The 72,089-nt window shown below is 46.1% G+C and overlaps 2 protein-coding genes across 3 annotated transcripts; one reads left to right on the forward strand and one right to left on the reverse strand.

Annotated features, from left to right (window-relative positions):
* Nucleotides 1–12,429: 12,429 nt before the first annotated feature.
* LOC115156341 (matrix-remodeling-associated protein 5-like) lies at nucleotides 12,430–39,200 on the forward strand. The gene is made up of 11 exons (XM_029703825.1): nucleotides 12,430–12,614; nucleotides 12,816–12,945; nucleotides 13,161–13,399; nucleotides 13,546–13,697; nucleotides 28,717–28,953; nucleotides 29,059–29,164; nucleotides 29,279–30,444; nucleotides 31,852–32,244; nucleotides 33,121–33,777; nucleotides 33,940–34,975; nucleotides 36,771–39,200. Exons 1-11 carry the CDS (start codon nucleotides 12,430–12,432, stop codon nucleotides 38,935–38,937), a joined length of 6,468 nt encoding a protein of 2,155 aa, XP_029559685.1. The 3' UTR covers nucleotides 38,938–39,200.
* Nucleotides 39,201–51,907: 12,707 nt separating this feature from the next.
* arsh (arylsulfatase H) lies at nucleotides 51,908–56,232 on the reverse strand. 2 transcript variants are annotated; one of them, XM_029702606.1, is made up of 11 exons: nucleotides 56,157–56,232; nucleotides 55,065–55,211; nucleotides 54,792–54,913; nucleotides 54,526–54,648; nucleotides 54,252–54,454; nucleotides 53,863–54,083; nucleotides 53,617–53,753; nucleotides 53,267–53,401; nucleotides 53,023–53,182; nucleotides 52,828–52,949; nucleotides 51,908–52,743 (listed from the first exon to the last, which is right to left on the reverse strand). In XM_029702606.1, exons 1-11 carry the CDS (start codon nucleotides 56,159–56,161, stop codon nucleotides 52,337–52,339), a joined length of 1,782 nt encoding a protein of 593 aa, XP_029558466.1. In that variant the 5' UTR covers nucleotides 56,162–56,232; the 3' UTR covers nucleotides 51,908–52,336. The 2 variants fall into 2 exon arrangements, with proteins under 2 accessions (XP_029558466.1, XP_029558467.1); XM_029702607.1 differs by lacking the exon at nucleotides 56,157–56,232 and adding an exon at nucleotides 55,406–55,426.
* Nucleotides 56,233–72,089: the final 15,857 nt, after the last annotated feature.

Below are 72,089 nucleotides of genomic sequence, written 5' to 3' on the forward strand. Positions count from 1 at the left end.
CTAAAGTATGACAGTATTGGTTCCTATTGCTTTGTTCTCCATATCTGTGATAGGCTGGCTGGTGTTTCCAACAGATATCTTTATGAGACTTCCTGTTGTTCCTGGTGTAATGACGACCATGTGGAGTCATCAGTTCTGTCAGCAGCTCCATCTGGACACTAGCTGGGACTGGGACTGGGACACATGGACACATGGTGCCTGCCCCAATTACTGTTATTACTGTATTGTTACTATATTACTGCTATCACAATAGAGGCAGAAGATGTTGTTTTGAAGCATCATGTAATAATTTCAGTAAGGCCATTAAACAGAAGTTTAATAGGCTATTAGACTGGAATAACTTCACTAGACTATCTTTCTCTCTCTGTCAGTGTTGTTGTCCTCTGTTGTCATTAAGTTCTTCTTCTCAGTGTTTCAATGAGGACAGTCTCTGTTTCAGCCTTTGGGAAATCATTCCGCTGTTTCCCATTTTCCCAGAAGTCATAATTCTCTGTTTATAGAGCCACACTATCCAGGCCTCCAATTAGTTAATAGAGCCTGGAATCCCTTTCATGTTAAAAAGGAAATTCTTAGGATATTCAATGTGTTTAATTATATCAAGACGGAGCACAATGTGTCCGTGACAATGAACTTCTGTCCTATAGGCTGAATCCATGCTACAGCCTACATTTGTAGGCTACTACAGAGCCCAGTATAACTTATTGGTTTGTTATTGCTCTTTAGACTGCGCTTCTGTCACGTGTCCTTGTTAGTAGCTTTACTGACTGGATCGCTAAACGACACACATTAACGTAGCCTTATTCACAGCATTCTGTTCAAACCGATTAAATTGAAGTGTTGACTCACTGAAATGTTTATGTTCTTGAAACCTGGAAGGCAGGACTGTAGTCAGACATACCAACATAGACAGACAGCGGAGCCAACAGAGCTGCTCCCTAGTTGTTCTCCCTGCTGTATAACTGTGACCAATGGTGTACTGTCACAACAGTATTGTCAGTATAGAGCAATGTGTATGCTGTAGCCCTGAAGCCTCTCTGTTATGTGTAACTAGTTGTTGTAATGCTTATTTAAGACTGTGTGAAGAGGGAGGGCATGACTAAAGGAAGCCTGACAGACCTCCAGCCTAACCCCCTGACAGACCTCCAGCCTACCACTGTCCCAGTCTGATCCCCCTACACCCTACTCCAGGTCCAGCCTAACCCCCCTACTCCTACCACTGTCCCAGTCTGACCCCCCTACACCCTACTCCAGGTCCAGCCTAACCCCCCTACTTCTACCCCTGTCCCAGCCTGGCCCCCCCTACTCCTTACACCAGCGGTCAAACGACCATCCCTCATCACAGTCAAACGCTCCCTAAAACACTTCAGCGAACAGGCCTTTCTAATCGACCTGGCACGGGTATCCTGGAAGGATATTGACCTCATCCTGTCAGTAGAGGATGCCTGGTTGCTCTTTAAAAGTGCTCTCCTCACCATCTTAAATAAGTAAGCCCCATTCAAAAAAATGTAGAACTAAGAACAGATATAGCCCTTGGTTCACCCCAGACTTGACTGTGCTTGACCAGCACAAAAACATCCTGTGGCGTTCTGCATATGCATCGAATAGACCCCGCAATATACAACTTTTCAGGGATGTCAGGAACCAATATACACAGTCAGTTAGGAAAGCTAAGATTAGCTTTTTCAAACAGAAATTTGTATCCTGTAGCACTAATTCCAAAACATTTTGGGACACTGTAAAGTCTATGGAGAATAAGAGCACCTCCTCCCAGCTGCCCACTGCACTGAGGCTAGGAAACACTGTCACCACCAATAAATCTACAATAATCGATCATTTTAATAAGCATTTTTCTACGGCTGGCAATGCTTTCCACCTGGCTACCCCTACCTCGACCAACAGGTCTGCACCCCCCACAGAAACTTGCCCAAGTCCCCACCATTTCTCCTTCACCCAAATCCAGACAGCTGATGTTCTGAAAGAGCTGCAAAACCTGGATCCCTACAAATCAGCTGGGCTAGACAATCTGGACCCTCTCTTTCTAAAATTATCTGCCTAAATTGTTGCAACCCCTATTACTAGCCTGTTCAACCTCTCTTTCGTATCGTCTGAGATCCCCAAAGATTGGAAAGCTGCCGCGGTCATCCCCCTCTTCAAAAGGGGAGACATTCTAGACCCAAACTGTTATAGACCAACATCCATCCAGCCCTGCCTTTCTAAAATCTTTGAAAGCCAAGTTAACAAACAGATCACCGACCATTTTGAATCCCACCGTAACTTCTCCACTATGCAATATGGTTTCCGAGCTGGTTGTGGGTGCACCTCAGCCACGCTCAAGGTCCTAAATGATATCCTAACCTCCATCAATAAAATACAGTACTGTGTAGCCGTCTTCATCGACCTGGCCAAGGCTTTCAACTCTGTCAATCACCGCATTCTTATCGGCAGACTCAATAGCCTTGGTTTCTCAAATGACTGACTCGCCTGGTTCACCAACTACCTCTCAGACAGAGTTCAGTGTGTTAAATTGGAGGGCCTGTTGTCCGGACCTCTAGTAGTCTCTATGGGGGTGCCACAGGGTTCAATTCTCAGGCCGATTCTTCTCTGTATATATCAATGATGTCGCTCTTGCGGCTGGTGATTCTCTGATCCACCTCTATGCAGACAACACCATTCTGTATACATCTGGCCCTTCTTTGGACACTGTGTTAACAAACCTCTACACATGCTTCAATGCCATACAACTCTCCTTCCGTGGCCTCCAAATGCATTTAAATGCTAGTAAAACTAAATGCATGCTCTTCAACCGATTGCTTCCCGCACCCGCCCGCCCAACTAGCATCACTACTCTGGACGGTTCTGACTTAGAATATGTGGACAACTACAAATACGTAAGTGTCTAGTTAGACTGTAAACTCTCCTTCCAGACTCACATTAAGCATCTCCAATCCAAAATTAAATCTAGAATCGGCTTCCTATTTCGCAACAAAGCCTCCTCAACTCATGCTGCCAAACATACCCTTGAAAAACGGACTATCCTACCGATCCTTGACTTCAGCAATGTCATTTACAAAATAGCCTCCAACACTCTACTCAGCAAATTGGATGTAGTCTATCACAGTGCCATCCGTTTTGTCACCAAAGCCCCATATACTACCCACCATTGCAACCTGTATGCTGTAGGCTTGCCCTTGCTACATATTCGTTGCCAAACCCACTGGCTCCAGGTCATCTATAAGTCTTTGCTAGGTAAAGCCCCGCCTTATCTCAGCTCACTGGTCACCATAGCAGCACCCACCCGTAGCACATGCTCCAGCAGGTATATTTTACTGGTCATCCCCAAAGCCAACACCTACTTTGGCCACCTGTTCTTCCAGTTCTCTGCTGCCAATGACTGGAACAAATTGCAAAAATCTCTGAAGCTGGAGACTTATATCTCCCTGTCTAACTTTAAGCATCAGCTGTCAGAGCAGCTTACCGATCACTGTACCTGTCTGTACCCATCTGTAAATAGCACACACAACTACCTCATCCCCATATTGTTATTTATGCATTTTTTTTGGTTCTTTGCACCCCAGTATCTCTACTTGCACATCATCATCTGCACATCTATCACTCCAGTTTTAATGCTAAATTGTAATTATTTCGCCTCTATGGCCTATTTATTGCCTTACCTCCCTAATCTTACTACATTTTCACACACTGTACATAGATATTTCTACTGTGTTATTGACTGTACATTTGTTTATCCCATGTGTAACTCTGTGTTGTTGTTTTTGTCACACTGCTTTGCTTTATCTTGGCCAGGTTGCAGTTGTAAATGAGAAGTTGTTCTCATCTGGCTTACCTGGTTAAATAATGGTGAAATAAAAATATTTAAAAAATAAACACCCTCCTGGAACCAGGCCTCTGACCCCTACCTTTCACCTTTACAGCCAGGCAGACTCCCAGCCCTGACCCCCGCTACTCCTTCCCTTTTCCAGCCTAATTGAGCAGGCGGTCTCCCAGTCCTGACCCCATGGAGCTCCAAACCCTGACTTCCAGCCCTGACCCCATATTCGGACCATGAACTTTCACAAACTACTGATTCAGACGATACCCAGAAACCCCTCAGAGTGAAATGAGACCATACTTTCTGTGCCAGTGCTCTGCTCTGTTCTGTTGACATCATGCCATTACAGCACGCAGGCCAGACAGTCAGACACTAATAAGAATTCCAGCAGCATTTTGATGGTAACCTCATATTATAATGGTGGCTGTGTTGGACCGAGTGGGACTGGGTAGCTGCTTTGCTGTTATGTAACAGTGTGGAACTGAGGGACTGTCTAAATGGGTTTGGGCCTAATGCTTTCTACAGCCTGACTGGATGAATTACACAAGAACAGGAAAACAGCTACAGAACTCCCGGTATCTACAACAGAGACATCTCAGACAGAAGGAAAGAAAGAGAGCCAGAGCTGGGACAGAGAAATAAAGGACCACCCCCAGATCCAGGGCCAGGGTGGGTAACAGGTAAAAGTCTCACTTTCCATTGCAGGTATAATTTTAGAGCTCCTTACATTCATTTGGATGTTACTGATACATTGTGAAAGTCACTCAAAATATTACATGTTTTTAAAGTTTCTAAAAGAATGAAAGGCTACACACAGTTATTTAGGAGTCTGATTCTCTGTTTCTCCCAGCGCTGCCCCTCCTCAGCTCTCCTACTCTCCTCTCCCAGCGCTGCCCCTCCTCAGCTCTCCTACTCTCCTCTCCAAGCGCTGCCCCTCCTCAGCTCTCCTACTCTCCTCTCCCAGCGCTGCCCCTCCTCAGCTCTCCTAATCTCCTCTCCAAGCGCTGCCCCTACTCAGCTCTCCTAATCTCCTCTCCAAGCGTCACCCCTCCTCAGCTCTCCTACTCTCCTCTCCCAGCGCCGTCCCTCCTCAGCTCTCCTAATCTCCTCTCCACGCGTCACCCCTCCTCAGCTCTCCTACTCTCCTCTCCAAGCGCCGTCCCTCCTCAGCTCTCCTAATCTCCTCTCCAAGCGTCACCCCTCCTCAGCTCTCCTACTCTCCTCTCCCAGCGCCGTCCCTCCTCAGCTCTCCTACTCTCCTCTCCAAGCGTCACCCACTCAGACACTCTCCTCCCCAAATAGTTTTTACCATCCATTACTTCTGATTCCTTCCCTTCCTTTCAGCTGCACAGGGGAACAATACCTGCTCTGTCGGAATAGCAAGAACATTGGAATCTATTCGTTATTTTATCCAAACAAATACAAATATATATTTTTCACAAAAGCAAGGATTTTTTTATTTTTGGGAGATTGTTTTCACCTCTCATATCTATTGGATAAAGTTGTAGCCTATTGAAACGTCAGTAACGTTTTGAATGCCAATATTATATTATTAAACAGACCTGGAATTACATGAATGCGTTGCCGAATCATCATTTGGATAAAAATTAGCACTTGAAGAGATTTTAACGAAGTGAAGAGTCTTGATATCTTCGGTTTGAAGGATTGCAAGGTAAATTGACAGTAATCATTCTGAGCTCCCAAATGAAATGCCTATCCTACTGGTGGCAATTGCTGTCAAATTACCACCAGATGCTAAAACTTTTTTCAACTAAGTATTTCCATGCAATGTAAAGGTGTAAAGTTGTGTCCTACATATAGATGCATTTACCTACCGAGGAAAAATAATGATTGTCTTCAATTTCATCACTCTCTGTGGCAGCGTTTAGCAGTGCGTCAAAGAATAGAGAGAGGTCAGTATCGTTTCGACGATAAAGGGAGGTCAGTATCCGTATAGAGGTCAGAGGATGATCGTTAAACTGCTCGCCTGTGGAATGATTAGAGGGCAGGTTATTTGATGCAGACTCGTGCGTAAAACAATAGGAAACAGTTGGAGCTGCTGGTCGGATTTGATGCGTTAAATTCGGCCTATTAGTTACTGACTTTAGATACCGAGGTAAAAACAGTTTCAATTTGGATATTCGACGGATATTCGCGCTTTCAAACCTCAATAGCTTTCAAACCACTTGAGCAACAGACTCCAAATAAGTGTCACTATGTTGGAAAAATTGCGCACAACATTGCACAGGTCTTATTTTCACGATTTGGACATTCATTCGCTTTCCAAAGCTAATAAACGTGGAAATGTGAGCAGCATTTTGTATTCCATGTTGAATTAGTTAGGGAGTGTAAACAAAGTACAAACTTTTTACATTCGAATTTCAATAGCTCATTGGTCATGTGACCTACTTGACTCAAACAAGGTCCAGAATGTCCACAGACTACCCTTCTATATTGCACACCCTTTAGTTTGTCCATTTGCAACTCAAAAGATTTGACATTAATTTTTCTAAATTTCAAATTTCAAAAGCTCCTTGGTCATGTGACCTAGGGACTTCAAAAGTTGTACAAGGTTCAGAATGTCCACTGAGTGGGCCTACACATTGCACACCCTTTAGTTTGTCCATTTTCATCTCACAAGATTTTACATGAATTTTTCAAAATGTAGAATTTAAATTGCTCCTTGGTCAAATGACCTAGTGACTTCAAACATGGTGCAGAATGTGCCCTTCTATATTGCACACTCTTGTTTGTGTACTGTAAAATCATGCAGTGTAACGTACATTTTTCATAGTTTTACATTTCAATAGCTCCTTGGTCATGTCAATTACACACCTAAATAGCGTGCAGTGGATATACACCCATATTGCATAACCTCTAGTTATGTCTCTTCTATATTGTTGTACATTAATATTAGTTTGACAATTAGGGGGTTCAGTCCAGTGTTTACCCTTTTCTTTAATATTTATCTATAACAATTGGTAGTTCTAAGTACTTATTTTCCGTTTTTTATTTTTCCACAGTATTTAACAGCGGTACACAATAGGAGAGAGACAGATAATATCTCCTTTCGTCGTTAATATCAACCATAAAGGAAAAGGACAAAGTACGAGAGTCATGCTATTAATTGTCCAAAGCAGGGATGAGTTAAGCTGTGAGTTAAGCTGCAGTGGGTTTGCTGGTCAATACATATACTGAACATGTAACCACAGTAATGGTGGCCAGTAAATCAATGAATAAAAATGTAATATTGACAAATTAAACTGAAATTGTAGACCTTTAATCTTTTCCAACATGTCAACAGACACTTAACTTCAAATAAGTATGAAACATTTCACAGTGTTAACTTTCTCTTCATCCCTGGTTGATGTACATTTCAGAGCCTCTTCAGTGTGGATGGGGTATAGCATACATTTTCAACAACAAAGACTGCACTTCCAGTTTGTGTTCTTTACTCTGTTGAACTCTTTTGTCTTCATTCCTAGTTACAGCACATGGAACCACCATTGGCATGCAAAACATTCAATCTAAAATAAAACAAAGCATAACACGTTATAAATAATATCAAATATCAATGCAGTATGACGAATTAGGCATCCATTGTGTTATATCATAAATTGTCTTACATGCCGTCACTGTTGTCAAAAGATTATAAACATGTTAAATAAAGTTACTAACCCAGTCAGTCTTTGGGCCACATCCAGGTTCTTTATCAGTGGCACACATGAAGCAGTTGTTGTCTTTGTTGAACTCTGAAATCATAGGCATGAACTGAACATATGGCTGTCCCACACAACTACATAAAAATAAAGAATTTACATTTACTTTGAATTAAATGTCATTACATACCAGACATTTTTAGTATATCCTCAGCCATTTCTTTTGGCAGTTGCTCCATGTGTTTTTGAAGGTTCCATATCAATTTGGGAGGGGATGTTGGGGAAATTCTGTGCAACTTCCTTGGCCAACTACACCAAAAAATAAAATAGAGTTTTTGACCTAATTGTCACATAACAGATAACCATTAATTATTGAAAATATAAATATCAAACCTGCATTACAAAGACCCCGCATCTGAAGGTGTCCTGCTGCATGGTGGGAGTTATTTCCCCTCCTTTCCACTTTATGTCCACCCAGTCGTCTTTTCCATGGCATGATCTTCTCATTTTGAAGTATTCTCTTTTTTATAGGCAAATGAATACACAAGCCAAATTTGTATGCTGTTTTCCTTATCACTATAATCTATTAGTAATTTAGTAGTAGAGGTAATTTCCTTTATGCCCCATTCTACACACCGCCTAAATTATAGAATCTGAACCATTTACAGGACAATAATAAAAGTAGCATATAGGATCCAACCCTATCACAGAGTGAATAAATGTAGAGCGTTCGTAGACCTTAAGAAAAAAATATTAAGTGACAGTTTCATCAGTATGTGCTTAAAGAAAGTCATATCACAAAGATCACAGACGGCAGTGCCCACTATGACAATAGAGAATGAATTGTAAGAACCAAAGTGTGTTTGTCAAAATAATATCTGAAAATGTCAGTTGTTGAACATAAACTTCTATTTGCAATAGCAATTTATGATATATGCAGTTGAGGACTATTCCATGTACCAACACTACATGTAAGACGGACATAAGACATTCCCACATAAAGTATTTTTAAATTTATTTTACTTTTTATTTCACCTTTATTCAACCAGGTAAGCCAGTTGAGAACAATTTCTCATTTACAACTGCGACCTGGCCAAGATAAAGCAAAGCAGTGTGACACAAACAACAACAAAGAGTTACACATGGGATAAACAAATGTACAGTCAATAACACAATAGAAAAATCTATATACAGTGTGTGCAAATGAAGTAAGATTAGGGAGGTAAGGCAATAAATAGGCCGTAGTGGCGAAATAATTACAATTTCGCAAATGAACACTGGAGTGATAGATGTGCAGAAGATGAATGTGCAAGTAGAGATACTGGGGTGCAAAGGAGCAAAAAATAAACAACAATATGGGGATGAGGTAGTTTGATGGGCTATTTCCAGATGGGCTATGTACAGATGCAATGATCTGTAAGCTGCTCTGATAGCTGATGCTTAAAGATAGTGAGGGAGATATGAGTCTCCAGCTTCAGTGATTTTTGCAATTCGTTCCAGTCATTGGCAGCAGAGAATTGGAAGGAAAGGCGGCCAAAGAAGGAATTGGCTTTGGGGGTGACCAGTGAAATATACCTGCTGGAGGGCATGCTACGGGTGGGTGCTGCTATGGTGACCAGTGAGCTGAGATAAGGCAGGGCTTTACCTAGCAAGGACTTATAGATGACCTGGAGCCAGTGGGTTTGGCGACGAATATGAAGCGAGGGCCAGCCAACGAGAGCATACAAGTCGCAGTGGTGGGTAGTATATGGGGCTTTGGTGACGAAACGGATGGCACTGTGATAGACTGCATCCAATTTGCTGAGTAGAGTGTTGGAGGCTATTTTGTAAATGACACCACCGAAGTCAAGGATCGGTAGGATAGTCAGTTTTACGAGGGTATGTTTGGCAGCATGAGTGAAGGATGCTTTGTTGAGAAATAGGAAGCCGATTCTAGATTTAATTTTGGATTGGAGATGCTTAATATGATTCTGGAAGGAAAGTTTACAGTCTAACCAGACACCTAGGTATTTGTAGTTGTCCACATATTCTAAGTCAGAACCGTCCAGAGTAGTGATGCAATTTGGGCGGGCAGGTGCGGGCAGTGATCGGTTGAAGAGCATGCATTTAGTTTTACTTGCATTTAAGAGCAGTTGGAGGCCATGGAAGGAGAGTTGTATGGCATTGAAGTACGTCTGGAGGTTAGTTAATACAGTGTCCAAAGAAGGGCCAGAAGTATACAGAATGGTGTTGTCTGCGTAGAAGTGGATCAGAGAATCACCAGCCGCAAGAGCGACATCATTGATGTATACAGAGAAAAGAGTCAACCCGAGAATTTAACCCTGTGGCACCCCCATAGAGACTGTCAGAGGTTCGGACAACAGGCCCTCTGATTTGACACACTGAACTCTGAGAAGTAGTTGTCACGATCGTGATAATGGATGGACCAAGGCGCAGCGTGAGTTGAGTTCCACATCTTTATTTAAAGTGAAAGTTAAACAAAAAACGAAACATGAACTACGTGGTGCTGAATGCACTCACACAAAACAATATCCCACAAACACAGGTGAGAAAAGGACCACATTAAATATGATCCCCAATTAGAGGCAACGATAATCACCTGCGTCCAATTGTGAACCATACTCACACCAACATAGAAATAAAATACTAGAACACACCCTAGTCACACTCTGACCTACTGCACCATAGAACACCCCAAGGGCTCTCTATGGTCAGGGCGTGACAGTACCCCCCCCAAATGTGCGGACTCCGACCGCAAAACCTGAACCTGGATGGGGAGGGTTAGGGTGGGCAACTAGCGTCAGTGGCGGCTCCGGTGCGGGATGTAGCCCCCGCTCAGACCGCGGATCTGGCCCTGAAGCCGGGCTAACCGCCGTGCCCGGACTGGGCACCAGAGCAGAGGAAGGTTCCAGCCATGGAGCAGGACTGGACGCCGTGCCTGAACTGGGCACTGGCGCAGAGGAAGGCTCCGGCCATGGAGCGGGACTGGACGTCTTGCCTGGGCTGAGCACCGGCGCAGAGGAAGGCTCCGGCCAAGGAGAGGGACTGGACGCCTTGCCTGGACTGGGCACCAGCGCAGAAGAAGGCTCCAGCCATGGCACCGGCACAGGAAGCTCCGGGCCGTGGACCGTCACTGGACGCTCCAGGCCGTTAACTGTCGCTGGAGGCTCCGGACCGTTGACCGTCGCTGGAGGCTCCGGACCGTTGACCGTCGCTGGAAGCTCCGGACTGTGAACCGTAGCTGGAAGCTCCGGACTGTGAACCGTCACTGGAGGTTCCGGGTCGTAGACCGCCGCTGGAGTCTCCGGACCGTGGACCTTCGCTGGAAGCTCTGGACTGTGCGTGGAGCCGGAACAGGTGGCACCGGACTGATGACACGCTCTTCAGGGCGAGTGTGGGGAGCCGGCACAGGACGTACCGGGCTAGAGAGGCGCACTGGAGGCCTGGTGCATGGAGCCGGCACAGGTGGCACCGGACTGATGACGCGCTCTTCAGGGCGAGTGCGGGGAGCTGGCACAGGACGTACCGAACTGGGGAGGCGCACTGGAGGCCTGGTGCGTGGAGCCAGCACAGGTGGCACCGGACTGGTGACACGCACTTCAGGGCGAGTGCGGGGAGCTGGCACAGGACGTACCGGACTGGGGACACGCACTTCAGGGAGGGTGCGGGGAGCTGGCACAGGACTCACCAGACTGCTGACAGGCTCTTCAGGGCGAATGTTGTGCAGAACACACCTGCACAACATCTCTCTCCTCTCTCTCTCTCCCCCAACTTCTCCATCGCCTCCCTGACGGTCTTTGGCTCTTCAAGATGAGTGCGGGAAGCTGGCACAGATGGCACCGGACTAATGACTCGCTCTTCAGGGCGAGTGTGAGAACCGGCACAGGACGTTCTTGTGAGACGAAAATTGACTAAGTAAAGGGTGTGCAATATAGAAGGGTAGTCAGTGGACATACTGAACCTCGTTTGAAGTCATTAGGTCACATGACCAAGGAGCTATTGCAATTTTACATTTTTTAAATTAATGTAAAATCATGTGAGATGAAAATGTACAATCTAAAGGGTGTGCAATGTGTAGGCCCACTGAGTGGACATTCTGAACCTTGATTGAAGTCACTAGGTCACATGACCAAGATGCTATTGAAATTTTAAATTAAAAAAATTCACGTAAAAACATGTGAGATGAAGGGACAAACTAAAGGGTGTGCAATATAGAAGGGTAGTCAGTGGACATTCTGAACCTTGTTTGAGTCCAGTAAGTCATATGACCAATGAGCTATTGAAATTCAAAAATGTAAATAAATCATTTTAAGTAGTGCAAGATGTAAATCGAAAAAAAGATATGTATGCCATCGGGCTAGCTAGAACCAGTTTTGAAAGTTTTAGGAGTAATGGTTAATAGCTATTGAAATTTGAATAAATGTGATTTGTCACTATGTTGACGGTCCCTAACTGCTGTTGGTGAACGTAAGGAAAACTACAGGCGAATATCCGTCGAATATCCTATCTGAAACTGTCTTTACCTCAGTACTTTAGATAGCTTGGTCTTCTCCTTTGTGAACAACTGTTGACATTTTTTCACATACCTTGAAATGTCAGAACAATGTCAAAGATAGCGTGGTCTTTTTCACTGCTGGTCAGGACGTTAGAATAACCAGACTGAGACTGTAGGCTAATTTCCACGGGAATGTCAGCACAAGGCTTGAGAATGTGTGTCAGTGCTGTGTGTGTCAGTGCCATCAAGCCCTCTAGTACACTGGACAATAGCCACATTTGCATTGATCTGGTCTGATGAGTGTAATTTCATAGTTTTGATGTGTTCACTATTATTCTACAATGTAGAAAATAGTAAAAATAAAGAAAAACCCTTCAATGAGTAGGTGTGTCCAAACTTTTGACTGGTACTGTAAATATTTCTATATTGGGTCCCTCCTATTGAAGATGGCTCCCAGTGTGTGTGGTGTGTCTCTGGCTGTGGTGGTGGTGTTAGTGACCCTGGTGTCTCCTGGAGGTGCCTGCCCTCGGCCCTGCTCCTGCTACCAGCCCACTGAACTACACTGCACCTTCAGGTCCCTGCTCACCATACCACAGCTTCTACCACAACATACACTACACATCAACCTAGGGTAAGGCTTGCACAAAAATAGACACACACACACACACACACACACACACACACACACACACACACACACACACACACACACACACACACACACACACACACACACACACACACACACACACACACACACACACACACACACACACACACACACACAAAGGCATTCCATTGGCTGATGCTGTTTCTTTCTGGTATTTGAAAGGTTCAACAGTATCAGCAGGATCCCAGACAGCTCATTGGCTGGTCTGAGGAGGCTGGAGCTGCTGATGCTTCATGGTAATGACATCCGTGAGATTCCTGACCAAGCGTTCCAAGATCTGTCCTCCCTTCAGGTACTGAGGCTAAAAGAGTTGACATGGAGAGGAGAGGGGTCGAATGAGCTAATAATTGGATGCAAATGTCCATAGTTCTATTGAGCTTAGACACAGTCTGCTATTGTGTTCATTTGACTCACATTGATGCGTATGTATTGTTGTTTATAGCTGGAGGGGTTTATACCATGTATTTTCAATTATCATTGCTCCATCCATCCATTTCTTTCCCCCAGGTCCTGAAGCTAAGTTATAACAAGCTGAGGGAGATCTCAGCAGAGAGCTTCTCAGGCCTGTCCTCACTACTGCGACTCCACCTGGATCACAACCAGCTGCAGTTCCTGCACCCCCAGGCCCTGCTCCGCCTCCCCAACCTCAGACTGATCCGACTGCAGGGGAACCGGCTCCACCAGCTGCACCCGCAGGCCTTCTGCACTCTGTCCCTACTGCAGACATTCTGCTACTCCAACCTCAGGTGGGTTTTCGTGTGCCTTAATTGTGCATTTATTAGTCTATTCACTCTTAGTCTTTGGTCACACCTAACAGTAGTGCACTAGAGTAGTGCACTGCTTAGGGAATAGGGTATCATTTGTGACTGGACTATCCCCCTCCTCTCCCAAGGCATCTGGATGTGTCCAACAACAGTCTGACTATCCTGCCTAGGGACACACTGAGGACTGCCCCTCTTCTGGAGTCCCTGGCTCTGCAGGCCAACCCTTGGTCCTGCGATTGCAGCATGGCTTGGATGCAGGCCTGGAGCATCTCTCACCCAGGTGCCTATCACACTACACTAACGCCTAATACTACACAGAGACTTAGGGATGAAACATCGGTCCCTGGTCATATCAGCCCGTGGGAAGATGCTTGAGGATGGAGGTGCTACAGACGTCTATATTGATGAGCAACAGATGGCTATATCGGTCCGCTAATATAGGACTAGTGAAAGCCAGCTAGTATTTAAGTGTTTTATATATATATACAGTTGAAGTCGGAAGTTTACATACACCTTAGCCAAATACATTAAACTCAGTTTTTCACAATTCCTGACATTTAATACTAGTAGAAATTCCCAGTCTTAGGTCAGTTAGGATCACTACTTTATTTTAAGATTGTGAAATGTCAGAATAATAGTAGAGAGAATGATTTATTTCAGCTTTTATTTCTTTCATCACATTCCAACTGGGTCAGAAGTTTACATACACTCAACTAGTATATAGTAGCATTGCCTTTAAATTGTTTAACTTGGGTCAAATGCTTCAGGTAGCCTTCCACAAGCTTCCCACAATAAGTTGGGTGAATTTTGGCCCATTCCTCCTGACAGAGCTGGTGTAACTGAGTCAGGTTTATAGGCCTCCTTGCTCACACAAGCTTTTTCAGGTCTCTCACAAATGTTCTATTGGATTGAGGTCAGGACTTTGTGATGGCCACTCCAATACCTTGACTTTGTTGTCCTTAAGCCATTTTGCCCCAACTTTGGAAGTATGCTTGGGGTCATTGTCCATTTGGAAGACCCATTTGCGACCAAGCTTAAACTTCCTGACTGATGTCTGGAGATGTTGCTTCAATATATCCACATAATCTTCCTGTCTCATGATGCCATCTATTTTATGAAGTGCACCAGTCCCTCCTGCAGCAAAGCACCCCCACAACATTATGCTGCCATCCCCGTGCTTCACGGTTGGGATGGTGTTCTTCAGCTTGCAGCCTCCCCCTTTTTCCTCCAAACATAACAATGTTCATTATGGCCAAACAGTTCTATTTTTGTTTCATCAGACCAGAGGACATTTCTCCAAAAAGTACAATCTTTGTCCCCATGTGCAGTTGCAAATCGTAGTCTGGCTTTTTTATGGCAGTTTTGGAGCAGTGGCTTCTTCCTTGCTGAGCGGCCTTTCAGGTTATGTCGATATAGGACTCGTTTTACTGTGGAAATAGATACTTTTGTACCAGTTTCCTCGAGCATCTTCACAAGGTCCTTTGCTGTTGTTCTGGGATTGATTTGCACTTTTCCCACCAAAGTACCTTCATCTCTAGAGACAGAACGCGTCTCCTTCCTGAGCGGTATGACGGCTGCGTGGTCCCATGGTGTTTATACTTGCGTACTATTGTTTGTACAGATGAAGGTGGTACCTTCAGGCGTTTGGAAATTGCTCCCAAGGATAAACCAGACTTGTGGAGGTCTCCAATTATTTTCTGAGGTCTTGGCTGATTTCTTTTGATTTTCCCATGATGTCAAGCAAAGAGGAACTGAGTTTGAAGGTAGGCCTTGAAATACATCCACAAGGACAGCTCCAATTGACTCAAATGACGTCAATTAGCCTATCAGAAGCTTCTAAAGCCATGACATAATTTTCTGGAATTTTCCAAGCTGTTTAAAGGCACAGTCAACTTAGTGTATGTAAACTTCTGACCCAGTGAAATTGTGATACAGTGAATTATAAGTGAAATAATCTGTTTGTAAACAATTGTTGGAAAAATTACTTGTGTCATGCACAAAGTAGATGTCCTCACCGACTTGCCAAAACTATAGTTTGTTAACAAGAAATTTGTGGAGTGGTTGAAAAGCGAGTTTTACTGACTCCAACCTAAGTGTATGGAAACTTCTGACTTCAACTGTATATTTCTTTTATTATGATTTTTAGTGGGTGCTGCAGCAACCTCAGCACCCCTACTTCCCACGGCTATGCCCCAAACCGATCCCAATGTAAAAAATGTTGCTCAAATTACTTCATTCCACCTCCAAAAGCACAAGAAAGAGGATTTCAACACTCACCCTCTCAGTTTGTTCTGAAAGCATTTCGGTTAGAAAGAGAAGAGTAGCATTCCTAAAGCATTATTTTGTTTAAATATAATTTCATCTCTGAGAAATTAAGGTAATTGATTGCACCCACATTGGCAATTTTTATTGAAAGATTCATTTCAGAGGAGGCTGGTAGGATAAGCTACAGGAGGATGGGCTCATTTTAAGGGCTGGAATGGAATGAATGGAATGGTATCAAACGTATGGAAACCACATGTTTGACTCCATTTTATTTATTCCATTCCAGCCATTACTATGAGCCCATCATCCTATAACTTCTCCCACCAGCTTCCTCTGATTCATATTCTCTTCAATAAATATAGAACCTAATCCCATCCTAACAACCAGTATACAGTATCAGTTCTCTATGTCTGACAAGTAGTATGGAGCTGCTGCTTGGAGTATTGCTTCTTCAACCTTGTACTCCCTGTGAATCTAGTGATGTTTTTTCCCCTGTTCAAAGAAATTAGCCATTGAAGTCGCTTGTATTCTTTACCATAAATTAATGTGAAAGTACCAAGTTTTGCCCACTAAATGCCACTGTTCCTGCTACTGCCACCACACCCTTTTATCCATTTCGCTGATTTATTAAATGGAACACCTACTTTTCTTTGCAACTTTGGGTAGAAAACCAATAGCTTTTGCTCATTATGAAAACAAATTGTGTGGTCAATTGTGTGGTCAAGCCAGTCCTCCATGTAAGTAATTCAGTTTGTCCTTCTCTTAGCAACCTAATGCTTAAACCCAACTCTCCTTGAATAGCCCATACAATGGCAGCTCTCTGAGAGGACTATCCATATGGTGCAATTCTGATGTGAAGACTTTTCCTACAAGCTCAAAACTTTGATGGAGATTTGGGCTAGTGATTAAAATGTTGTGACAACCCTAATAAAATAATAAAATGATAAACCATTGCATGGCAGTCATAGGTTTTTTAATAAAAATGAAAAGAAAACATCTCTATATGTAGTGTGATTAGTGAAATGTTCCATTAAACCCAACCTGATACCATTACCATTGCAAAACACTATACAGTGTGTGTTTGGGAATTTTACCATTGAAGACCATTAGAGACCATAATATTGAAACCATTAGAACTGCTGTAGCCTAATGGTATGCTTGTTCGCTAATCACCAGGAATGGTCTAACTAATCCAGACCTTTTTTAAGGAAATAAACCATACACAGAGGAGCCGTTTCCTGGACATAAGTTAAGTCTAAGAGAAGGACAAGATTAATTGCTTTCATGGAGGACTGGTTTGAATTGTGAGGATGACCACACAATTTATTTTCATCATGAGCTGTTGGTTTTCTACCCAAAGTTGCAAAGAAAATGTTGTGGTCGATTTAATTAACACAAGAGACCATCAAAATTGGTTAAAGGGTATGGTGGCAGTAGCAGGAACAGCGGCATCTAGTGGGCAAAATGTTGGTACTTTCACACTAATTTATGGTATAGAATGCAAGCGATTTGGCTAATTTCTCTGAACAGGGGAAAAAAACATCACCAGATTCACAGGGAGTACATTAAAAAGGTTGAAGAAGCAATACTCCAAGCAGCAGCGCCGTACTACTTGTCAGACATAGAGAACTGATACTGTATACTGGTTATTGGGGTGGGATTGGCGTGGGGTGTGGGGTGTCCATGGGTGGATTTTGATCATTTTATTGGATTCTTCATGTCTTACTCATTGTTAGGAAGAAATATGGTAGAAATAAGATGTTAGGTAGTATATATATTGAAGATTATATGAATCCTATCAATTAAAATGGCCAATTTGGGTACAATCAATTAGCTTAATTTCTATTTTTAAAAACTTCAAAAAATTATGTTTCAGGAATTCAGATCTTATCTGTTTCTAACTACATAAACGATTTCAGAACAATATCAGATGGTGGGTGTCATGGCTTGATAAACTCACATGGAATGACCCAACTGTGTTCTCTCCTTCAGTGTCAAACTAAGCATGAAATTATGTTGACAGTCATTGATCTACAAGTAATTTTCCATCACGAAAAACCCCAGGCAATATCAGTAGCCTAGTCAAACTGCGTGCTGTGCGCAGCTATGTGCGCTGACCAATGAGAGGTAGGCCATGATCTGGCACAACTGTACGTCACTTTCAGCATTCAAAGTTATGCAAAATGGCTTTTGCAATATTAGGCTTTATTAGTTGAGTAACAGCCAATGTGATTTGCTTGGTTATTTTTATTACATGTGCTATTGAAAATGGTCCAGATTTAAAGTAGCCTAAGATACCGCCGGAAAAACACAACTCTCATCAAGCTATAGGTAGGCTACATGTTGATCGGGGTTTACATTCCATTTTATTTTGATTGTTCAGGTTCACCATCATCAAGTTTTGGTATTTTTTAAAAATCAATCAGTATATATGGTAATTATTAGATATACAAGGTAAAGTTGATAATTTCATAAAGAAGACAGCAATCACTTTTGCTACACATGTGATACCCGCATTGCATGGTCGAAGCAGGAGAAGAAGAGAAGCTCACTCCAAGTCAGTCAAAACTTCCAAACGATGAGTTGGGGGTGAAATCCAAAATTGTCCTATATATTCATTGGCTATGTCATAGCACATTTTCTAAGATAAATATTGATACATTACTAGCTCTAACACTTTTAATCTGCAAAACTGACAAATTAATTAGTGGGTGATGGTGATTTCAGATCAAAAGTGGGGGCTCAGCTCAGGGGCCTACATACACCACAGACATATACATCATTTACACGCACGCACGCACGCAGGCAGGCAGGCAGGCAGGCACGCACGCACGCACGCACGCACACACTGTCACGAATCCCATCGAAGGTGGCTCCCCTGCCTGCTCGGGCGGCGCTCGGCGGTCGTCGTCACCGACCTACTAGCCGCCGCTGATCCTTTTTTCCTTTTCGTTTGGTATGTCTTATTGTTTGCACCTGTCCCTCATTTGGTTTATATATTTTGGTTATTTAAGCCTGGTTAGCCCGCCCAGTGTTGTGCGGGATTATTTTAGCGTCAGGTTGTAATTTCTCGTTGGATGTGCTGGCGTTTATTTACGTGTTATTTAATTGCAGGCTGTGCTCCTGTTTTGGGCACTTGGCAATTTACCCACGCCGTTTGTGTTGGCGTTTATCGTGTTGGCCTTTGTTCTAAATAAACACGAAGTTCTGTACCTCTGCTCTCTGCGCCTGACTCCTACCACCACTCCTAGCAACCGTCTGACAGAATCCCGCACCCGCTATGGAGTCAGCAGGAGCAGCCTCCCCTCCTCTCCCATCGATGGAGGAACGGGTCCTTCACCATACCACCATCCTCCACCGAATCGGCTCAGCGATGGAGCAGATGATGGAAAGGATGGACCGATGGGAGAGGAGTGGCCTCCCTACCGCATCCCCAGCCCCAAATCCCCCTCCACCATCTACCCCTCCACCGACGTCCGGACCCGGAGCCCTACGCCTGGCTCTCCCCAGGGAGTACGATGGAGCGGCGGCTGGGTGCCAGGGGTTCCTGCTACAGTTGGATTTGTACCTGGCTACCGTTCATCCAACTCCCTCGGGAGAGGAGAGCGTAAGCGTCCTCGTCTCCTGCTTAACGGGACGTGCCCTGGAGTGGGCCAACGCAGTGTGGTATGGCCCAGACTCGGCAAGGGATCATTACCCCGAGTTCACCCGCCGTTTCCGGGCCGTGTTCGACCACCCAGCTGAAGGCCGGGCGGCGGGTGAACGGCTGTTCCACCTGCGTCAGGAGACGAGGAGCGCACAGGACTTCGCTCTGGAGTTCCGGACCTTGGCTGCTGGAGCGGGGTGGAACGACAGGGCCCTGATGGACCACTATAGGTGTAGCCTCCGGGAGGACGTCCGCCGTGAGCTAGCCTGTCGGGACACTACCCTGTCACTTGATGAACTGATCGACATGTCCATTCGTCTTGACAATCTGCTGGCTGCGCGCGGGCGTCCAGACGGGGCCCTGTTGGTTCCACCTCCAGGTCCTCCAGCTCCCATTCCTATGGAGCTAGGGGGGGCCGCGTCCAGGGGAACCGGAGGAGGAGGCTCCCCTTGTCCCCAGTGTGGTCGGAGAGGACACACTACCGACCGGTGCTGGGGGAGCTCCTCTGGGAATCGGGATGGCAGGCGGAGCACTCCTCGTCCATCTCAGGTGAGTAAGCACCAACCTCACCCAGAGCCCCCTGTTGGTCACATGTTCGTTTTAGTAACTTTCCCCTTGTTTTCTCCCTCTTTCCAGCATAAGGCGCTAGTCGATTCAGGCGCAGCTGGAAACTTTATGGATCGTGGGCTCGCATTAAGGCTAGGGATTCCCCTGGTATCGTTGGACCAACCTTTCCCCGTGCACTCCTTAGATAGCCGACCATTAGGGTCAGGACTGGTCAGGGAGGCCACGGTGCCACTGGACATGGTAACGCAGGGGGATCATGGGGAACGGATTAGTCTCTTCCTCATTGATTCTCCTGCGTTTCCAGTGGTGCTGGGGATTCCCTGGCTGGCCAATCACAATCCCAATATTTCGTGGAGACAGGGGGTTCTCAGAGGGTGGTCAGAGGAGTGCTCAGGCAGGTGTAAGGGAGTTTCCATCGGTGCGACGACGGTGGAGAGTCCAGACCAGGTTTCCACAGTGCGCATTCCCTCAGAATATGCCGATTTGGCTATCGCCTTCTGTAAAAAGAGGGCGACCCGATTACCACCTCATCGACGAGGGGATTGCGTGATAAATCTCCAGGTAAACGCTGCACTTCCCAGGAGTCATGTGTACCCATTGTCACAAGAGGAGACGTTGGCTATGGAGACATATGTCACGGAATCTCTGAGACAGGGGTATATACGGCCCTCCATGTCACCCGTCTCCTCGAGTTTCTTTTTCGTGAAGAAAAAGGATGGAGGTTTGCGCCCGTGCATTGATTATAGAGGTCTAAATTCCATCACAGTAGGGTTCAGTTACCCACTACCTCTCATCGCTACGGCGGTGGAATCATTTCACGGCGCGCGGTTTTTCACGAAACTGGACCTCAGGAGCGCTTACAATCTGGTGCGTATCCGGGGAGGAGACGAGTGGAAAACCGCATTCAGTACCACATCGGGCCACTATGAGTACCTCGTCATGCCGTACGGGTTAAAGAATGCTCCAGCCGTCTTTCAATCCTTTGTTGACGAGATTCTCAGGGACCTGCACGGGCAGGGGGTGGTGGTGTATATTGACGACATCCTGATTTATTCCGCCACCCGCGCCGCGCATGTCTCCCTGGTGCGCAAGGTGCTTGGACGACTGCTGGAGAATGACCTGTACGTCAAGGCTGAGAAATGTGAGTTTTTCAAACGAGCCGTTTCCTTCCTGGGGTATCGCATTTCCACCTCGGGGGTGGTAATGGAGGATGACCGCGTTAAAGCCGTGCGTAATTGGCCGACTCCGACCACGGTAAAGGAGGTGCAGCGGTTTTTAGGGTTTGCCAATTACTACCGGAGGTTTATCCGGGGCTTTGGTCAAGTTGCGGCTCCCATTACCTCACTGCTGAAGGGGGGTCCGGCGCGCTTGCGCTGGTCAACAGAGGCGAACAGAGCGTTCAGTCGCCTGAAGGAGCTGTTTACCGTTGCTCCAGTGCTGGCTCATCCGGATCCCTCTTTGGCATTTATAGCGGAGGTGGACGCGTCCGAGACTGGGGTGGGGGCCGTGCTATCACAGCGCTCGGGCACGCCACCCAAACTCCGCCCGTGCGCTTTCTTTTCTAGGAAGCTGGGGCCGGCGGAGCAGAACTATGACGTGGGGGACAGGGAGTTGTTAGCTGTGGTCAAGGCTCTGAAGGTGTGGAGACATTGGCTTGAGGGGGCTAGGCACCCTTTCCTCATCTGGACTGACCACCGTAATCTCGAGTACATCCGGGCAGCTAGGAGACTGAATCCGCGTCAGGCCAGGTGGGCCATGTTCTTTACCCGTTTCCGGTTCACGATCTCTTATCGGCCAGGTTCACAGAACACGAAGGCCGACGCACTGTCCCGCCTATATGACACCGAGGAGAGGGCCATCGATCCGGCTCCCATTCTTCCGGCGTCGTGTTTGGTAGCTCCGGTGGTATGGGAGCTGGACGCGGAGATAGAGCGGGCGTTACGGTCGGAACCTGCACCATCGCAGTGTCCGGCAGGTGTTCAGTACGTACCGCTTGGTCTCCGTGATCGATTGATTCGATGGGCCCATAATCTCCCCTCTTCGGGTCACCCTGGGATTGAGAGGACAGTGCGGAACCTGAGGGGGAAGTACTGGTGGCCCACCTTGGGTAAGGACGTGCGGTTCTATGTTTCCTCCTGCTCGGTGTGCGCTCAGAGCAAGGCTCCTCGACACCTGCCTAGAGGGAAATTACACCCCCTCCCCGTTCCACAGCGGCCGTGGTCACACTTGTCAGTAGACTTTCTCACTGACCTTCCCGTATCTCAGGGGAACACCACTATCCTGGTCGTTGTGGATCGGTTCTCGAAGTCCTGTCGTCTCATCCCGTTGCCCGGTCTCCCTACGGCTCTGCAGACTGCGGAGGCACTGTTTACCCATGTCTTCCGGCACTACGGGGTGCCCGAGGACATCGTTTCTGATCGGGGTCCCCAGTTCACGTCCAGAGTTTGGAGGGCGTTCATGGAACGTTTGGGGGTCTCGGTCAGCCTGACCTCGGGTTTCCACCCCGAGAGTAATGGGCAGGTGGAGAGGGTGAACCAAGAGGTGGGTAGGTTTCTAAGGACGTATTGCCAGGACCGGCCCAGAGAATGGGCGAGATACGTGCCATGGGCAGAAATAGCCCAAAATTCTCTACGGCACTCATCTACCAACATGTCACCGTTCCAGTGCGTGTTGGGCTACCAGCCGGTCCTGGCTCCATGGCACCAGAGCCAGACCGAGGCTCCTGCGGTGGAGGATTGGGTGCAGCGCTCGAAGGACACCTGGAGAGCCGTCAAGGACGCACTCACAAAGGTGAGTGGACGGCAAAAGAAGAGCGCTGACCAGCACCGCAGTGAGACCCCTGTGTTTGCACCAGGGGATCGAGTCTGGCTCTCGGCTAGAAACCTGCCCCTCCGCTTGCCCTGCCGGAAGCTGGGCCCGCAGTGTGTAGGGCCGTTTAAAGTCCTGAGGAGGATAAACGAGGTGTGTTACCGATTACAACTTCCATCTTACTACCGTATTAACCCCTCGTTTCATGTGTCTCTCCTCAGGCCGGTGGTGGCTGGTCCCATGCAGGAAGGTGAGGTGCCGGAGGTTCCTCCCCCCCCGCTGGACATTGGGGGGTCCCCGGCGTATAGGATACGCGCCATTCTGGACTCCAGACTTCGGGGGGGGGCCTACAGTACCTCGTCGACTGGGAGGGGTACGGCGCGGAGGAGAGGTGCTGGGTACCCAGGAGGGACATTTTGGACCCCCCACTACTGAGGGAGTTCCACCGCCTTCATGGGGATCGCCCTGCACCTCGTCCTCCGGGTCGCCCTCGAGGTCGGTGGCGGCGCGCTGCGGGAGCCGCGCGTCAGGAGGGGGGTACTGTCACGAATCCCATCGAAGGTGGCTCCCCTGCCTGCTCGGGCGGCGCTCGGCGGTCGTCGTCACCGACCTACTAGCCGCCGCTGATCCTTTTTTCCTTTTCGTTTGGTATGTCTTATTGTTTGCACCTGTCCCTCATTTGGTTTATTGATTTTGGTTATTTAAGCCTGGTTAGCCCGCCCAGTGTTGTGCGGGATTATTTTAGCGTCAGGTTGTAATTTCTCGTTGGATGTGCTGGCGTTTATTTACGTGTTATTTAATTGCAGGCTGTGCTCCTGTTTTGGGCACTTGGCAATTTATCCACGCCGTTTGTGTTGGCGTTTATCGTGTTGGCCTTTGTTCTAAATAAACACGAAGTTCTGTACCTCTGCTCTCTGCGCCTGACTCCTACCACCACTCCTAGCAACCGTCTGACACACACACACAGACTCCCAGCCCTGACCCCATATTCGGACCATACCTAATATGAACTATCGCAAACTACTGATTCAGACGATGCCCAGAAACCCCTCAGAGGGAAATGAGCCCATACTTTTTTTTGTCACTGCTCTGCTCTGTGCTGTTGACATCATGCCATTACAGAATGCAGGCCAGACAGTCAGACACTAATATGAATTCTAGCAGCATTTTTGGTGGTAACCTCATATACAGTGCATTCGGAAAGTATTCAGACCCCTTGACTTTTAACACATTTTGTTACGTTACAGCCTTATTCCAAAATGTATTAAATAGTTTTGTTCCTTCTCATCAATCTACACACAATACCCCATAATGAAAAAGCAAAAACAGGTTTAGATTTTTTGCAAATTTATAAATTAAATAAATAAACTGAAATATCACATTTACATAAGTATTCAGACCCTTTACTCAGTACTTTGTTGAAGCACCTGTGTCACCAATTACAGCCTGAATTCTTCTTGGGTATGACGCAAAAAAATTGACACACCTGTATTTGGGGAGTTTCTTTCATTCATCTCTGCAGATCCTCTCAAGCTCTGTCAGGTTGGATTGGGAGCGTCGCTGCACAGCTATTTTCAGGTCTCTCCAGAGATGTTCAATTGGGTTCAAGTCCGACCTCTAGCTGGGCCACTCAAGGACATTCAGAGACTTGTCCCGAAGCCACTCCTGCGTTGTCTTGGCTGTGTGCTTAGGGTCATTGTCCTGTTGGAAGGTGAACCTTCGCCCCAGTCTGAGGTCCACTCTGGAGCAGGTATTCATCAAGAATATCTCTGTACTTTGCTCTGTTCATCTTTCCCTCGATCCTGACTCATCTCCCAGTCCCTGCCACTGAAAAACATCCCCACAGCATGATGCTGCCACCACTATTCTTCACCGTAGGGATGGTGCCAGGTTTCGTCCAGACGTGACGAAAGGGCATTCAGGCCAAAGAGTTCAATCTTGGTTCCATCAGACCAAAGAATCTTCTTTCTTGTGGTCTGAAAGTCCTTTAGGTGGCTTTTGGCAAACTCCAAGCAGGCTGTCATGTGCTTTTTACTGAAGAGTGGCTTCCGTCTGGCCACTGTACCATAAAGGCCTGATTGGTGGAGTACTGCAGAGATGGTTGTCCTTCTGGAAGGTTCTCCCATATCCACAGATCTCCGGAGCTCTGTCAGAGTGACCATCGGGTTCTTGGTCACCTCCCTGACCAAGGCCCTTCTCCCCCAATTGCTCAGTTTGGCCGGGCGGCCTGCTCTAGGAAGATTTAAGAATGATGGAGGGTGTAACCGATGTGAAATGGCTAGTTAGTTAGCGGTGGTGTGCGCTAATAGCATTTCAATCGGTGACGTCACTCGCTCTGAGACTTGAGGTAGGGTTTCCCCTTGCGTTGCAAGGGCCGCGGCTTTTGTGGCGCGATGGGTAATGATGCTTCGTGGGGTGTCAGTTGTTGATGTGTGCAAGTGTCCCTGGTTCGAGCCCAGGTTGGGGCGAAGAGAGGGACGGAACCTACACTGTTACATTGGTGCTGTGACCCGGATCATTGGTTGCTGCGGAAAAGGAGGATGTCAAAAGGGGGGTGAGTGTAACCGATGTGAAATGGCTAGTTAGTTAGCGGTGGTGCGCGCTAATAGCGTTTCAATCGGTGACGTCACTCGCTCTGAGACTTGAAGTAGGGTTTCCCCTTGCGTTGCAAGGGCCGCGGCTTTTGTGGCGCGATGGGTAACAATGCTTCGTGGGGTGTCAGTTGTTGATGTGTGCAAGGGTCCCTGGTTCGAGCCCAGGTTGGGGCGAAGAGAGGGACGGAACCTACACTGTTACAGAGGGCACTGTGTTCTTGCTGACCTTCAATGCTGCAGACATTTTTTGTACCCTTTCCCAGATCTGTCCCTCGACACAATCCTATCTCGGGGGCTCTACAGACAATTCTTTTGACCTCATGGCTTGGTTTTTGCTCTGACATGCACTGTCAACTGTGGGACCTTATATAGACAGGTGTGTGCTTTTCCAAATCATGTCCAAGCAATTGAATTTACCACAGGTGGACTCCAATCAAGTTGTAGAAACATCTCAAGGACGATCAATGGAAACAGGATACACCTGAGCTCAATTACGTGTCTCATAGCAAAGGGTCTGAATACTTATGTAAATAAGATATTTCTGTTTTCTAGAAACCTGTTTTCACTTTGTCATTATGGGGTATTGTGTGTAGATTGATGAAGAAAAATATAATTTCATCCATTTTAGAATAAGGCTGTAACGTAACAAAATGTGGAAAACGAGAAGGGGTCTGAATACTTTCTGAATGCACTGTATCTACAATAGAGATATCTCAGATAGAGAGAGAGAGAGTCAGAGCTGGAACAGAGAAATAAAGGATACACACCCACCCAGCCCATGCCCTGAGAACAAGAGCTGCTGCACAATGTACATAGACATGGAATCATTGGTCACTTTGATAATGTTTACTGTTTTACTAATTTCATATGTAGTCAATGCCATCCTATTCAACTAATGCTGTATATACAGTTGAAGTCAGAGTTTACATACACCTTAGCCAACTACATTTAAACTCAGTTTTTCACAATTCCTGACATTTAATTATAGTAAAAATTCCCTGTTTTAGGTCAGTTAGGATCACCCCTTTATTTTAAGAATGTGAAATGTCAGAATAATAGTAGAGAATTATTTATTTCAGCATTTCTTTCTTTCATCACATTCCCAGTGGGTCAGATGTTTACATAAACTCAATTAGTATTTGGTAGCATTGCCTTTAAATTGTTTAACTTGGGTCAAACGTTTGGGTAGCCTTCCACAAGCTTCCCACAATAAGTTGGGTGAATTTTGGCCCATTCCTCCTGACAGAGCTGGTGTAACTGAGTCAGGTTTTTAGGCCTCCTTGCTCGCACGAGCTTTTTCAGTTCTGTCCACAAATTTTCCCGAGGATTGAGGTCAGGGCTTTGTGATGGCCACTCCAATACCTTGACTTTGTTGTTCTTAAGCCATTTTGCCACAACTTTTCCATTTGGAAGACCCATTTGCGACCAAGCTTTAACTTCCTGACTGATGTCTTGAAATGTTGCTTCAATATATCCACATAATTTTCCTTCCTCATGAAGCCATCTATTTTGTGAAGTGCACCAGTCCCTCCTGCAGCAAAGCACCCCCACAACATGATGCTGCCACCCCCGTGCTTCTTGGTTGGGATGGTGTTCTTCGGCTTGCAAGGCTCCCCCTTTTTCCTCCAAACATAACGATGGTCATTATGGACAAACAGTTCTATTTTTGTTTCATAAGAGCAGAGGACATTCCTCAAAAAATAACAATCTTTGTCCCCATGTGCAGTTGCAAACCGTAGTCTGGCTTTTTTTTCTGGTGGTTTTGGAGCAGTGGCTTCTTCCTTGCTGAGCGGCCTTTCAGGTTATGTCGATATAGGGCTCGTTTTACTGTGGATATAGATACTTTTGTACCTGTTTTCTCCAGCATCTTCACAGGGTCCTTTGCTGTTGTTCTGGGATTGATTTGCACTTTCAGGTGTTTGGAAATTGCTCCCAAGGATGAACCAGACTTGTGGAGGTCTCCAATTCTTTTCTGAGGTCTTTCTTTTGATTTTCCCATGATGTCAAGCAAAGAGGTACTGAGTTTGAAGGTAGGCCTTGAAATACATCCACGGGTACACCTCCAATTGACTGAAATTATGTCAATTAGCCTATCAGAAGCTTCTAAAGCCTAAAGACATCCTTTTCTGTAATTATCCAAGCTGTTTAAAGGCAGAGTCAACTTAGTGTATGTAAACTTCTGACCCACTGGAATTGTGATACAGTGATTTATAAGTGAAATAATCTGTCTGTAAACAATTGCTGGAAAAATGACTTGTGTCATGAACAAAGTAGATGTCCTAACCGACTTGCCGAAACTATAGTTTGTTAACAAGAAATGTGTGGAGTGGTTGAAAAATGAGTTTAAATGACTCCAACCAGTGTATGTAAACTGTACCATATCGGAGCCCATGTATCTACATATGTGTAACATATACGCAGGAAGCAGGTGCAGAAGGTGAGTTTAATAATCATGAAGATAATGCAAAACAGGAGAAGCGTACTGAATGTAACCAATACTGCGTGATTACAGAGGCTACTGAGGACTATATGAAAGGAAAGTAATCAGGGTGGTGATGAAGTCCAGGTGTGCGCAATGTGGGTTGCCAGGACCGGTGGTTAGTAGCTCCGGTGAAGTCGAGCGCTGGAGGGAGGGAGCCGGAGTAGGCGTGACAATACATATCGAATCTTCATGAAAGGGAAAGATGCACATCCCTACCTGCCAGTGGCGGTTGGTGCCGTTTTAGATGAGGGGGGACAAAAAAAAAATATTCATGAGCATGGCCTTATTTCTATTACAGCATATTGAATGACTGTCATTCATATTCCATTCACCCAGTTCAATGTAACAGCGACAGGTTTAGGCTACTACATAATACTCAAATTTTCCCTTTACCCATCATGAGGTTGCTACTACCTAGTCTATCAATGAAAGTTTACAACATAGGCACACAGTGACACATGGACAGACAGTAACAAATTCAATACCGCCTTGTACACTCTTGCCTGCATCTAGCTGATCTAGGTTGAAATCATTAGTCCAACAGTTGCAAACGAGAGTTTCTATTGGACAAATTCAGGTATGTTTATCCCCGTTTCGTTCCGTTTGCGTCAGTTTAAGAAACGTTTTTCAACAGAATTGGTGGAATGTCCTTTTTCTATTGTGTTATTGACTGTATGTCTGTTTAACCCATGTGTAACTCTGTGTTGAGGCTGTTGAGGCTACTGTAGACCTTCATTGCAAAACAGTGTGTTTTATATTGAGTATAGTTTAATCTAAAACTGATAACTTTTCAAATGTTTTACAATTGTAATATTTGTGGTCCTCCTCTTCTTCCTCTGAGGAGCCTCCACTGCTACCTACTGAGTCTCAATCAGAATCAATGGAATTGGAAGGCTTATTTGGGTGAGGAAATACTGATTCTTCTCTTCTCTCTCAGGGGTGTTGAAATGTCCGGGGCCGCAGTGCCCGGTCTGTGCCTCACCCAAACACATGAAGGGTCGTGGCCTTTTGCAGCAGAAAGACCTATCCTGCACCTCGCCTGTCATCTCCACCAATCCCAGAGCCTCATCTCAGGAGGATGGCGAAGTTCAACCAATAGAAACCTTTAGAGAGGCTTTAGGCAACGCCTCCCTGGGGATGTCTGACCAACAGGGGAATGCCGTTGATCTGAAGTGTAACATCACACACTCCTCACAGACTCCTGACATTACCCCACCACACCTCTCCTCCTCCTCCATCCCCCTCTCCATCTCTCTCTCCCTGGACTGTGGGGTGGAAGGGCACGGCTATGAGAGACTGTGGAGGCTGCTGGCCTACTACAGTGAGATGCCTGTCAGGCTTCAAAGAGAAATAATGTTGAGTAAAGCCCCAAGACTTGCCTACAGGTATGAAAATACAGAAGCACACAAGACACATTCCTGTGTTATTTTCCTCTTTACCTGTACAATTTTGTTGTAACCCCAACACATAGATCAAATCTGTCCTTTCTTGTCCTTCAGGTACAGACAGACATCAGAGAAGGAGGGCTACTACCATACAGGGGTCAGGGCCAGAATTCAAGCCCAGCCTGCCTGGTTACTGCAGCCCCATGTCAGTCTAGAGCTCAACAGAGCTCAGTCCAGCGCCCACAGGGTTAAACTGACCCTGTCCACCCTGGTGTTTGCCCCCCCAGACCTCCCATCCCCACAATCCTGGGTCCTCATCCAGACCAACCACACCCACACAGCTTTTACTGCAGCTGCAGACAGACAGATCCACCTGCCCTGCCCTGTCCTCAGCTCTATTGGCGACCTAAGCTCTGAAGACCACAGGCTCCAGTGGGTTTTCCCAGATGGTTCAACAGTCTCCTCTCCCTACCGCAGCTCAGATGGTAGGGTCCGGGTGTCTGGCCAGGGGTTGGTCCTGCAGAGAGTGGATCACTCTGATGCTGGACTGTACTATTGCGTTGCCCGGGCTGGGGGAGATGTTGATGTTCTCCCCCTCCGTCTGGTGGTGGTAGAATCATCCAACCCTCCCCCAGGGGAGGAGCTGGGCCCTGCTGTGACTGGATTGGTTGGAGACCCTGTCAGTCTGCCGTGCGAGTCCTCTGGTACACCGAGGGTTGAGGTGAACTGGGTTCTTCCTGGCGGGAGAGTGGTAGGGAGTAGGAACGAGGCGAGGAGAAAGGATGAGGCAGGGGTGAATGTCTTGGCCAATGGTTCCCTGTCTCTCCCCAACCCTGCGCTGGGAGATGCAGGCCTGTACCGGTGTGTAGCGGTGAACCAGTACGGTGCTGACTCTCTCTCCACCAGACTGATGCTCACCCCGCGTCCTGACACCTCATCACATATGAGATATCTCATGAGGCCACAATCTGCGGCGGGGGTGTCCAACAGGGTACGAGCCCCTCTAGGGGGTGAGGAGATTGAAGAGGGGGGGTCAGGAGATGATGAGGGGGAGAACATACTGCCCACTAGGGCAGGTTACAACAGGACACGGCGTCCCCCCATCAGATCCCACATGGTGAGGGTGGAGGGAAGCAGACCACCCCAAAAGGGCAAGAAGCCCTTGAGGAGAGGCTTCCCTGTGGAGCAGAGGAGGAACAGGCTGGAGGGCCGGCGAAGCTTTAACCTGGCCAAGCACAAAATAGACCCTCAGAAATGGGCCGACCTGCTGACTAAGATACGTGAAAGGACTGCCCCTAAAATCACAGACTCCCTGTATGTACCACCCCCAACAAGAGCACAGACAACCACCTCAGCCCCAACTGAAGCACAGACAACCACCTCAACCCCAACTGAAGCACAGACAACCACCTCAACCCCAATTGAAGCACAGACAACCACCTCAACCCCAATTGAAGCACAGACAACCACCTCAAACCCAACTAGAGCACAGTCAACCAGAATACAGACCGATAGCAGACATAAAGAAAGCAATCACACAACCAGAAGAAAGCCAGGCAGCACACAGCCAAGTAGCACACAGCCAGACAGAATACAGACAGAGAGAATACAGACAACTAAAACACAGACAACCAGAATACATACAGACACCACATTACCAAACAGCACACCAGAGGTAAGCGTGGGAAGAAACTCTGATCAACGACTTGTATTGGACTCAGAGGCTGATACCTCAAAGAGTTCTTCCATAGATGTCCCCAGTCTACAGGAAGAGCGGTTAAACACCATCCATACATCACTAATCCCAGATCTGCTAACAAAGGATAGAGTGGCCTCAGAGACACCAAACACTTCAGATCTGAGCAATAACTTCCCCCAGAACCCTAAGTCAAACACAGACACAGATACAGAGACAGGGACAGAAACAGAGACAGAGGGTTCTCCTAAAAGCACAAAGCCAACCTCCAATGTCAATTACACTAGCACAGAGGAAAGGAGACAGAGTGTTATCCCTGTAAGGACTACAGGTGAGGGGGAGAGGACTGGAACAACAAACTCTGGAAAGGCAATGTTCTCCAACTCTGTTCCGTCGCGGCCCAGAAGCCCCTGGAATGCCAGCAATAGGCCTGGCCAGAGGAGACGCATCAACAGACTCAGAGGACGACCCATGCCCCGCCAAAGAGTCCCAGGTCCAACCTCCTCTCGCCAGAATACCCTAAGTCCCACTACCACCAGAGCAGCACTTACAAAGCCCAGGAAACTGCCAGTACCTGCTACAACCATAACTAGAAGCACTACTACTACTACTACTACTACTACTACTACTACTCCATCCTTAACTAGGATCACTGCTCCTCCATCAAGCACATCTTTCTCCCCCCCTGCCTCCCTTCCTGCCTCGCCCCCTTCGCCCCAGACATACACAGACAGGGTGACTCACTTAACAAACACTGCTGCTCCGCTCCCTGAAAGGTCCCAAACGACTATCACACACACACGCACACACAGTAGCACACACACAGGCAAACATACACCCACAGTCACTCACAGTCACACAGAAAAACAGAGTTATGCTATAACAGAGGGTCAGGTCGGGGCCACTCCAAAAGAGCAGGATCCATCTGTCTTCAACCAACACAACCCAGAGGATATCAAAGCAACTACCCCTCGTTCTGGAACCACACCAGGTGGAACAACACCTACTGGTACTGAGAAAGAACCCAGTGAGATAGAATCCAGTGAGATAGAACCACTCTACCCAGAAACTAAGGAAGAACTCAGTGAGATAGGACCACCAGCCACTGAAAAAGAACCCAGTGAGATAGAACCACCAGCAACTGATGAAGAAGAACCCAGTGAGCTAGAACCACCAGCAACTGATGAAGAACCCAGTGAGATAGAACCACCAGCAACTGATGAAGAAGAACCCAGTGAGATAGAACCACCAGCAACTGATGAAGAACCCAGTGAGATAGAACCACCAGCAACTGATGAAGAAGAACCCAGTGAGATAGAACCACCAGCCACTGAAAAAGAACCCAGTGAGATAGAACCACCAGCAACTGATGAAGAAGAACCCAGTGAGATAGAACCATTTTACACAATCACTGAAGAAGAACCCAATAAGATAGAACCAGTCTATATAGCACCTGATGAACCAGAGGAGAGACAGCCAGAGTTAGAAATAGACATCTCTTTTTCATCTACAAAACAACTACTGCTATTCCTAACAACTATTCCTACAACTACTACCACTATTCCTACAACTACTACCACTATTCCTACAACTTCTACCACTATTCCTACAACTACTACCACTATTCCTACAACTACTACCACTATTCCTACAACTTCTACCACTATTCCTACAACTACTACCACTATTCCTACAACTACTACCACTATTCCTACAACTACTACCACTATTCCTACAACTTCTACCACTATTCCTACAACTACTACCACTATTCCTACAACTACTACCACTATACCTACAACTACTACCACTATTCCTACAACTTCTACCACTATTCCTACAACTACTACCACTATTCCTACAACTACTACCACTATTCCTACAACTACTACCACTATACCTACAACTACTACCACTATTCCTACAACTACTACCACTATTCCTACAACTTCTACCACTATTCCTACAACTACTACCACTATACCTACAACTACTACCACTATTCCTACAACTACTACCACTATTCCTACAACTACTACCACTATTCCTACAACTACTACCACTATTCCTACAACTACTACCACTATTCCTACAACTACTACCACTATTCCTACAACTACTACCACTATACCTACAACTACTACCACTATTCCTACAACTACTACCACTATACCTACAACTACTACCACTATACCTACAACTACTACCACTATACCTACAACTACTACCACTATACCTACAACTACTACTGCTATACCTACAACTTTTGTTTCTACAAATACCACTACTATTCCTACAACTACCACTACTATTCCTACAACTACTACCACTATTCCTACAACTACTACTACTATTCCCACTACTACTATCATTCTTACTAATACAATAGTCTGGAGGAACCCAGGAGTAAACTCCATCCCAGACTCACATGGTAGTCGCTACCGCCCCCCATCTTACCCCACCTACTCACAACACTCCAGCAGCCGGCACCCCTATGTCATCATTAGGCCTGACCCAGTAAGAACTCCACTTCAAACTCCACCCCCTATAAAACACGCACCCTCTCTACCACACCCTATCAAGCCCAAACTTCTTCTCCCAGACATTTTAGAGATCCCTTCCTCTGCAGTCCCAACCACCAGAGCTCCCTCCAGCTCCCCAAAGACCTCCACACCCACCACAGACAGTCAGGCTGGACTCAACCCTGAGTCCACCCTTCCTCATTCCCCTCCCGCGTCTCCAGTCCATAGTGTGACTGCCCAACGCCCCCCTCAGACCTCCGTCTTGCGTGTCCGGCCCCGTATCGCTCCCCCTCACATGCGCTCCATGTCTGTCCCAGCTGAGATTGATGCCTTCCTGCCCTGCGAGGCCATTGGACAGCCTCCTCCAACAATCACCTGGACCAAGGTGTCCACAGGTACGCTACACACACTACTCTCAGTTATACACACAATACATGCTACTGTCACTCACATATACACAAAATGTACTTTGTCATACCCACACGTTACTCAATACATTCACTATTGCCACTCTTACACACAATACGCCACTCAATATGTATTTCTGTCTGTCCCAGGAGCTGTGATGTCACTGGACTACAAGGCAGAGCGTTTCCAGGTCCTACCCAGCGGAACCTTTCTCATCCGGAGCGTGCAGGTCCAGGACCGGGGGACATATATCTGCAGCGCACAGAACTCTGTGGGCCTGGACCGTGCCATGGTGACCCTGGATGTCTGGTCCCGCCCACCCCGCATTCAGCTACCCAACCACAGAGATGCAACGGTGCCCCAGGGGGGTGAGGTGAGGTTAGAGTGTCGGGCTCAGGGGGTGCCGGTTCCTCTGCTGTCTTGGGTGCTACCTGACCGCACCGTCCTAACCCCTGACCCTAACCCCAACCCTGCCCTTGGCACTCACCCCCGGGTGTCTATATTCCCTAATGGTACTCTGCGTATCTTGGTAGCCGGCCCAGCAGACAGAGGACTGTATCGCTGTGTAGCCTCCAACCCAGCAGGGGCTGGCAGTCTGTCAGTCCGACTCCATGTGTCCTCTCTTCCTCCAGTCATCCAGGAGCCCAGAGAGGAGAGGGTAACCCGGCCCGCTGGTTTGCCTCTCTACGCCCAATGCTCTGCCCGGGGAGCTCCCGCTCCCTCCATCCGCTGGAGGACCCCTGACGGCACCTTTCTGCTCCCCTCTCAATTCCTCAACGGGAACCTGTTTGTCCTCCCCAATGCCACCTTGCTGATACGCAAGCTAGCCACTAAGGACTCTGGGAGCTACGAGTGCCTGGCGACTAATGCGGTGGGTGGGGATAAGAGGACGGTGAGGGTGGAGGTGACTGGAGATGGAGGAGGAGGAGAAGTTGTCTCCATGGATAAAATGACCTTCTCTTCCATTAACAGTAAATTTGATCTCCCCCCCTCTTCCCCCGTCCTTAACCCTCCCCTCCCACCCTCCTCCCCCCTCAGTAAGGCTAGGATCCTCTCCACCTCTCCATCCAGTTCTATAGTCATATATGGTGAATCTCTGCTCCTTTACTGTTCAGCAACTGGCAACCCAGAGCCTAGAGTGGTCTGGAGGGTACCTGGCAAGAAACTAGTGGATGCCCGCTACAGGTGCGTGTTTGTCCTTATTGATTACCAATCTTTTTAATCGAGTCCAGGACCGCCCCACTTATAGAGAACGCACAAGGTGCAATTTTGAAATGTTGTTGTGCATCAGCAGTTTTTCTCCTGTTATGTCAATCACTAAAAGTCATTCAATTAGCCCATGTCAGCTAAATATTTGTAGATTGGTAAATTAGTCTAGCCTGATATCTAAACTTGTAGTTTACATAGTTGAATTACCAACCGTGGCCCCCACTGATTTCTTTAGTCACTCTCACCCAGATATAATATAAAAAACTGCAAACATTTATGTCCGCCCTATGGCAAAATGGGTAGAATTGCAGGACATTAGCTGTAAAACAGAAACATTTTCTCTACACCTCATGGAAAAATGTGTATAATTGCATGAAATTAGTTATACAATTGCTAAATCTTCTCTCCACCTCATGGCAAAATGTGTAAAATTGCAGCAAACTTGCGTTAAAACTGCAATATTAGGAACACCTTCCTAATATTGCGTTGCATACCCTTTTGCCCTCAGAACAGCCTCAATTCCAATGCTTCCCACAGTTGTGTCAAGTTGGCTGGATGTCCTTTGGGTGGTGGACCATTTGGGAAACTGTTGAGCGTGAAAAAAACAGCAGCGTTGCAGTACTTGACACACTCAAACCGGTGCACATGGCACCTACTACCATACCCTGTTCAAAGGCACTTAAATCTGTTCTTGCCTATTCACACTCTGAATGGCAAACATACACAATGCATGTCTCAATTGTCTCAAGGCTTAAAAATCCTTCTTTAACCTGTCTCCTCCCCTTCATCTACACTGATTGAAGTGGATTTAACAAGTGACATCAATAAGGGATCATAGTTTTCACCTGGATTCACCTAGTCAGTCTATAACCAAGTTTCCATCGACAGTTTTTATGCAAGTAAAGTCATATAAAACAAAATCATGATAGCTGTGATGGAAAGGAAGTTTCGGTGTAATTGAATAAATGCAGACAGATAATTTGTTCGTTCGACATGGTGGGATCTTTTTGTGTCTGTAAAATCAATTGTGCAGGAAATGGCGGTAGAATAATCATCATATTGAGGTAAATTTGGAGTCACGCGATGATATGGTGTGTGGTCCTCCCACTACGACTCCGTAAACCATACAGTTTATTAGGCTACAGATAAAATAAGTTATGATGAACTTCACAGGGGGGTCAAAGTGCACAGTGATCTTGATGCTCATTTCCAATAAATATCGAGGTTCTTATTCTGGTGACAAGATGATCGATCCTTGACTGCCATTTGACAATGAAAAATATTCTTGCTCTTATCCATAATAATCTCATCACGTGGACTAGCCTACCCACACAGCCTACCCACACTGTATCTGCAAACTGTTGGCTGGAGCGCATGTGATGAGACCAGAGTTGACACATTTGCTATTTAAGGCAACAGTTTTTGTGACAAAGAGTTGAAAATGCGATGGAAACACATTGAACTTTAGATTTTTTTTATTTTTTATTTGATACATGAAAACTTAAGCGAAAAAGTACATTTTGTGTGAACTATGTCGTCACCCACTGATTTCTATCCGCAACAAGTCCATTTGGTGGAAACATGCCACTGGTGGGAAAATGTACATATTTTCTTAATGCAGATTCTAGAATAATCGCATGAAAATCTGTTGCCGGGACAGAAGGAAACCTAGCTACTGTCATGGAAAGAGCGGTTGTTCCTAATGTTTTGTACACTCAGTGTCTGTGTCTGGTGCTTATCTAACCTTATCCTCTCTGTGTTGTATTTCCAGTTTTGACAAGAGGATGAAGGTGCACAGTAATGGAACACTGTATATCCAGTCCGTGACGGAGAAAGACGGGGGGGACTATTTATGTGTCGCGCGAAATAAGATGGCTGATGACTTCCGCCTCCTCCAGGTCACCGTGGCCACAAAGCCTGCTAAGATTGAGCCAAAGCAGCCATCCAATCTGAAGGTGGTATCGTACGGAGCAGCTCTAAAGGTAGACTGTCTGGCGACCGGCCAGCCCAACCCTGCGGTAAGATGGAGCCTCCCGGATGGAACCTCAGTGAAAAGTCTCCTGTTGCAGGTGGAAGAGAGAGGGAGGCGCAGCCGGCGACTGGTGGTTTTTGACAATGGAACACTGTTCCTCCCCTCGGTGGGGATGGAGGAGGAGGGGGAGTATGTCTGCCACGCTGAGAACCAAGGGGGGAGGGACACTATGAGTGTGATGGTCAAAGTCCTCACCTCACCTCCCTCCTTCCCCAGTACCAAATATGAGGTCGTCAAGGTGCAACAAGGGGGCGCAGTGGCTCTGAACTGTGGGGCTAAAGGAGAGCCTGTCCCTACGATCACATGGCTCTCTCCAATGAATCGTGTCCTCCCAGTGGAAGGATCAGGTCCGGTTGTGGTGCAGCAAGACGGGTCCTTGGTGATCCAGGGGGCTAGAGGGGCTGACGGAGGAAACTACACTTGCCGAGCCAGCAATGCTGCTGGGGAGAGGAGCAAGGTGATGGGGGTGGAGGTGATGGTGACACCTCCCAGCTTCACTCTCAATGGGGCTGGGGGTGGGATCAATGGGGCAGACAGACAGATAGCTGTTGCAAGTGGTAGTGGACTGAGTGCTGTGATCTCCATCAGTCAGTCTGCAGGGAGGGATCATACGGTCAGTGCAGGTAATTGTGTCAGTAATAATGGAGACAGTAAAGTAGGGGACCAAAGGGTCTCAGCAGTTAGAGGCCAGACAGTTCTTCTGCCATGTCCATCCCAGGGCTTCCCTCTCCCCCGCCTGGCCTGGTTGCTGCCCGGTAACGGGATTCTCCCGGTGCCCTACTATGGCAGCAGACTCACCGTCCACCGCAATGGAACCCTTGAGCTGAGGGGGGTGAGGGCAAGCGACTCCGGCATGCTGGTGTGTGTCAATCGTGGCGAGAGGGGTGAGGCTCGGAGAATGGTACACCTGGAAGTCTCAGACACAAAGGACACAGCTCACTCCAGAGGCCCAGTGACCACCGAGAAACCTTGCCCAGTAGGCCCAGTTAGCACAGAGCAACCTCGCCCAGTAGGCCCAGTTAGCACAGAACAACCTCGTCCAGTAGTCCCAGTCAGCAGAGAGAAACTTCGCTCAGGAGGCCCAGACAGAGAGGAGACACCTCGCTCCAGAGGCCCAGTGACCACAGAGATATCTCGCCAGGAGACACCTCGCCCTACAGGCCCAGTCATCAATGAGAAACCTCGCTTAGGAGGCCCAGTCAGCACAGAGAACCCTCTGCCAGGTGTCCCAGTCCAAGGGGACACACCTCGCCCAAGAGGCCCAGTGCCAGAGGCAGGGAGGAGTGTTGTCCTGGAAAGGAAGCCTGTGGTCACCAGCATATCAGGCTCTCTGGTCAGCATCATCAACGGAGAAAATCTACAGCTACCCTGCCCCCAGACAGACAGCCCCAGTCAGGGCTCCAGCCAGACAGAGTCTCTGACCTGGAAGTTGCCCAGCGGGGTGGTCGTGTCTCGGGGACAGGCGGCAGGGACGGGTCGGTACTCAGTCCTGGATGACGGGACTCTGACGGTGCAGCAGGTGTCTGTGTTTGACAGGGGGACCTACTCCTGCCGATCCACCAATCAGGACACATCGTCTATCTTGACAGTTCCAGTGATTGTCATCGCCTACCCCCCTCGCATCACCAACGGACCCCCTCCCCTCACCTACACCCGTCCTGGTGTTGCCGTTCAGCTAACCTGCTACGTCATAGCAACCCCAAGAGCGACCATCACCTGGGAGATGCCGGACCAATCCCAGCTCAGGGTCACAGGTCAGGCCCGTCTCTATGGCAACCGGTACCTGAGTCCCCAGGGTTCCCTGGTGATCCAGAACCCGACCAGCAGAGACACAGGGTTCTACCGTTGTTCTGCACGGAATGTCATCGGAACTGACACCAAGGCCACTTATCTACATGTGATCTAACAGAACATACACACACATCATTTTTGCCCAAAGAAACTGCAAAGTTGAGTGCAGAAAATACTGTTCAACTAAAGACTGAGGTGTTGATTAAAGATTGTAAATAGAGATAAAAACAAACACATGCATCTTACAGCCAGAGTGTGTTAAAGATGTACAAGAAATCAGCAGCTGAGAAGCAGCAGCATCCATCATCAATAAATAAGTGTCAACACAAACTATACCAGGCTTTAAGGACATCAGCTGTCAAAACACACGTCATGCAATACAACACATTCAGCTCTGTATCACAACCTGTATGTTTATGTGAACCTTTACCTCCATAATATCTCAAAGCTGCCCTATTTATCTTGTTGTATTGTTGTGTACTGTTGAGCAAAGCAAATGTTTGATAGTGGTCACAGAACTGCTCCAGTGATAGTTCTGTGGAGCCTCAGGAGTCTGCAGCTCTCTGTGTCTGCAGCTCTCTGTGTCTGCAGCTCTCTATGGCTGCAGCTCTCTGTGGCTGCAGCTCTCTGTGTCTGCAGCTCTCTGTGTCTGCAGCTCTCTGTGTCTGTAGCTCTCTGTGGCTGCAGCTCTCTGTGTCTGCAGCTCTCTGTGGCTGCAGCTCTCTGTGGCTGCAGCTCTCTGTGTCTGCAGCTCTCTGTGTCTGCAGCTCTCTGTGGCTGCAGCTCTCTGTGGCTGCAGCTCTCTGTGGCTGTAGCTCTCTGTGGCTGCAGCTCTCTGTGGCTGCAGCTCTCTGTGTCTGTAGCTCTCTGTGTCTGCAGCTCTCTGTGGCTGCAGCTCTCTGTGGCTGCAGCTCTCTGTGGCTGCAGCACTCTGTGTCTGCAGCACTCTGTGTCTGGTCTGTAGCTCTCTGTGGCTGCAGCTCTCTGTGGCTGCAGCTCTCTGTGTCTGCAGCTCTCTGTGTCTGCAGCTCTCTGTGGCTGCAGCTCTCTGTGGCTGCAGCTCTCCAACCCTGCAACCTCGACCACTCTTCCAGTCATAGGCTTTACATACGTCCCAGATCATGTTAAATAAACACACAGTTACCAAGTCTTTGAAGATGGTATTTGTAGTAATTACATATGTTTCATATAGAGTAGCATAGATTTGTGTGTGGCTCCAGTGTTACATCAAGTATGTGTAATATCCATGTGAAAGCTGATATCATTCATGTTTTTATAAACACTCCTTTGATGTTTTCATTTTGTTTAAATTATTTGGTCTGTAAAGACTGTGATGTAAAGTTGTTATGTTGTGCCTCTTGTCAGAAAGAGAGAGATGTACTGTATATCTAATCTCTCAATAGCCTTTTTAAATTATGCTTTATTTTCAACTGCTTTATTTGATAAATAAAATAGAAGAGGAATTCAGTCTGCTCATCAAAACGTGGTTGTGTGGGTGTGTGTTTGTGTGTGTGTTTGTGTGTGTGTGTGTGTGTGGGTGTGTGTTTGTGTGTGTGTTTGTGTGTCCTGGGGGGACAGAAACTGGGTTTGCTTGGGAACATCAGGCTTTGTATCCCATGACTCTCAGCAGAAAAACCAGGAAATGGGTCTTAAGGACATATAAGTCGTGCTTATGACATCATCACACTAACACTTCCCGGGGAGTCCATTTTCCAAAACAGTTGCTTCCTCCATTACTCTTTATTAGACAGGTATCAACTCCATTACTCTCTTGTTAGACAGGTATCAACTCCATGACTCTTTATTAGACAGGTATCAACTCCATTACTGTCTTATTAGACATGAATAAACTCCATTACTGTCTTATTAGACATGAATAAACTCCATGACTCTCTTATTAGACATGAATAAACTCCATTACTGTCTTATTAGACATGAATAAACTCCATTACTGTCTTATTAGACATGAATAAACTCCATTACTGTCTTATTAGACATGAATAAACTCCATGACTCTCTTATTAGACATGAATAAACTCCATTACTGTCTTATTAGACATGAATAAACTCCATGACTCTCTTATTAGACATGAATAAACTCCATGACTCTCTTATTAGACATGAATAAACTCCATGACTCTCTTATTAGACATGAATAAACTCCATGACTCTCTTATTAGACATGTATTAATTCCATTACACTAGTATTATAGAGACATTTTCTCTATTACAAACAGTCTAAAATCTTTATCAAAAATCGCTATCTGTATTCTTCTCACAGGACATTGCAGCTGCATTATAATAATAGAGCAATGTTGTCTCACTTATCTACATATCTGATGGGAAGGGTCTGTAGACATGACTAATGTAGATGTAAGCAAATCAATTCAGGTGGATGAAAGTTTTTCATCTGTTTTGATCATTTCAGTCAGCAAGTGGTTTCAGACAGTCGGTCCACTAGACATGACTCAGTCACCATGGGAACCCAGACGATGACTGAAACGATCCAAACATACCAAAGTCTATTGAATCCCATATAGCACTGATGCCAAAACAGAGGAGTAAGAGAGTTGGAGGTGGGGGAGCGGGGGAGCTTCGGGGAAACGCGGAGTCATGAAGTGCAGTGCCCAGTGAGACCTGGTCCTGCTTATCCTTGTGTCTGATTGAGGTGGATGATTCCGTACCCTCCCTGACCCCCATGTCTCCCAGTGCTGGACTGTGTGGAGTGTGGTGCGTACGTCTATGTGAGCGTATGTCTGTGCATGCGCATTGTTCTGGTATGGGGAGAGCAGCACACTGGGTTCTCACTGAATGGGCCAGACAACACCATCTCCACCATCTAAACTTCTAACACTTAGTTTAGGAAGAGATGGGTTAGTGAGGAGGAAAGGGGTTAGTTTAGGAGGAGATAGGTTAGCTTAGGAGGAGATTGGTTAGTTTAGGAGGAGATGGGTTAGTTATGAGAAGATGGTTTAGTTTAGGAGAAGATGGGTTAGTTAGGAGAATATGGGTTAATTTTGAAAGAGATGGGATAGTTAGTAGGATATGGGTTAGTTTAGGAGGAGATTGATTAGTTTAGGAGATGGGTTAGTTTAAGGGGAGATGGGTGAGTTAGGGGATTCGTTTTCAGTCTAGTTGAAGAGGGTTAGGTATGTGACTGGGCTGTAGGATGAGGACGTAAATGGATGAGGTCCATTTGTGACTCAGCGAGTGGCTAAAGTGAGATCTGGGTCAGTCCAGGCTGGGATGCCCCACCCACACACACACACACACACACACACACACACACACACACACACACACACACAGGGATAGTTTAGTATGTGGGTCAGGCAGGGGTGGGGCGTTACAGTTGGACAGGCAGATAGAACTGATTCAGTCAGGGCTCTGGGAGTTATTACTGTATTATTACCGTGTGTGTGTGTGTGTGTGTGTGTGTGTGTGTGTGCCGTGCCGTGCCGTGCCGTGCCTGCCTGCCTGCCTGCGTGCGTGCGTGTGCTGTGCGTGCCTGCCTGCCTGCGTGTGTGTGGGTGTATGTGGGTGTGTGGGTGTGTGTGCCGTGCGTGCCTGCGTGCCTGCCTGCCTGCCTGCGTGTGTGTGTGTGCGCGTGTCATGGCTCTGCTAGTTATTACTGTATCACAGTTGTCCCCTCTGCTCCATAGAAACATCTGGAGACAACTGGAGAAACTTCCCCCCTGGACAGAGGGCCGAAGTTACTAGATACAGCCTGCAGCTTTTACACTATAATACTGGATTACAGATGGAATACTGCACGTCTCTGACATTACCCCTGGACAACTTAAAACATCTATTGATCTAAATGTGCATTTGATAATCATGTATGACATTTACAATATAAATCGCTTAAAAAATGGGGTGAGTAACCAACACATTCAATCTACTGCATAAAATATAGACCATATAACCCCCATAATATACATTATGATTTCCCTGTGAACAGCAGACAGTAACCCATGGTCACATCTCCACTCTCAGAGACAGTAACACATGGTCACATCTCCACTCAGAGACAGTAACCCATGGTCACATCTCCACTCTCAGAGACAGTAACGCATAGTCACACCTCCACTCTCAGAGACAGTAACCCATAGTCATCTCTCCACTTTCAGAGACAGTAACCCATAGTCACACCTCCACTCTCAGAGACAGTAACCCATAGTCATCTCTCCACTCTCAGAGACAGTAACCCATAGTCACATTTCCACTCTCAGAGACAGTAACCCATGGTCATCTCTCCACTCTCAGAGACAGGAACCCATAGTCACATCTCCACTCTCAGAGACAGTAAGCCATGGTCACATCTCCACTCTCAGAGACAGGAACCCATAGTCACATTTCCACTCTCAGAGACAGTAAGCCATGGTCACATCTCCACTCTCAGAGACAGGAACCCATAGTCACATCTCCACTCTCAGAGACAGTAACCCATGGTCACATCTCCACTCTCAGAGACAGTAACCCATAGGCACATCTCCACTCTCAGAGACAGTAACCCATGGTCACATCTCCACTCTCAGAGACAGTAACCCATGGTCACATCTCCACTCTCAGAGACAGTAACCCATGGTCACATCTACACTCTCAGAGACAGTAACCCATAGTCACATCTCCACTCTCAGAGACAGTAACCCATAGTCATCTCTCCACTTTCAGAGACAGTAACCCATAGTCACATCTCCACTCTCAGACACAGTAACCCATGGTCACATCTCCACTCTCAGACAGGAACCCAAAGTCACATCTCCACTCTCAGAGACAGTAACCCATAGTCATCTCTCCACTTTCAGAGACAGTAACCCATGGTCACATTTCCACTCTCAGAGACAGTATCACATGGTCACATCTCCACTCTCAGACAGTAACCCATAGTCATCTCTCCACTCTCAGACAGTAACCCATGGTCACATCTCCACTCTCAGAGACAGTAAGCCATGGTCACATCTCCACTCTCAGAGACAGTAACCCATGGTCACATCTCCACTCTCAGAGACAGTAACCCATAGTCACATCTCCACTCTCAGAGACAGTAACCCATAGTCATCTCTCCACTCTCAGAGACAGTAACCCATGGTCACATCTCCACTCTCAGAGACAGTAACCCATAGTCACATCTCCACTCTCAGAGACAGTAACCCATAGTCATCTCTCCACTTTCAGAGACAGTAACCCATAGTCACATCTCCACTCTCAGAGACAGTAACCCATGGTCACATCTCCACTCTCAGAGACAGTAACCCATGGTCACATCTCCACTCTCAGAGACAGTAACCCATAGGCACATCTCCACTCTCAGAGACAGGAACCCATAGGCACATCTCCACTCTCAGAGACAGTAACCCATAGTCACATCTCCACTCTCAGAGACAGTAACCCATAGTCATCTCTCCACTTTCAGAGACAGTAACCCATAGTCACATCTCCACTCTCAGACACAGTAACCCATGGTCACATCTCCACTCTCAGACAGGAACCCAAAGTCACATCTCCACTCTCAGAGACAGTAACCCATAGTCATCTCTCCACTTTCAGAGACAGTAACCCATGGTCACATTTCCCCTCTCAGAGACAGTATCACATGGTCACATCTCCACTCTCAGACAGTAACCCATAGTCATCTCTCCACTCTCAGACAGTAACCCATGGTCACATCTCCACTCTCAGAGACAGTAAGCCATGGTCACATCTCCACTCTCAGAGACAGTAACCCATGGTCACATCTCCACTCTCAGAGACAGTAACCCATAGTCATCTCTCCACTTTCAGAGACAGTAACCCATAGTCACATCTCCACTCTCAGAGACAGTAACCCATAGTCATCTCTCCAATTTCAGAGACAGTAACCCATAGTCACATCTCCACTCTCAGAGACAGGAACCCATAGGCACATCTCCACTCTCAGAGACAGTAACCCATGGTCACATCTCCACTCTCAGAGACAGTAACCCATGGTCACATCTCCACTCTCAGAGACAGTAACCCATGGTCACATCTACACTCTCAGAGACAGTAACCCATAGTCACATCTCCACTCTCAGAGACAGTAACCCATAGTCATCTCTCCACTTTCAGAGACAGTAACCCATAGTCACATCGCCACTCTCAGACACAGTAACCCATGGTCACATCTCCACTCACAGACAGGAACCCAAAGTCACATCTCCACTCTCAGAGACAGTAACCCATAGTCATCTCTCCACTTTCAGAGACAGTAACCCATGGTCACATTTCCACTCTCAGAGACAGTATCACATGGTCACATCTCCACTCTCAGACAGTAACCCATAGTCATCTCTCCACTCTCAGACAGTAACCCATGGTCACATCTCCACTCTCAGAGACAGTAAGCCATGGTCACATCTCCACTCTCAGAGACAGTAACCCATGGTCACATCTCCACTCTCAGAGACAGTAACCCATAGTCACATCTCCACTCTCAGAGACAGTAACCCATAGTCATCTCTCCACTTTCAGAGACAGTAACCCATAGTCACATCTCCACTCTCAGAGACAGTAACCCATAGTCATCTCTCCACTTTCAGAGACAGTAACCCATAGTCACATCTCCACTCTCAGAGACCGTAACCCATGGTCACATCTCCACTCTCAGAGACAGTAACCCATGGTCACATCTCCACTCTCAGAGACAGTAACCCATGGTCACATCTCCACTCTCAGAGACAGTAACCCATAGTCACATCTCCACTCTCAGAGACAGTAACCCATAGTCACATCTCCACTCTCAGAGACAGTAACCCATAGTCACATCTCCACTCTCAGAGACAGTAACCCATGGTCACATCTACACTCTCAGAGACAGTAACCCATAGTCACATCTCCACTCTCAGAGACAGTAACCTCTCCCTTCTTAGAGAGATTATATTTGGGCCTGGGGCAGAGCCTTGGTAGGCTTGGGTTCCCTGTGGAATCTGCTCAGGGGCCATGTTTATGTTACCTATCAATTCAATTAATCAACTGTTTCTGAAGCAGATCCCACGTGAAGACATCCAAGCACAGGAATAATATTAATACAGGGGACAACAACCTTATAGCAACTCCTGATTAATAAGTAGCTACTGTATAATCTTCTTGGAGAGGAGAGGAGCGGAGAAAGTACAGTCAGGAGAGTAGACCGTACAGTCAGGAGAGGCGTCGAGACAGTACAGTCAGGAGAGGAGAGAGTACATTCAGGAGAGTAGACCGTACAGTCAGGAGAGGAGAGGAGACAGTACAGTCAGGAGAGGAGAGAGTACAGTCAGGAGAGTAGACCGTACAGTCAGGAGAGGAGAGGAGACAGTACAGTCAGGAGAGGAGAGAGTACAGTCAGGAGAGTAGACCGTACAGTCAAGAGAGGAGACAGTTAAGTCCAAAGTTACAGTAATTCTAGTTCTCCCATTATCACTCCCAAACAGGTGTGTGCCAACCCTTAATCACTCATAGAGAAACATGGAGAGTTGTTGAGACAGATACAAAGAAAGACAGAAAGGAAGACCAAAAAAGAGAACGGCCCAAAGGAAGAGAGAGGAAGAGGTAAGGACAGGAAAATAACCTCCTTCTTTTCCTCTTCCTCTCTCTTCCTTTGGGCCGTTCTCTTTTTTGGTCTTCCTTTCTGTCTTTCTTTGTATCTGTCTCTACAACGCAGAGGACCATCTGCCTCTGTGTTTCATAACAGAAAGACCTTACCACCACTCCCTTTCTCTTTATCCCTCTCTCTCGCTTTCTCTCCATCCCGCTCTCTCTCTCCCCCCTCTCTGCTATTTTTTGGCCCAGGCTAGTCTCGGGTAGATGTCATCAACCGGTCTGTCTTTCATCTGACATGCCTGCCTCCTCATCCTCTCCTCTTTCCTCTGATCATCCTACTTCTTCTCTTCATCTCAGACCCTCCCCTGTCCTCACTGTCACTCCATCACACCTCTCCACCACTCTCTCCCATTATCAACCTCCTCCAATCTCATCCACCCACCTAGAATCAATCACATTTTTTTGTGAGAATATTATGTTGTGTGACAGCCTCTCAGACTGCTGGTAAAGGCTTCAACTAGTAGACAGAGCAGTCCTACCAACCCTCTCTGTTCAGTTGGTTTATCTTCACATAGATATGGCATGTGCTTGGTGATTTACAGTTAGAAGAAGACTTCTCATAACAATGTTACCTCATACTAAGTGGTGTCACACCCAGCGGCCGGGGGAAAGGCTAAGAGACAGAGGAGAATCAGTAGATTGTTATCATCTCTGGAGGATCAGGAAAGCTGTCCTTCTGCGTGTCTCAAACGACTGCTCTCAGATCAGATGAGGCCGACATTGTTTTAAAAATACTAACCAGCTGTTGCAATATAGCTCTACATCAGATAAAGGCAGGACTGACCTGCTGGAGACAGGACAGGTTCAGTATGTCAGAGTGGACTACAGTATGTCTGTCAGAGAGATAAATGGTAGGGCCAGCAGTCCCAGGGTTACTGTTACTGATAAGTGACCACGCTCTCTTCCCCTCTCCCCATCTAGTGTCCCCCCCCTGAAAATGTTATGATCGTATCGCACTGATTCCCAGAAACACAACCCACGACCCAGAACCTCTCTCTAAACCTTTCCATCTTTTGCTGTCTTTATGTTTCTCCCTCTCTGTCCTTCCCTCTCAAAGCTGTGATCATTCATGATAGAAACAGGGTTGAACACACACATACACATACACATACATTCACAAACAAATAAACAGACAGCGACAGGCCTGGGGTAGTAGGAAGAAGTGGCCCATAGGGAACCCCTACAGGAAACTGTTTCCATTTACTATTTCCAGGATGTTTCCTATTGGACACAGTTCCTGATGACATCATGGTTGCTGAAAGGGCTTTGATGTCTGAGGGTTATGGAGAGAAGAGGAGGAGGGAATCGCTGCATAGGGAAATCACTGGCTGATTAGCAATAGCATATGTGGGGACCAAGGGGGGGACAGAACTGTAATTCTGTCATTTACCTTCTGAAACATCAGTCTTGTGTAAAACCAGCACTTAGCATTAAGTGGATTGAAATGTGCTTTGACCATAGTGGTTGTACAATGTGCTAAAGCTATAAACTAAGAAAAGGAAGAACTAGAGATATGGCTGAGGCTGTTTTGACACGGTAATTTGCTTTTTGTATTTCCTGTGGCTGACGGTGTTTTATTCTCACACCCATAGCGCATCTCTTTCCCCTGTAGAGCACTGGCCAATTGAACACAATTATTGACCCAGCGTGTTTAGGAATGCAGAAACTGTATAGCTGCATTATAGCTGTGTTACTTTGGTAGACTGTGTGTGTGTGTGTGTGTGTGTGTGTGTGTGTGTGTGTGTGTGTGTGTGTGTGTGTGTGTGTGTGTGTGTGTGTGTGTGTGTGTGTGTTGGTGCGTGCATGCGTTAAAGCCAGACCAGTGTAGTTATCTGTCCTTCATCAGGCCCCACCTCTGTCAATACTTCCTGTGTTTTTAATAAGCCCAGTAAGCTGTGTGGGGTGAGAGCATGGTAGTTAATCACCGTGCATGTGTGTGTTTGTGTTTGTGTGTGCTTGTGTGTCACTGTGTGCCTGTGGAATATGGGACGTGCAGCAGATGGGGTACTGCTTTGACGGGTCACACACACACACACACACACACACACACACACACACACACACACACACACACTGGAGCGAGCTCTCTCTTAAAGCCATGTTGCCAGTCACAGGCTGGGTCCCCTGTAAAGAGCATGATAATGCTGAACAGATGGGCCGCCTATCTCCCAATACAACACAACACATCATCACATCACTACACATCATATCACAATATTTAACCACACATATTTTCACAACTGCATGCAAAGTCAAATCCCTGAAACCAACATACACACAAATACATACAGAGGGACTGAGAGGGACTGAGAGGGACTGAGAGGGACTGATAGGGACTGATAGGGACTGATAGGGACTGATAGGGACTGAGAGGGATTGAGAGGGATTGAGAGGGATTGAGAGGGACTGAGAGGGATTGAGAGGGACTGAGAGGGACTGAGAGGGACTGAGAGGGACTGAGAGGGACTGAGAGGGACTGATAGGGACTGATAGGGACTGAGAGGGATTGAGAGGGACTGAGAGGGACTGAGAGGGACTGAGAGGGATTGATAGGGACCGAGAGGGATTGATAGGGACCGAGAGGGATTGATAGGGACTGAGGGACTGAGAGGGATTGAGAGGGACTGAGAGGGATTGAGAGGGACTGAGAGGGACTGAGAGGGATTGATAGGGACTGAGAAGGACTGAGAGGGACTGAGAGGGAAAAAGAGGAAGATGTTAGAGAACGAGAGAGAATCAGAGGGAGGAAGGTATTGATTGGAGGGGAGAGAGAGGTAGAGAGGGGAGAAAGGGATGTCTCTGAAAGCACTGAATGATAGTAGAAACCCAGCGAAGCCACAGGGATCATCGTGAGTTAGAACAGAAACTAAAGAAGAGAAACACGCACACACTGGGGTGAACTAGGGGTACAGAATGAAAGCTCTCCAGCTGAGTGTTTCAGTGGTCTAACCCTGGAGCATTCTCACACAGGAATCATTTAGCCTGGACCAACACAGAAAGCTGTGCTAACTCCACCATCCTTACAACCATAAATTGACCGAAGATGTCCAATTTATTAGACAGTACTGGCAAACTACAAGGCAATATATTCAGAAGCATTTAGCGCAATGCACTGCACCTATCCGGTGTGTGACAATAAAACGTACACAATTTTATGGAATGGACTGTATTCTATTGGAATAGTTCCACCAAACTAAACTACACGCTGGGTAGAGACACAGTCTTTCTTTCTTATCCCCCCTCTCTTTCTCCCCCCACCCCCTTTCTTACCTCTCTCTCCCCTTCAGGAGGACATGGTGTCAGCATTTCCACTGAGGTCAGGCCTTACAGTCGATTCTCAGAGTATAGACATGTCATCGTCCCTCTGGTTAAGGGGACTGGGAGCCGGATACAGTATATGGAAAGGCATAGGACAAATCATACAGTAAGGCTCTGGCCAAAAGTCCTGTACAGCACTTTATAGGGAATAGGAAGCCGTAGCCAGTGGACAATGGACTGAGTGTAGTCATTTATACTGAGTCCCTCTGAAGTGCCAGAGTCCAGTAAGACACTACATGACTGAATGACTCCACCCATGCACTGACTAAAAGCCATCTGTGTGGATTTGGCTGACTGTTTGCAGAACATTTCTGAGTCCACAGCAGATTTTTGACTGAACTCTCTCACTCCTGATGCCAGGGCAGACTGGGGAGGCAGGTGGAGGATGGGGGAGGGAGGGGAGATTAAGGGATGTTGGAAGATAGGGGACGGGGTTGGGAAAAACAGAGGAGTCCAGGGGAGAGAGGGTTGAGTGGAGTTTGGGTGAGTTGTCAGTATATCAGTTCAGGGCCAGAGATCCATATGGAAGCAGCCCTGTGTGAAATTACAACCATGAAACACTTTAGCTTAAACTTGCTCCGTTATCCCAAACAACACTGGAACACTGCCCAAAAGCAAGGAAGACAAATTATTCCATATAGTGTGTGTGTGTGTTTAGGTTTGCAGGCGGAATGGAAGCCATTGCTGTGGGTCTATCAGGCCTAAGTGGGTTCCATCCATCCCCCTTTAGAACAAATGGCAGTTGGCATGATGGAGTTGTTTTGAAAGAGACAAACTGTCTGCAATAAAAAGCCTGTTTCCCTTGATCCTGTATCTGGTTTGGTCAAAGCCATGTTTTAAAGCCAATCAAATGTTAATGTTATAGCCTTCAGTTGCTCTGCTATTGTTCAGTCACTCCTCTCATTCTATATTGATTACTTTACAAAACTCTGGTCTCTGACTCAAGCCAGTTACGGAGACCTTTAGAAGCCACAGTACCACTGAACTCTGCTGCCAAACATTTGTTTCTCACTGGAACGAACCCTGTGCCTCATGCGCTGGATGTATGGAAGTGATTTAACTCCTGTGGCTCTCCTGCCACAACCTTTCTCTTTCTATAGAGCAGCCAGAGTTGGGAAACACACCAGTAAAGATGCTTTATGGTTTCAAGCCATTAAAGGGCCAGTGACCTAAAAGACAGCAGATAGAACCAGTGGTTACAGTGGAGGTAGGCCGGTGCTGACAGAGAGGTTTCTTCCAGCCCAGGTCAGACTAGGCGAGGCTAGAGTAATATGGACATGAAGCACTGAGTCACGCCACTGGCCAGTGATCAGTTCTGCCAGGCTTGGCCCAATGACCACAGGGCTGATTCATGAACACAATGACTGAGGATGACAACTGACCAGGGAGCAACAATAGGCAGGACACAGCCTGGCTGGCCAGAGACACAGGCCCTAAAAATACTCTACAAGAGCCCTAGACTCTACACGAGGCCTACACACTTCACTCTAACCATGTCTTCTAGTATAACTTCACAATGACTGTGGTCTGTCTATTTAGAGAAGAGCAGTCGTGGCCTGTGATTGAGGTAGAGCCATTCATGTCAGTGTGATTTAGAACACTCAAAGAATCCCGGAATAATAATTTAATACAGAACAGAGAATATCTTGAAGGATTAACAGAAGCGAGATGAGATTTGAATCTTATCAGAATAAAAATATCATTAGTCTCCTGTCCTCACAGTAGAGTAGGATAAAACACTTGAGGTCAGTCACCACAATATCAGATGCTCTGTCCTGCCATCACTTTCATAAAATACACACACCACTGACCAGTTGAAAGTCAGTGAGTCCACACATTACCACAGATGAAACATTATCCTACTGATTACTGTACAGCATGCACATTGTACTGACGTCTATGGCGCTGTATGTCTCTGATACACGTGGCTGCAGTGCCACCTGGTGGTACTAAGATCCACCTACACCTCCAGAGCACAGCTCTCAAACCTCTCACGGGCCATAACTAACCATAACCTTGGCCAACTCAGTAACCGTGGCCTGTAATAGCAAAGTTACTGTGACTCAGTGGATTGTTAGACACTCCAGACTACTGGGACCTAATCCTGCACAGTTTCAGGTAAACATAGATGCAGTTGAACTAGATCAAAAAAGAAGACCATACATGTACTGCAGCAGAAAGGAATGTTTATTCCAGGGAGCTGGCTCCACCATGTGGTGAAGAGCAGTACCTGACAGGAGCATACTGTACACTCACAAACTTCAAAAAAAAAAAAAAATATATAGGTTTATCACAGACTGCTTAGGTTATAAAAAATAATAATCTATCAAAATCAATATTGCAAATTACAAGATTGGTCAGGATATAAAAACAAATTATCTTTGAGCAAATTATTACCATCTTTCATATAGCTATGTACAACTGTCTAGACATCATTGAAAACTTATAGTCTGAAAAATATTATAACAATTAAAAAAGCAGTTGATCCATTAAAGGTTCTTCCTATTTTTATGTTCCTCATCTTTCTCTTCACATTTCTCTGCCAGAGGTGTGTGTGTTAGGCCAGAGGTGTGTGTTAGGCCAGAGGTGTGTGTGTGTTAGGCCAGAGTAGACGTAGTGTTCTCTTTACAGCCACAGAAGGGGAATATTCCACAGCATGGCTGCAGCCATGGACGCCACAGAATCTTTTCCCACGACAGCTGGTTGAGAACAGGCTCGGAGTGGGGAGAGTGTGTGTCTGGTTGTGTGTGTGAGTGTGTGAGGGTGGCCCGGTGCTGCTCCACGGCCCTGGCAGTTTGCTGTAGAACTTCCTGGTAGCGTGGCTCAGTGTCTGGGGTCAGGGGGCTGGACTCCGAGGGGTCAGTGTGAAGGTCAAAGACGATGGGGGGGCTGTGGTGTGTCACATGACTTCCATGACAGAAACAAATCTTGGTGTCATAGCAACCACCAGCGCCCGGTGGGGAGAAGTTAGGGGTAAAGAAGTGGACCTTATAGACTGACTCACCTGGGGAGACACACATGTAATGAGACAGATGATGGTGTGTGTTGTAGTGTATAGTAGTGTGTGTGTGTGTGTGTATGTACTCACTCGCAGGTGGGTGCCAACGTACTGCGTTGAGGTAAGCACCACAATAGTGGAACATGAACTCGTGCTGCGACCGCTCGGTCCTTCCTTCTAGCACAGGCATCAGATCATAGCCATCTAACAACCTGGAATATATAGACATGAGGATAGGCAGACACACACAACATGTACACACACACAAAAAGCACACACACGTACCTGTCGCTGTGTGTTGCATTGGCCAGGTGTGTGAGTGTGGGGTAGAGGTCCATGAGACTGGTGGGTGTGTCAAACACTCTGCCTGCTGGCAGCCTTCCAGGCCACCGGAATATACCTGGCACCCTGATACCACCCTCCCATCCACCCATCGCCTTCCCACCTGTATGAGAGGAGGAGACAATGTTTTTCACATCTGTTTCATTTTTTCTGATTGCTCAAATGGCTCTATTTGATTGGTTGTTACCTTTGTAGATTCCGTTCCAGCCTCCTTTCTGTCCTCGTTCATCTGCGTCTTCAATATAGCCGCCGTGGTCAGAGGTGAAATACATCATAGTGTTGTTGGCCAGACCCAACCTGTCCACTGTCTCAGTCATACGACCTGACAGAAGATCAATCATTAATACATATCAGAAACATAACTCATTCTAATCCAACAGAGTGTTGTTGGCCAGACTCAACCTGTCCACTGCTTCAGTCATACAACCTGAGAGCATATAAATCATAGTAAGATCATTAATACACATCGTAAACATAATAAACATTCTAATATATCAATGTGTTATTGGTCAGAGCTTTCACACACAAACCGCTCACCTATCATATAGTCCACCTCCTCTACGTTGTCTCCATAGAGACCATGGCGACTCTTCCCAGCAAAGCCAGGAGAGGAGAACAGAGGAGTGTGTACGTGGGCCAGAGACAGGAACAGGAGGAACGGTCTGTCAGCATTCCTATCCAACACACACAAACAAGCTTTGAACTCTCACCTAGGTATAGCCAATGTGGGGAAAATCTAAAAGAATTGAATGTTTGATTGAGTGACTGATTGAGTGTTCTGACCTCTCTATGAAGCCTTGGGCCTCTCCCAGTAGTCTTTGTGATAACGTGTCTAGGTCCATGGGCTGCTCCACCACTTCCTGGTTCCTCATGATGATGCAGTTCCAGGTCATCAGGAGTTCAAAGGGCACGAACCACACACTGAACGCCAGCAGGCTCAGACAAGTCACCGCCACAATGACGGACACACTCACCTCAAGCAGACCACACACACGCACACACACCTACAGACAGGGAGAGAGGCGTTAGACACACCCACAAAACGTTCATAAAACCATGTGAATCATTATCATCAAGGCCAGTGAACTGTTTGAGGCACTCAGATAGAGATAGAGTATGTAGAACAGACATGATACTCTGTCATGTGGAATAAGGAGTCATTGGAACCCTACCAGGCTGAGCAGGGCCAGGGCCCCCAGCAGTGTTAGCTGCCACAGTGTGTTCTGCAGGTCAGCTAGTACATCTTTCCCCTCCCCGGGTCTACAGTCATTGAACAGGGTGAAAGGCAGGCCATAGAAGTAGCTGAAGCCGTGTGTGTTGGGGTGGTGGCAGTGGTCCCCTCGAAGCTCACAGTTCACACCCAGGTGCCATTTACCTACAGGTACACATCAGTGTGTTAGTATGTGTGTGGGTTAGTGTGTGTGTGTGTGTGTGTCTTTCTCTTACCCACTAGTCCGGTGGTGTATCCCTGCTCTTGTAGTCTCTTAGCGAAGGTGGTCTCAGTGGGGGGTAGACCCCCAGAACCTCCCAGAAACAACAACACCTGCACACGCCCTGTACTGCCCAGACCTACACACACACACACACACACACACACACACACAACAGAAAACAGACACACATGCCATTAATTACAATAACTCCTCTAATGCTTCCAATATTGTCTTTGTACATGTGGGTGTGCGTGTTACATGTATACTTGTGTGTGCTACCTGAGCGCAGTGCGTAGCGTCCTGTGTAGAAGGCAGCTCTACTGGGTGTACAGAGAGGAGCAGCAGCTATATGCTGAGTCAACTTCACTCCCTCTGCTGCTAAACGGTCGATATTAGGAGTCCTGAGAGCGAGAGAGAGATAGCGAGAGAGAGAAAAAAGAGAGAGAGAGAGAGAGAGAGAGAGAGAGAGAGAGAGAGATGAAGCAAGTGTTATAAACTCAAACTGTAGTTGTTTTTTGGGAAGGCTGCAGATTGCCTGGTTGCCTCTGTTACCTGATTGTGTCATTGCCGTAACAACCAATGTCCCCAATGCCAAGGTCGTCCACCATCATCAGGACGAAGTTGGGCTTCCTGTCCTCCTCTGACGCTGTGACATCACTTCCTGTGGCCAGGAGCAGCAACAGGGCAAGTAAGCAGAGCCTGGGGGTCAGGGTTAAAGGTCAGGAGGAAGCAGTTTTACAGAATGTTCACCGATATGTAGTATGTATATTGTAGAACAGACGTGATCATCTATTAGTCAGCTAAATTAACTGTGTTTCTATCTCTAATGGTTCTAAACATTTCACCTCGTGGAACAACAGGGGGACAGCCTGATGGAGAGATATAGATCATACCTTAGAGACTAATGGTGCTCTAACTTTCCTACTGTATCACAACCGGCTGTGATTGGGTGTCCCATAGGGCAGCGCACAATTGGCCCAGCGTCGTCCGAGTTTGCCCGGTATAGGCCGTCGTTGTAAATATGAAAGTGTTCTTAACTGACTTGCCTAGTTAACTAAAGGTTAAAAAAATACAAAATGATCACCCATCTGTCTGGGGTGTGTGTGAAGTCACACTAACTTAACTCAGTGATCTATAGCATGAGGTATGTTCAGGAGGGTGAAACGTTATAGAACGTTAGTTTTGTCAACAACATATACGATTGTCCTCTTATCTTCCTCTGATCTACACTGGTGGCCGATCGACTGACGGATACCTCCACGCAGATAAAGGCACAAAGTAGACTATGGACTGCATAGCCTAATATAGTATGAACAATTAGTTATTTCAGCAAAACGTACACTTTTTTTGCGTAAGGAAACAGTCACGCATTAACTTCAGTGTTGTGTAACAGCGCGAGGACTTCCTTTAGAGTTTATGGGTGAACGTCTTAGTTTATGCCAGTCCAGAAGGTCAAACCATTCAGTAAAATAACCTGATAGAAACACCGGTTGAACGTTCGAAACAAAACCAAGCCATACGGTTGATCAGCTTGCATCTACACACTTGTAGATCGCTAAAGGTTATAATCAATGCAACACATAAATTATGCTTTTCGAAATGATGCGCTCAATCCATACCGTCTGCCACATCACCATCTCTTACCTCATTCTGAAACACAATAACGCGATTGATTCAAATTGCAAAAATGTAACACCACTGTACAACTGTCCCCCATTTACCGTAGTTACAGGAGTATGTGCTATATCGTTTTACCGGTGTGTTGGTATTAAATGCGCGGATGTGAGTCTGAAGGGGGCAGCTGCTCAGTTGCTTGCAGAACTACAGAATCCAAAGTCTTGTTCACACTGGCAGTTTGAAGTGACACAAATCCCATTTTTGTATATCCTTTTCGAATCTGTTCTTTTTCTTGCAGCCTGAACATGGAATTAGATATTTCAAGCCAAAATCTGATTCCTGGCCATGCCAAGTGTTTTTTAGACTGATATCTGGCATATCTTGCTAGCTAAATTGCTTGTTAATTAGTGAATGTGCTAGACAAATAAACAGCTACTGTACCTAGATAGTATTTGACTGCTGTGGTTAGCTAAAAAGGACTAGTTTTGAAAGTTGGATCATCTTATCTGTTGAGGCTTTAAAAGTGTTCTTAAACTACGCTCTTACAAAAAAAGGAGCGACACTATATATACAAAAGTATGTGGACACTTTAAAAAACCTTTAAATTAGTGTATTCGGCTATTTCAGCCACACCCATTGCTGACAGGTGTATAAAATCGAGCACACACAAATGCAATCTCCATAGACAAACATTGGCAGTAGAATGGCCTTACTGAAAAACTCAGTGACTTTCAACGTGGCACCTTCATGGATGCCACCTTTCCAACAAGTCAGTTCGTCAAATTTCTGCCCTGACAGAGCTGCCCCGGTCAACTGTAAGTGCTGTTATTGTGAAGTGGAAACGTCTAGGAGCAACAACGACTCAGCCGTGAAGTGGTAGGCCACACAAGCTCACAGAACAGGACCGCCGAGTGCTGAAGCGCGTAGAGCATAAAAATCGTCTGTCCTCGGTTGCAATACTCACTACCAAGTTCCAAACTGCCCCTGGAAGCAATATCAGCACAACTGTTCGTAGGAAGCTTCATAAAATGGGTTTCCATGGCCGAGCAGCCGCACACAAGCCTAAGATCATAATGCGCAATGTCAAGCGTCGGCTGGAGTGGTGCCAAGCTCGCCGCCATTGGACTCTGGAGCAGTGGAAATGTTTTCTCTGGAGCGATGAATCACACTTCACCATCTGGCAGTTCGACGGATGAATCTGAGTTTGGCGGATGCCAGGGGAATGCTACCTGCCCGACTGCACAGTACCAACTGTAAAATTTGGTGAAGGAGGAACAATGGTCTGGGGCTGTTTTTCATGGTTTGGGCTAGGCCCCTTAGTTCCAGTGAAGGCAGTGCTTAATATGTAAGTTGGGAGGTGCCAGAACAAAAAGTGAATGCTAGAGGGGGGTGACCTGGGGAGCTCTGAGGTACTGGGAAATCATCATATCATTGCATTAGCATAGTGGTCTAGTTTAGAGCAGTCGAGTAGAGGCGCTTGCAGAATTAGTTTTGTAGCCAAGGGCCCGGAAAAATTGGGCCTTTTATTAAAGCATTTCATGCAATTATATGTAATTTTACATGACTGGAGACATTAGCCTAATATTTTTTAATACTGCACCAATGATTTAAATGTCAGGCTGTTTTGATACCGACAAACTGAAAATGTGAGATCATTAAACATGACCTCGTCTTGAATCCATCAATAGCCTAGGTCTAGGTGTGTGGAGGAGACACAAATATTGTACAATATGAGGAGGAAATTATAGTCCTAAAAAAGCTTTCCAGTTTCAATGACTTACCCAATGATCAAATCAAATTGTATTAGTCACATGCGCCGAATACAACTGGTGTATACCTTACAGTGAAATGCTTACTTATGAGCCCCTAACCAACAATGCAGTTTAAAAAATACTGATAAGAATAAGAAATAAAAGTAACAAGTAATTAAAGAGCAGCAGTAAAATAACAATAGCGAGACTATATACAGGGGGGTACCGGTACAGAGTCAATGTGCGGGGGCACCTGTTAGTTGAGGTAATATGTACATGTAGGTAGAGTTATTAAAGTGACTACGCATAGATGATAACAGAGAGTAGCAGCGCTGTAAAGGGGGGGGCAATGCAAATAGGGCCTTCCCTCTGGCTCAGTTGGTAGAGCATGGTGTTTGCAACGCCAGCATGGTGTGTGCAATGCCAGGGTTGTGGGTTCGATTCCCATGGGGGGACAATACAAAAAAATAAAAAATAATGTATGAAATTAAATGTATGCATTCACTACTGTAAGTTGCTCTGGATAAGAGTGTCTGCTAAATGACTAAAATGTAAATGTAAAAAAATAGTCTGGGTAGCCATTTGATTAGATGTTCAGGAGTCTTATGACTTGGAGCTATAAGCTGTTTAGAAGCCTCTTGGACATAGACTTGGCGCTCCGGTACCGCTTGCTGTGCGGTTATAGAGAGAACAGTCTATGACTAGGGTGGCTGGAGTCTTTGACAATTTTTAGGGCCTCCCTCTGACAACGCCTGGTATAGAGGTCCTGGATGGCAGGGAGCTTTGCCCCAGTGATGTACTGGGCCGTTCGCACTACCCTCTGTAGTGCCTTGCGGACGAGGACGAGCAGTTGCCATACCAGGCAGTGATGCAACCAGTCAGGATGCTCTCAATTGTGCAGCTGTAGAACCTTTTGAGGATTTGAGGACCCATGACAAATCTTTTCAGTCTCCTGAGGGGGAAGAGGTTTTGTCATGCCCTCTTCACGACTGTCTTGGTGTGCTTGGACCATGTTAGTTTATTGGCGATGTGGACACCAAGGAACTTGAAGCTCTAAACCTGCTCCATTACAGCACCGTCGATGAGAATGGGGGCGTGCTAGGTCCTCTTTTTCCTATAGTCCACAATTATCTCCTTTGTATTGATCAGGTTGAGGGAGAGGTTGTTGTCCTGGCACCACATGGCCAGGTCTCTGACCTCCTCACTATAGGCTGTCTCGTCGTTGTTGGTGATCAGGCCTACCACTGTTGTGTCGTCGGCAAACTTAATGATGGTGTTGGAGTCATGCCTGGCCATGCAGTCATGAGTGAACAGGGAGTACAGGAGGGGACTGAGCACGCGTCCCTGATTGGAGATTGGAGTGGGTCTAGGGTTTCTGGGATAATGGTGTTGATGTGAGCCATGACCAGCCTTTCAAAGCACTTCTTGGTTACAGACGTGAGTGCTACGGGGCGGTAGTCATTTAGGCAGGTTACCTTAGTGTTCTTGGGCACAGGGACTATGTTGGTCTGCTAAAAACATGTTGGTATTACAGACTCGGACAGGGAGAGGTTGAAAATGTCAGTGAAGACACTTGCCAGTTGGTCAGCGCATGCTCGCAGTACACATACTGGTAATCCGTCTGGCCCTGAGGCCTTGTGAATGTTGACTTGTTTAAAGGTCTTACTCACATCGGTTGCGGAGAGTGTGATCACACAATCGTCCAGAACTTCTGGTGCTCTCATGCATGTTTCAGTGTTATTTGCCTCGACACGAGAATAGAAGTAGTTTAGCTTGTCTGGTAGGCTCGTGTCACTGGGCAGCTCTCGGCTGTTATTCCCTTTGTAATCTGTAATAGTTTGCAAGCCCTGCCACATCAGACGAGTGTCAGAGCCGGTGTAGTACGATTCGATCTTAGTCCTGTATCAATGCTTTGCCTGTTTGATGGTTCGTCAGTAGGCATAGCAGGATTTCTTATAAGCGTCCGGTTTCGAGTCCCGCTCCTTGAAAGCGTCAGCTCTAGCCGTTAGTTCAGTGCGGATGCTGCCTGTAATCCATGGCTTCTGGTTGGGGTATGTACATACGGTCACTGTGGGGATGACGTCATCAATGCACTTATTTATGAAGCCATTCACCGATGTGGTGTACTCCTCAATGCCATCGGAGGAATCCCAGAACATATTCCAGTCTGTGCTAGCAAAACAGTCCTGTAGCAAAGCATCCGCTTCATCTGACCACTTTTTAATTTATTGAATCACTGGTGCCTCCTGCTTTTATTTTTGCTTGTAAGCAGGAATCAGGAGGATAGAATTATGGTCAGATTTGTCAAATGGAGGGCGAGCGAGAGCTTTGTATGCGTCTCTGTGTGTGGAGTAAAGGTGGTCAAGAGTTTTTCCCCTCTGGTTGTACATTTAACATGCTGATTGAAATTTGGTAAAACAGATTTTAAGTTTCCCTGCATTAAAGTACCCGGCTACTAGGAGCGACGCCTCTGGGTGAGCGTTTTCTTGTTTGCTTATGGCGGAATACAGCTCATTCAATGCGGTCTTAGTGCCAGCCTCTGTCTGTAGTGATATGTAAACAGCTACGAAAAATACAGATGAAAACTCTCTAGGCAGATAGTGTGGTCTACAGCTTATCATGAGATACTCTACCTCAGGTGAGCAATACCTCGAGACTTCCTTAGATATTGTGCACCAGCTGTTATTTACAAAAATACATAGTCCGCCGCCCCTTGTCTTACCAGACGCTGATGTTCTATCCTGCAGGTACAGCGTATAACCAGCCAGCTGTATGTTGTCAGTGTCGTCGTTCAGCCACGACCCCGTGAAGCATAAGATATTACAGTTCTGAATGTCCCGTTTTGTAGTTTAATCTTCCGCGTAGGTCATCTATTTTATTTTCCAAAGATTGCACGATGGCTAACAGAAGGAAAGGAATTGGGGGTTTATTCAATCGCCTACGAATTCTCAGAAGGCAGCTCGCCCTTTGGCCCCTTTTTCTCCGCCTTCTCTTCACGCAAATCACAGGGATCTGGGCCTGTTCCCGTGAGAGCAGTATATCATTCACGTAGGGCTCGTTAGACTCGTTAAAGGAAAAAAAGGATTCTGTCAGTCCGTGGTGAGTAATCGCAGTCCTGATGTCCAGAAGTTATTTTCGGTTATAAGAGACGGTAGCGGCAATAAGAAATGTTACAAAGAAACAAACAAAAAAACACAATTGGTTGGGGACATGTAAAACATCAGCCTTCTTCTCCAGCGCCATCAATGACGCTATTTAAAAAAATATATAGATATTTCACCTTTAATTAACCAGGTAAGCTAGTTGAGAACAATTTCTCATTTACAACTGCGACCTGGCCAAGATAAAGCAAAGCAGTGCGACACAAACAACAACACAGAGTTACACATGGAATAAACAAGCGTACAGTCAATAACACAATAGAAAAAAATAAAGTCTATATACAGTGTAAGGCAATAAATAGGCCATAGTAGAGAAGTAATTACAGTTTAGTAAATTAACACTGGAGTGATAGATGAGCAGATGATGATGTGCAAGTACAAATACTGGTGTGCAAAAGAGCAGAAAAGTAAATAAAAACCATATGGGGATGAGGTAGGTAGATTGGGTGGGCTATTTACAGATGGGCTATGTACAGCTGCAGAGATTGGTTAGCTGTTCAGATAGCTGATGTTTAAAGTTAGTGAGGGAAATATAAGTCTCCAGCTTCAGCGATTTTCGCAATTCGTTCCAGTCATTGGCAGCAGAGAACTGGAAGGAAAAGCGGCCAAAGCAGGTGTTGGCTTTGTGGACGACCAGTGAGATATACCTTCTGGAGCGCGTGCTACGGGTGGGTGTTGTTATCGTGACCAGTGAGCTGAGATAAGGTGGAGCTTTACCTAGCATAGACTTATAGATGACTTGGAGCCAGTGGGTCTGGCGACGAATATGTAGCAAGGGCCAGCCGACGAGAGCATACAAGTCGCAGTGGTGGGTGGTATAAGGGGTGTTGGTGACAAAACGTATGGCACTGTAATAGACTGCATCCAGCTTGCTGAGTAGAGTATTGGAAGCTATTTTGTAAATGACATCGCCGAAGTTGAGGATCAGTAGGATAGTCAGTTTTACGAGGGCATGTTTGGCGGCGTGAGTGAAGGAGGCTTTGTTGCGAAATAGGAAGACGATTCGAGATTTAATTTTGGATTGGAGATGCTTAATATGAGTCTGGAAGGAGAGCTTACAGTCTAGCCAGACACCTAGGTATTTGTAGTTGTCCACATATTCTAAGTCGGAACTGTCCAGAGTAGTGATGCTAGTCGGGGCGGGTGGGTGCGGGCAGCGAATGGTTCAAAAGCATGCATTTGGTTTTACTAGCGTTTAAGAGCAGTTGGAGGCCACAGAAAGAGTGTTGTATGGTATTGAAGCTCGTTTGGAGGTTAGTTAACACAGTGTCCAAAGAAGGGCCAGATGTATACAGAATGGTGTCATCTGCGTAGAGGTGGATCAGGGAGTCACCCACAGCAAGAGCAACATCATTGATATATACAGAGAAAAGAGTCAGCCTGAGAATTGAACACTGTGGTACCCCCATAGAGGCTGCCAGAGTCCGGACAACAGGCCCTCCGATTTGATACACTGAACTCTGTCTGAGAAGTAGTTGGTGAACTAGGCGAGGCAGTCATTTGAGAATCCAAGGCTGTTGTGTCTGCTGATAAGGATACAGTGATTGACAGTCGAAAGCCTTGGCCAGGTCGATGAAGACGGCTGCACAGTACTGTCTTTTATCGATGGCAGTTATGATATCGTTTAATACCTTGAGCGTGGCTGAGGTGCACCCGTGACCAGCTCGGAAACCGGATTGCACAGCGGAGAAGGTACGGTGGGATTCAAAATGGTCAGTGATCTGTTCATTAACTTGGCTTTCGAAGACTTTAGAAAGGCCGGGCAGGATGGATTTAGGTCTATAACAGTTTGGGTCTAGAGTGTCACCCCCTTTAAAGAGGGGGATGACTGCAACAGCTTTCCAATCTTTAGGGATCTCGGACGATACAAAAGAGAGGTTGAACAGACTGGTAATAGGGGTTGCAACAATGACGGCGGATAATTTTAGTAAGAGAGGGTCCAGATTGTCCAGCCCAGCTGATTTGTACGGGTCCAGGTTTTGCAGCTCTTTCAGAACATCTGCTATCTGGATTTGGGTGAAGGAGAAGCTGGGGAGGCTTGGGCAAGTAGCTGCGGGGGTGCGGGGCTGTTGGCCGGGGTAGGGGTAGCCAGGAGGAAAGCATGGCCAGCCATAGAGAAATGCTTATTGAAATTCTCGATTATCGTGGATTTATCGGTGGTGACAGTGTTACCTAGCCTCAGTGCAGTGGGCAGCTGGGAGGAGGTGCTCTTATTCTCTATGGACTTTACAGTGTCCCAAAACGTTTTGGAGTTCAAGCTACAGGATGCAAATTTCTGTTTGAAAAAGCTAGCCTTTGCTTTCCTGACTGACTGCATGTATTGGTTCCTGATTTCCTTTTGAGAGGAATGGGAGATTTGATATAGGCCGATCGATTTTTATATTTTCTGGGTCAAGGTTTGGCTTTTTCAAGAGAGGCTTTATTACTGCCACTTTTAGTGAGCTTGGTACACATCCAGTGGATAGAGAGACGTTTATTATGTTCAACATAGAAGGGCCAAGCACAGGAAGCAGCTCTTTCAGTAGTTTAGTTGGAATAGGGTCCAGTATGCAGCTTGAAGGTTTAGAGGCCATGAATATTTGTGTCATTGTGTCAAGAGATATAATACTAAAACACTTGAGTGTCTCCCTTGATCTTAGGTCTTGGCAGAGTTGTGCAGACTCAGGACAACTGAGCTTTGGAGGAATACGCAGATTTAAAGAGGAGTCCGTAATTTGCTTTCTAATGATCATGATCTTTTCCTCAAAGAAGTTCATGAATTTATCACTGCTGAAGTGAAAGCCATCCTCTCTTGGGGAATGCTGCTTTTTAGTTAGCTTTGCGACAGTATCGAAAATAAATGTTGGATTGTTCTTATTTTCCTCAATTAAGTTGGAAAAATAGGATGATCGAGCAACAGTGAGGGCTCTTCGATACTGCACGGTACTGTCTTTCCAAGCCAGTCGGAAGACTTCCAGTTTGGTGTGACGCCATTTCCGTTCCATTTTTCTGGAAGCTTGCTTCAGAGCTCCAGTATTTTCTGTATACCAGGGAGCTAGTTTCTTATGACAAATGTTTTTGGTTTTTAGGGGTGCGACTGCATCTAGGGTATTGCGCAAGTTTAAATTGAGTTCCTCAGTTAGGTGGTTAACTGATTTTTGTACTCTGACGTCCTTGGGTAGGCAGAGGGAGTCTGGAAGGGCATCTAGGAATTTTTGGGTTGTCTGAGAATTTATAGCACGACTTTTGATGATCCTTGGTTGGGGTCTGAGCAGATTATTTGCTGCGATTGCAAATGTAATAAAATGGTGGTCGGATAGTCCAGGATTATGAGGAAAAACATTAAGATCCACAACATTTATTCCACGGGACAAAACTAGGTCCAGAGTATGACTGTGGCAGTGAGTAGGTCCGGAGACATGTTGGACAAAACCCACTGAGTCGATGTTGGCTCCGAAAGCCTTTTGGAGTGGGTCTGTGGACTTTTCCATGTGAATATTAAAGTCACCAAAAATGTGAATATTATCTGCCATGACTACAAGGTCCGATAGGAATTCAGGAAACTCAGTGAGGAACGCTGTATATGGCCCAGGAAGCCTATAAACAGTAGTTATAAAAAGTGATTGAGTAGGCTGCATAGATTTCATGACTAGAAGCTCCAAAGACGAAAACTTTTTTTTTGGTAAATTGAAATTTGCTATCATAAATGTTAGCAACACCTCCGCCTTTGCGGGATGCGCGGGGGATATGGTCACTAGTGTAACCAGGAGGTGAGGCCTAATTTAACAGTAAATTCATCAGGCTTAAGCCATGTTTCAGTCAGGCCAATCACATCAAGATTATGATCAGTGATTAGTTCATTGACTATAACTGCCTTGGAAGTGAGGGATCTAACATTAAGTAGCCCTATTTTGAGATGTGAGGTATCACAATCTCTTTCAATAATGGCAGGAAAGGAGGAGGTCTTTATTCCAGTGAGATTCCTAAGGCGAACACCGCCATGTTTAGTTTTGCCCAACCTAGGTCGAAGCACAGACACGGTCTCAATGGGGATAGCTGAGCTGACTACAATGACTATGCTAGTGGCAGACTCCACTAAACTAGCAGGCTGGCTAACAGCCTGCTGCCTGGCCTGCACCCTATCTCATTGTGGAGCTAGGGGAGTTAGAGCCCTGTCTATGTTCGTAGATAAGATGAGAGCACCCCTCCAGCTAGGATGGAGTCCGACACTCCTCAACAGGTCTGGCTTGGTCCTGTTTGTGGGTGAGTCCCAGAAAGAGGGCCAATTATCTACAAATTCTATCTTTTGGGAGGGGCAGAAAACAGTTTTCAACCAGCGATTGAGTTGTGAGACTGCTGTAGAGCTCATCACTCCCCCTAACTGGGAGGGGGCCAGAGACAATTACTCGATGCCGACACATCTTTCTAGCTGATTTACACGCTGAAGCTATGTTGCGCTTGGTGACCTCTGACTGTTTCATCCAAACATCGTTGGTGCCGACGTGGATAACAATATCCCTATACTCTCTACACTCGGCAGTTTTAGCTTTAGCCAGCACCATCTTCAGATTAGCCTTAACGTCGGTAGCCCTGCCCCCTGGTAAACAGTGTATGATCGCTGGATGATTCGTTTTAAGTTTAATACTACGGGTAATGGAGTCGCCAATGACTAGGGTTTTCAATTTGTCAGAGCAAATGGTGGGAGGCTTCGGCGTCTCAGACCCTGTAACGGGAGGAGTAGAGACCAGAGAAGGCTTGGCCTCTGACTCCGACTTGCTGCTTAATGGGGATAACCGGTTGAAAGTTTCTGTCGGCTGAATGAGCGACACCGGTTGAGCATTCCTACAGCATTTCCCTCCAGAAGCCATGAGAAAGTTGTCCGGCTGCGGGGACTGTGCGAAGGGAATTATACTACTATCTGTACTTGCTGGTGGTACAGATGTTGTTTCATCCTTTCCTACACTGAAATTACCCTTGCCTAACAATTGCGTCTGAAGCTGGGCTTGCAGCACAGCTATCCTCGCCGTAAGGTGATTGTTCTCCTATATATTATGAGTATAGCGACTGCAATTAGAAGGCAGGTGGAGGTCCTGACGAACCACGTCCAGATAAAGCGTCCGGAGTGAAAAGGTTAAATGAAAAAAAGTAGAGTGGGGGAAAAACTAAAAATATAAACGGTAATTAAAAAGTAAAAACCGTAAAGTTGTCAGGTAGCAAAGTAAGGTTAGCAACAAAACGCACAGCAGCACGTAAACAAGTCTGCAAGTTGTGACCGGAAATGATCAATCAACCCACCATTACTGGTGGCAGAAGTGTTTTAGGGAGCGTTTGACAGTGATGAGGGGTGGTCGTTTGACAGCGGACCCATAGCGGATGCAGGCAATGAGGCAGTGATCACTGAGATCCTGATTGAAAACAGCTGAGGTGTATTTGGAGGGCAAGTTGGTCAGGATAATATTTATGAGGGTGCCCATGTTTACAGATTTAGGGTTGTACTTGGTGGGTTCCTTGATAATTTGTGTGAGATTAAGGGCATCTAGTTTAGATTGTAGGACTGCTGGGGTGTTAAGCATATTCTGAGCTATGCGCTCGTGCCAAAAGCCTATCTCTTATGGAACGCCGTTTGGGTCTTTGCGTGTCAAAAAAGATTCACGTCAAATAACACTAAATAAATAAATACGCTTTTCATTTGACACGTCAAATAACACAGTTCTATTATAGAATGTTGTGTGTTCTGAATTTGCATGTACAAGCGAAGCGCCCCCACTACCATCAGTAACACTCCCAAAGCTGTACAAAAAAAGTCTGTTAACAAGCCTACACCGGCCACAAACAATGTGTTTACAATACAGCGTTGGAAATAAAGCATTATTTGTTTGACCGCAACTTCTGGGGTAGCTAGCTAGATTTAGCTTGGTACCTAGCTAGCACCAATACAACCAGCCTGAAAACAATGACCAGTAAAACTGCAGTCATTTTCATTATTCTTAGCAATGATTTAGGAATCCTTATGAGTAAGTATTAGCTAGGCAGCCATTTGTTGTTCGCCTATTGAAATTGAACTTCAGTTCATGAAAATAAATAGCTTGCCAGCTACTTAACCCTGTTGCCCAAAGCTAACCTTATAAGCAGCCAGCTAGCGTTATCTGGCTAGTGAGGCTCTACCGGACCGGGTTGTGTTGTGAAGCTAGCCACAATAAGGATTAGGCCCAATAGTGAAATTTGCGGTTTACCTTCAAAATAAAAGTACCTCTTTGAAAGTGATGCAGATGGTTAAAATTGGTGGAATCATGCCATATTTAGACTAGATAATGTTAAACAAGGTTGGAATGTGAAGCAATGAAATGGGGTATCAGTCTACTCGGTGACACACACAGAACACAACTGTGAAGAGTTTACGCAAATATTAGCGTTGTAGTTGTTATGGTCTGACTGTGACCGTGTGAAATCACCTCCCAGTCAGCCTATCGTGTGTATTGACATTCATATTGCACTGTACAGCTTTACCTAAGGATTGGGGATCAAGGATTGGGGATCAATGAAATGGGGTGTCAGTCTACTCAATACCCAAGAGAATGTTTCCTAACGTCCTCAGAGTTATCAGACTCCAAAACATCCATGCAGTATTGTTTTTCCTCTGGAATAGTGTTCAATACACATAGGTTGACAATAAATGTGGCTCAATTCACAGTTGTTTCAGAGTCCCGCAATAAGAGCTACGACGCTAATGTTCTCTTGGTGTCACTGAGCAGACTGATACCCCATGTCATTGATCCACAATCCATAGGTAAGGCTGTACAGTGAAATAACTATGCCCCCAATGCAATTCTAAAGTAGAATACATCCAGTGTGATTTCAACAGATTTTTGTCAAATTAACAAATTATTGTATTTTGTTGATTTTATATAACAACATTCCAACCTCATTTAGCATGATATATTCAATTATGGCATAATTCTGCTATTTACTACTATTCTACTAGCTTCACAACACATAGCCTTGTCCGGTCGAATCTCACTAGCCAGATGAAGCTAGCTGGCTGCTTATAAGGTTAGTTTTGGGCAACAGAGTTAAGTAGTAGTGATGGGCATTCCGGCTCTTTTCAGTGAGCCGGCTCATTCGGCTCAGCTCACCAAAAAGAGCCGGCTCTTTTGGCTCCCAAGCGGCTCTTAAAAAAATATATGTTTTGTATTTTTAGAAGTCAAACAATTGGCGATAGTTTGACTATGATTGGCGTTAAAACAATTCTAATTAAATTATTAAATGAAATCATACTCTACCTTAACCACAATGTATTTAAAAATGCATTGGTTTGTTATGAAAAAGAATGCCATTAAACATTTGCATTTAAAGTATAACTTTTGAATGTATGTAAACAAAGTGCATATAAATATAACCATTCAAACAATCCATTCATACAATCTGAACAACAGAATAACAGAATATTGCACCATCAAAGAAAAATAGATAACAATGTGCAAAACTGCAGCATCCCACTTAAAACATTAAACTGGTCCCTCTTTTCTCTCTCTTCTTTATTGCCATGTTATAACCAGCAGAACACAGCAATGCTGACCATATTTTGCTTTTATGAGAGATTTGCATTCAGAAATGCAAGCTGCCTCACTTTTGAGGGGCTGATGCGGTTTCTTCTCTCAGTAATTATTTGTCCTGTTTTCGAGAAGACCCTCTCAGAGGGAACGGATGTGGCCACTATGCAGAGTCTCCCTGTCATGACTTTAGTAAGACGTGGGTAGACAGAGGCCTTGTTCTGCCACCAGCTCAGAGGATCTGCAGGGGCTCCTCCAAATAGGATCGGACCTCCATTATGGCATCTGCTGAGGGATTCCTTCGTGCTACATCCCCAGTTGCTCTCTCGTCAAACAGCATCCAAACAGCAGACTTTTGTGGCACTACTGCTGGTGCTTCTGCTCCATCTGATCCCTCTTCTTCCTGTTGCCCTGGTGGCTGAGCCAGCTGACTGCTGGGGCTGTCCCTCCATGCTACTGAGGTTATTATTTGAAGAGCCTCATCAATCGCTCTAGCATCACTGAAGGCTAACTTCTTAAACCTGGGGTCAAGTGCAGCAGTTTCTGATAGCACGTGATTATATTCCATTCTGTGGAACTTTCTGTCCATTGATGAACATAGGGTGTCCATCAACTCTGTCACATGTCCTGTGGTTACATTTGCTTCTCTCTGGAGGCTGGCTGTAATTTGCTGCAGACCCTTACACAGGGGTATCATTTTCTATGCTGTCACATAACTGAAAAGAGAGAACAGTAACTTATTAGTTCAGGTTCATGTTTTGTCTACTGATACTACATTCTAATCTCCTGCTCATATACACATATAATACTGGATTAAATGATGATGCAATAATAACTGCTTACTGTACCTCTCTCCACTGATCTCCACAGTGACCTGCTCAAAGGCTTCCAGGACTCTGCACACCTCCTCCACCACCTCCCATTCCTCTTGGGTCAGAGCATCAACAGGTGCATTGACAATGGCCAGGGTAGAGATGATGGCATCCTTTGACTCAAGAAACCGCTTCAACATATAAATGTTGAATTCCACCTTGTAGTGCAGTCTTGTTTAGGCCTCAGCTCAGGCATCCCCATCTGGCGTTGTGTAGACTTTAGTTTTTCAGCACCTACTGTGCTACTGTGGAAGTATTCCACAGCTGCTTTCACTTTGTCCACCGTGGGCTTCATCACCTTCAGAGCATCTCTTACAATCAGGTTGATTGTGTGGGCAAGACATGGATGATGGGTCCATTTTAACATTTTCATGGCTTTGGTTATGTTAGATGCATTGTCGCTAACACAACAGACCACTTTTCCATCTATTTGCCATTCTCTGGCCACTCAACAGTTCCTCTGCCAAGTTCTCTGAGGTGTGTGTCGCTGAACTCAAAGCAATCCAGAAGACAGCTAGACATCGAAAAATCTTCAATGAAGTGACATGTAACTGACATGTAAGAAGTGGTTACCCTTGATGTCCAGTAGTCAGTGGTAAGGCAAACTGCAGTAGCATTTTGGACTCTTTCCCGCACTGAAGCCTGTGTGCTCTCGTACAGTTGTGGAATAAGTGATTTTGAAAGGGTTTTCCTGCTTGGAAATGTGTAGATTGGATTTAGACTATTGCTATAATTTCTAAAACCTCTGTCGTCCACAATCAAAAATGGCTGGAAATCGGTGGCAATCATTTTAGCCAATGCAATATCAATTTGGCCTTGTTTTGCTACAGACATAGACTTTGGCATAAACTGGTCCATAGAAGACTGCGTTGCTGTAGGTCGCCGTGTAGGCCTACTTGACTGAGTGGATACATCTCCACGTGTGGAGGTGCTGGCTCCACCACTATCACTAGCAAGCCCGCTAGTTGCTCGAAGCTCCTCTACAGTTAGCTTCACAGTTGGGTGCACAGTTCGCATATGCCGGTGTAGGTTGTGCGTAGAACCGGCTATATATGAGATTTTGTTTTGGCAAATTCTACACTGTGCTCTAACATTGTCTACATTATTAAAATGCATCCAAATGCTACTGTGCTTCCGACTCATTTTCCAGCTGTTGTTTTCACAGCTGTCCTTCCTCTCTCCTCGGCTGCTAAGTGTGTGACTGTGAGTGAGTTGGCTCTGCCCTCCCTCACGCATCTTTGGTTCATTGGTTGACACTGCGTGTCTGACAGGAACAACAGGTGAGGCTGTTAGTCTGAGCAGACAGTCAAAACGAATGTGGGTGCGCTTGAGTATTTAGGCCTATATTATTTTATTTATTTTTTCGTTCTTTGAATTAGTTAATTGTAGTCATTTAAATCTTTTGATTATTCATATCTTAATTTTTTAATATTTTTATAAATAGATTTGGCTCTTCTGATATGCGAGCCGGCTCTCAATGTTCACCTACAAGAGCCGGCTCTTAGAGCCGACTCGTTCGCGAACGACCCATCACTATTAAGGAGCTGGCTAGCTATTTATTTTAATGAACTGAAGTTCAATTTCAATAGGCGAACAACAAGTGGCTACCTAGCTAATACTTACTGACAAGGATTCCTAAATCATTGATAAGAATAATGAAAATGACTGCAGTTTCTACTGGTTATTGTTTTCAGGCTGGTTGTATTGGCACTAGCGAGGTACCCCAGAAGTTGTGGTCGAACAAATAATGCTTTATTACCAATGCTGTATTGTAAACACATCGTTCGTTGATGGTGTTTGCTTGTTTGCAGACTTTTTTGTACAGCTTTGACAATGCTACTGATACTGACAGTGTTATTTGACGGTCAAACAGTGTTATTTGACGGTCAGACAGTGTTATTTGACGGTCAAGCAGTGTTATTTGACGGTCAAGCAGTGTTATTTGACGGTCAGGCAGTGTTATTTGACGGTCAGGCAGTGTTATTTGACGGTCAGACAGTGTTATTTGACGGTCAGGCAGTGTTATTTGACGGTCAAGCAGTGTTATTTGACGGTCAAGCAGTGTTATTTGACGGTCAAGCAGTGTTATTTGACGGTCAGACAGTGTTATTTGACGGTCAGACAGTGTTATTTGACGGTCAGACAGTGTTATTTGACGGTCAGGCAGTGTTATTTGACGGTCAGGCAGTGTTATTTGACGGTCAGGCAGTGTTATTTGACGGTCAGGCAGTGTTATTTGACGGTCAGGCAGTGTTATTTGACGGTCAGACAGTGTTATTTGACGGTCAGACAGTGTTATTTGACGGTCAGACAGTGTTATTTGACGGTCAGGCAGTGTTATTTGACGGTCAGGCAGTGTTATTTGACGGTCAGGCAGTGTTATTTGACGGTCAGGCAGTGTTATTTGACGGTCAGGCAGTGTTATTTGACGGTCAGACAGTGTTATTTGACGGTCAAGCAGTGTTATTTGACGGTCAAGCAGTGTTATTTGACGGTCAGCCAGTGTTATTTGACGGTCAGACAGTGTTATTTGATGTGTATTGTTTTTGACACGCAAAGACCCAAACGACATTCCATAATCTCTCTCGGTTAAGTTTGTTAAAACAATGCTGTTCACTCATAGGCCTATTTGGAAGTTGATCAAATA

The sequence above is a fragment of the Salmo trutta genome, chromosome 20 (genome assembly GCF_901001165.1).
Source record: "Salmo trutta chromosome 20, fSalTru1.1, whole genome shotgun sequence".
Lineage (NCBI taxonomy): Eukaryota > Metazoa > Chordata > Actinopteri > Salmoniformes > Salmonidae > Salmo > Salmo trutta.

What these genes read in the sequence shown, in the direction of transcription:
- arsh (XM_029702606.1), bottom strand. An exon ending in ATACACCACCGGACTAGTGG is followed by an intron (nt 54,455 to 54,525) that starts GTAAGAGAAAGA and finishes GTGTACCTGTAG; the next exon opens with GTAAATGGCACCTGGGTGTG. An exon ending in CTGGAACGGAATCTACAAAG is followed by an intron (nt 53,183 to 53,266) that starts GTAACAACCAAT and finishes CCTCTCATACAG; the next exon opens with GTGGGAAGGCGATGGGTGGA.
- LOC115156341 (XM_029703825.1), top strand. Translation starts at nt 12,430, where the DNA reads ATGGCTCCCAGTGTGTGTGGTGTGTCTCTGGCTGTGGTGGTGGTGTTA. An exon ending in CGACCTGCTGACTAAGATAC is followed by an intron (nt 30,445 to 31,851) that starts GTGAAAGGACTG and finishes GAACCACACCAG; the next exon opens with GTGGAACAACACCTACTGGT. An exon ending in CTAGTGGATGCCCGCTACAG is followed by an intron (nt 34,976 to 36,770) that starts GTGCGTGTTTGT and finishes TTGTATTTCCAG; the next exon opens with TTTTGACAAGAGGATGAAGG.